The sequence below is a fragment of the Rutidosis leptorrhynchoides genome, chromosome 2 (assembly GCF_046630445.1).
Source record: "Rutidosis leptorrhynchoides isolate AG116_Rl617_1_P2 chromosome 2, CSIRO_AGI_Rlap_v1, whole genome shotgun sequence".
NCBI classification, from domain to species: domain Eukaryota; kingdom Viridiplantae; phylum Streptophyta; class Magnoliopsida; order Asterales; family Asteraceae; genus Rutidosis; species Rutidosis leptorrhynchoides.
This window is the reverse complement of record NC_092334.1, coordinates 475,368,088-475,440,176: the sequence shown is the minus strand read 5'-3', so window position 1 is coordinate 475,440,176 and position 72,089 is coordinate 475,368,088.

Below are 72,089 nucleotides of genomic sequence, written 5' to 3'. Positions count from 1 at the left end.
TGTTGATCATGATCCACTCTTATGTCAACTAATGGTTTATCTTAGTTCATTCACTTGGTCTGGTTAAATACCTAATTTACCCAACCCAAGTAATCAATTTAATGTAGCAATAGGATCCTTATAAACGTCACTAGATAAAGCAAATTACTAACACCTATTAGTTATATGGAATTAAGTAATGGAAATATGTATAACAGATTCTAGGGAATTGATCGTTCTCCTAGACAACTACACATATCAATTAAGCTATCCGAAAGTATCTACAAGAGTCGTTCTTACATTCCTATATAGATTAATCGTTTCAACGTAACTTACCCCTTTTGGTAAAAGACGGGCAAACACTTGTCACTAGGTACAAATCAATATACTAAATCAACAAGATGGTGTTTCTTAGTTGAACAAGTATACTGACTAATTGAATCGAAAAGATTAAACTTAACAAGAATGGTTCTTGTATTCAAACATCAAACTATCATGCATAAGAACAATCAATCAACAAAGGTAAACAATCAACATCTCGATTATTAATCTAGACAAGCATAAAAAGAACTAGCTAACAATCATATTTAAAGACAATAACAAACTGGAAACAAAGATAGAATTAATTGAACTAACAAGAATCGACCTCTTGAAGCAATCTTGGATGATGATCCTGATGATTTTTGATTCCAGATTGAAATGATGGATTAGGTGATCTGGATTACTCTAAGGTCACCTTGAATCGTAACCTCTGCCTCTGAAAATGACTGTGTAGTGGTGTCTTTTGAATGAGGCTGGACAGGGTTTTAAAAAGGGAATAATCAGCACCGAAAGTGGAGTGCGTCGAGCGCACTCTTTGGGGTGCGCTGAGCGCACTGTTCACCAACCCCGAAAATACTTTACAGCTCTACTTTACGCGTTCAATCTGCTTTACAGGCTGGAGTGCGCCGAGTGCACTGTAGCAACGCACACTATTTCTACAACTCCCAGAATTCTCTGATCAAAATTTGGATGAGTGAGCTGAGCGCACACCCGTGGCGCACTCCTTGGCACACTCTACTATTCATTGACTTTTTGACTTGTTTTCGACCTCTGAGTAGTATCTTCCAAAATCTTCCATATTTCTTCAATTACACAATGATTCTAACTATTTTACAATAAAATGGAATACAAACGAAAATACTATGTTTAAACACGAAATAAACAACGATAGAACTTGATATTGTGACTAAAGATATGTCTAATTTGAGCAATATCAATGAACTCAACGTCTCAAATGCAATGTCTTTTGAAATATGTCATGAATGACTCCAAGTAATATCTCTAAAATGAGCAAATGCACAGTGGAAGGTTTCCTTAATATCTGAGAATAAACATGCTTTCAAGTGTCAACCAAAAGATTGGTGAGTTCATTAGTTTATCGTAAACATTTATTTCCATCATTTTAATAGACCTCAAGATTTTAGATTTTTAATTGTACACGTAACCCGAGTACATAATAACACGCGTAACCCGCAAATTAAAATTCATTCATATGGTGAACGCTTGATAACTGAACTAACAGGATGCATACAGAGTATCCCCATCATTCCGGGACTCTCATCGAATATGATAATCGAAGTAATAAAGCATTCGTAACCCGAATGGGACTTGTCGAGGTCCATAGATCTATCTTTAGGATTCGCGTCAATTGGTAGCAATTATAATAAACACCAATTCTTAGGATACCAAGCTAAAAAGGGGCATATTCGATTCGATAATCCAACAATAGAATGTAGTTTCGATTATTTGTGTCTATTTCATAAAACATTTATAAAAGCAGCGCATGTATTCTCAGTCCCAAAAATATATATTGCAAAAGCATTTAAAAAGGGAGCAAATGAAACTCACATTACTGTATTTTGTAGTAAAAATACATATGACGACATTGAACAATTGTAGGGTTGGTCCTGGATTCACGAACCTATATCATTCATATATATATATTAATACATATACTTGTAATCGAACAATATATATATATATATATATATATATATATATATATATATTATTAGTGATATAATTTTTATATTAACAACTTATATTCATTTTATATAAAAATATTAAATTTTGTTATGTTATATGTAGTAAATATATATATATATATATATATATATATATATATATATATATATATATATATATATATATATATATATATATATATATATATATATATATATATATATTATTTATTCGTTAAAACAGTACTTTAGTAATACTAAGATAATAATTGAAATAATAATAGTGATAATACTAATATTAATAAAAATGATAATATTATTTCTAATTCCATAATTAATAATATTAGTGATAGTTTTCAATAATAAATCTCATAATAATGATAATTTCAGTAGTTTTTAATAAATTAAATAATTCAATAATAATGATAATGAAAGTAATACTTTTTGATATTAATACTTAATACTTAATAATAATTGTAATAATCTTATTGCTAATGGTAGTCTTGATAATAATACTTTTATTAATAATAATAATAAAAATTCTAAAATGATACTAATACTAATATTAATAAAAATAATAGTAACTCTTATTATTTTCATCATAATACTAATAATAATCCTAATAATAATATTAATAGTAATAATACATTACATATATTAGTAATAATAATAGTATTAATAATTATAATACTTGTAAAAATAACAATATTTAATAATGATAATCATAATAATAACCCTAAGATTCATTACACTTAATAATAATACTAACAATAATGATAATGTTAACACATATTAATTATAATTATAATACCAATAATAACAATAATAAAAATAACATTAACAATAATAATAATAATTTTTAAAAATGGAAACTACCTCAAAAGCTCCTTCTAAAAAGAAAACGTCCCGAACCGGGCTCGAACCCGAGACATCTCGCAAACACACAAACACCCAAGACCATTACTCCGTATTCATTTATCTGTATTCCTAGGAAAAGAAAATTTATATAACCCGTATTTGTTTCTTTCTACATCTTCTTCCAGTCAACCAGAATGAAATTGACCCCGTTCTAAATTTAAATTCAATCTAAACAATCTAAATATATGAATTATGGATTGTAATAGATACGTAACCATCTGTAATGGTGATTTGATTTCAAAAAAAAAAATTAAATAAAAACAGACCATGAAAGAACTCGTTTGAACTCTAAATCCAATTCGATATTTTAGGAAGTTTTATGAAATGTCCCGTTCATATTGATTATAAACGTTCCATATTAATTGATTTCGTTGCGAGGTTTTGACCTCTATATGAGACGTTTTTCAAAGACTGCATTCGTTTTTAAAACAAACCATAACCTTTATTTTATCGACAAGGTTAAAAGGACATCACCTAGATTATCTAGAAATGATAATCTAAAAAAAATCACACTTACACACTACCAATACATATTGGTTTACAATATTAATATGTTACAACAAAGTAAATTTCGAATGCAGTTTTAAACAATATTATACAAACATGCTGACACCAAATCTTGTCCTTATTTTAGCATACAACAGCGAAAGCTCTTAATAATCACCTGAGAATAAACATGCTTTAAACTTCAACAAAAATGTTGGTGAGTTATAGGTTTAACCTATATATTTATCAAATCGTAATAATAGACCACAAGATTTCATATTTCAATATACATCCCATACATAGAGATAAAAATCATTCATATGGTGAACACCTGGTAACCGACATTAACAAGATGCATATAATAATATCCCCATCATTTCGGGACATCCATCGGACATGATATAAAAACTCGAAGTACTAAAGCATCCGCTATAACGGATGGGGTTTGTTGGGCCCAATAAATCTATCTTTAGGATTCGCGTCAATTAGTTGACTGGTTTACTAATTCTTAGGTTACCAAGCAAAAAGGGGCATATTCGGCTTCGATCATTCAACCATAGAAAGTAGTTTCATGTACTTGTGTCTATTTTGTAAAAAATTTATAAAGCTTCATGTATTCTCATCCCAAAAATATTAGATTTTAAAAGTGGGACTATAACTCACTTTCACAGATTTTTACTTCGTCGGAAAGTAAGACTTGGCCACTGGTCAATTCACGAACCTATAACAAATATGTACATATATATCAAAGTATGTTCAAAATATATTTACAATATTTTTAATACGTTTTAATGTTTTAAGTTTATTAAGTCAGCTGTCCTCGTTAGTAACCTACAACTAGTTGTCCACAGTTAGATGTACAGAAATAAATCGATATATATTATCTTGAATCAATCCACGACCCAGTGTATACACGTCTCAGGCTAGATCACAACTCAAAGTATATATATATTTTTGGAATCAACCTCAACCCTGTATAGCTAACTCAAACATTACTGCATATAGAGTGTCTATGATTGTTCCAAATAATATATATACATGGGTCGATATGATATGTCAAAACATTTGCATACGTGTCTATGGTATCCCAAGATTACATAATATATTAGAATACATGTATAATACAATATGAGCTAGCTAGGATATGATTAATATAGATTTGTTACCAATTTTCACGTAGCTACAACAAGAAAAATTATCCAATCTTGTTTTACCCATAACTTCTTCGTTTTAAATCCGTTTTGAGTGATTCAAGTTGCTATGGTTTCATATTGAACTTAAGTTTATGAATATAATCAGAAAAAGTATAAGTTTATAGTCAGAAATACAGATTACAAGTTTTTTTTATAAAGGTAATCATTTCAGTCGAAAGAACGACGTCTAGATGACCATTTTGGAAAACATTCTTCCACTTTGAGTTTAACCATGATTTTTGGATATAGTTTCATGCCCATAAGAAAAATCATTTTCCCAGAAGAACAACTTTTAAATCAAATTTTATCATAGTTTTTAATTAACTAACCCAAAACAGCCCGCGGTGTTACTACGACGGCGTATATCCGGTTTTACGGTGTTTTTCGTATTTTCAGGTTTTAAATCATTAAGTTAGCATATCATATAGATATAGAACATGTGTTTAGTTGATTTTAAAAGTCAAGTTAGAAGGATTAACTTTTGTTTGCGAACAAGTTTAGAATTAACTAAACTATGTTCTAGTGATTACAAGTTTAAACCTTCGAATAAGGTAGTTATATATATATATATATATATATGAATTGAATGATTTTATGAACATCATTACTACCTCAAGTTTTGTGGATAAACCTATTAGAAATGAGAAAAATAGATCTAGCTTCAAAGGATCCTTGGATTGCTTGAAAGTTCTTGAAGCAAAATCATGACACGAAAACAAGTTCAAGTAAGATTTCCACTCAAAATAAGATTGTTATAGTTATAGAAATTGAATCAAAGTTTGAATATGAGTACTACCTTGTATTAGAGAGCTATCTTACTGTAAATAAGAAAGATTTCTTGAGGTTTGATGATCACTTGAAATGGATTTGCAAGATTGAAAGCAAGCTAGCAAACTTGGGAGTGTTGTTGGTGTGTTCTTTAGTAGTTGTTTTATATCATTGTTTATGTATGGATTTATGAACTAGATTGAGCTATATTTTGTTGAAGATGATGAAGAACACTTAGAACAAAGGAAGAACACTTGAGAGAGATTAATTTGATTCAAGAAAATTTCAAAGTGAATGTGTTTAGAGTGCTTCTACTTCACGTGAATATGAGATGGCCATATAGGCTCCATTAGTTTGTAATTTTGTGAGATATTTCATGCTAGATGTTAAACGATGGTTCCCACATGGTTAGGTGACTCAAATGGGCTGATAAGAGCTGATCATTGGAGTGTATATACCAATAGTACATACCTTTAGAAGCTGGGTATTGTACGAGTACGAATACGGGTGCATACGAGTAGAATTGTTGATGAAAATGAACGAGGATGTAATTGTAAGCATTTTTTTTAAGTAGAAGTACTTTGATAAGTGTCTTATAGTCTTTCAAAAGTGTATGAATACATATTAAAACACTACATGTATATACATTTTAACTGAGTCGTTAAGTCATCGTTAGTCGTTACATGTAAATGTTGATTTAAAAACTTTAAGTTAACGATCTTGTTAAATGTTGTTAACCCAATGTTTATTATATCTAATGAATTGTTAAATTATTATATTATCATGATATTATGATATATTAATATATCTTAATATGATATATATACATTTAAATGTCGTTACAACGATAATCGTTACATATATGTCTCGTTTCGAAATCCTTAAGTTAGTAGTCTTGTTTTTACATATGTAGTTCATTGTTAATATACTTAATGATATGTTTACTTATCATTTATCATGTTTATATGTAGTGTATCAATATCTTAAAATGATTCATATGTAATTAGTAAGACGTTGTTATAACGATAATCGTTATATATACCGTTTTCAAGTTTCTTAATTCAATAGTCTCATTTTTATGTATATAACTCATTGTTAAAATACTTAATGAGGTACATACTTATCATAATATCATGTTAACTATATATATATATATATATATCCATATGTTTGTCATCATATAGTTTTTACAAGTTTTAATGTTCGGGAATCGCCGGTCAACTTGGGTGGTCAATTGTCTATATAAAACCTATTTCAATTAATCAAGTCTTAACAAGTTTGATTGCCTAACATGTTGGAAACACTTAATCATGTAAATATCAATTTCATTTAATTTATATAAACATGCAAAAGTTCGGGTCACTGCAGTACCTACCCGTTAAATAAATTTCGTCCCGAAATTTTAAGCAGTTGGAGGTGTTGACGTATCTTCTGGAAATAGGTGCGGGAATTTCTTCTTCATCTGATCTTCTTGTTCCCATGTGAACTCAGGTCCTCTACGAGCATTCCATCGAACCTTAACAATTGGTATCTTGTTTTGCTTAAGTCTTTTAACCTTACGATCCATTATTTTGACGGGTTCTTCGATGTATTGAAGTTTTTCGTTGATTTGGATTTCGTCTAAAGGAATAGTGAGATCTTCTTTAGCAAAACATTTCTTCAAATTCGAGACGTGGAAAGTGTTATGTACAGCCACGAGTTGTTGAGGTAACTCAAGTCGGTAAGCTACTGGTCCGACACGATCAATAATCTTGAATGGTCCAATATACCTTGGATTTAATTTCCCTCGTTTACCAAATCGAACAACACCTTTCCAAGATACAACTTTAAGCATGACCATCTCTCCAATTTCGAATTCTATATCTTTTTTTAATGTCAGCGTAGCTCTTTTATCGACTTTGGGCGGTTTTCAACCGTTGTTGAATTTGGATGATCTTCTCGGTAGTTTCTTGTATTATCTCCGGACCCGTAATCTGTTTATCCCCCACTTCACTCCAACAAATCGGAGACCTGCACTTTCTACCATAGAGTGCTTCAAACGGCGCCATCTCAATGCTTGAATGGTAGCTGTTGTTGTAGGAAAATTCTTCTAACAGAAGGTGTCGATCCCAACTATTTCCGAAATCAATAACACATGCTCGTAGCATGTCTTCAAGCGTTTGTATCGTCCTTTCACTCTGCCCATCAGTTTGTGGATGATAAGCAGTACTCATGTATAGACGAGTTCCTAATGCTTGCTGTAATGTCTGCCAGAATCTTGAAATAAATCTGTCATCCCTATCAGAGATAATAGAGATTGGTATTCCATGTCTGGAGACGACTTCCTTCAAATACAATCGTGCTAACTTCTCCATCTTGTCATCTTCTCTTATTTGCAGGAAGAGTGCTGATTTGGTGAGACGATCAACTATTACCCAAATAGTATCAAAACCACTTGCAGTCCTTGGCAATTTAGTGATGAAATCCATGGTAATGTTTTCCCATTTTCATTTCGGGATTTCGGGTTGTTGAAGTAGACCTGATGGTTTCTGATGCTTCGCTTTAACCTTAGAACACGTCAAACATTCTCCTACGTATTTAGCAACATCGGCTTTCATAACCGGCCACCAAAAATGTTTCTTGAGATCCTTGTACATCTTTCCCGTTCCAGGATGTATTGAGTATCTGGTTTTATGAGCTTCTCTAAGTACCATTTCTCTCATATCTCCAAATTTTGGTACCCAAATTCTTTCAGCCCTATACAGGGTTCCATCTTCCCGGATATTAAGATGCTTCTCCGATCCTTTGGGTATTTCATCCTTTAAATTTCCCTCTTTTAAAACTCCTTGTTGCGCCTCCTTTATTTGAGTAGTAAGGTTATTGTGAATCATTATATTCATAGCTTTTACTCGAATGGGTTCTCTGTCCTTTCTGCTCAAGGCGTCGGCTACCACATTTGCCTTCTCCGGGTGGTAACGAATCTCAAAGTCGTAATCATTCAACAATTCAATCCACCTGCGCTGCCTCATGTTCAGTTGTTTTTGATTAAATATGTATTGAAGACTTTTGTGGTCGGTATATATAATACTTTTGACCCCATATAAGTAGTGCCTCCAAGTCTTTAATGCAAAAACAACCGCGCCTAATTCCAAATCATGCGTCGTATAATTCTGCTCGTGAATCTTTAATTTTCTAGACGCATAAGCAATTACCTTCGTTCGTTGCATTAATACACAACCGAGACCTTGCTTTGAGGCGTCACAATATATCACAAAATCATCATTCCCTTCAGGTAATGACAATATAAGTGCCGTAGTTAATTTTTTTTTAACAATTGAAATGCTTTCTCTTGTTCATCCTTCCATTCAAATTTTCTCCCTTTATCCGTTAATGCAGTCAAGGGTTTTGCTATTCTGGAAAAATCTTGGATGAACCTTCTGTAGTAACCAGCTAGTCCTAAAAATGGGCGTATATGCTTCGGAGTTTTTAGGGTTTCCTACTTTTCAACGGTTTCAATCTTTGTTGGATCCACCTGAATACCTTCTTTGTTCACTATGTGACTGAGGAATTGAACTTCTTCCAACCAAAATGCACACTTTGAAAACTCAGCGTACAGTTTTTCTTTTCTCAGCAACTCTAGCACTTTCCTCAAATGTTCTTCGTGCTCTTGATCATTCTTCGAGTAAATAAGTATGTCATCGATGAAAACAATGACAAACTTGTCAAGATATGGCCCACACACTCGGTTCATGAGGTCCATGAACACAGCTGGTGCGTTAATCAATCCAAACGGCATAACCATAAACTCGTAATGACCGTAACGCGTCCTAAAAGCAGTCTTTGGAATATCATCCTCCTTCACCCGCATTTGATGATACCCAGAACGTAAATCAATCTTCGAATAAACCGACGAGCCTTGTAGTTGATCAAATAAGTCGTCGATTCTCGGTAATGGGTAGCGGTTCTTGATGGTAAGTTTGTTCAACTCTCGGTAGTCGATACATAAACTAAATGTACCATCCTTCTTCTTGACAAACAAAACAGGAGCTCCCCACGGTGATGTGCTTGGTCGAATGAAACCACGCTCTAAAAGTTCTTGTAATTGGCTCTGAAGTTCCTTCATTTCACTGGGTGCGAGTCTGTATGGACCACGAGCTATTGGTGCAGCTCCCGGTACAAGGTCTATTTGAAATTCAACGGATCGGTGTGGAGGTAGTCCCGGTAATTCTTTCGGAAATACATCGGGAAATTCTTTTGAACATCATTGATGTTCTTTTCTTCGGAATTGACTTTCTCGACGTGTGCTAGCACAGCATAGCAACCTTTTCTTATTAGTTTTTGTGCCTTCAGGTTACTAATAAGATTTAACTTCGCGTTGCTCTTTTCTCCGTACACCATTAAGGGTTTTCCTTTTTCTCGTATAATGCGAATTGCATTTTTATAACAAACGATCTCTGCTTTCACTTCTTTCAACCAGTCCATACCGATTATCACATCAAAACTCCTTAACTCTACTGGTATCAAGTCAATCTTAAATGTTTCGCTAACCAGTTTAATTTCTCGATTCCGACATATATTATCTGCTGTAATTAATTTACCGTTTGCTAATTCGAGTAAAAATTTATTATCCAAGCATGTCGGTGAGCAACTTAGTTTAGCACAAAAATCTCTACTCATATAGCTTATATCCGCACCCGAATCAAATAAAACATAAGCAGATTTATTGTCAATGAGAAACGTACCCGTAACAAGCTCCGGTCTTCCTGTGCTTCTGGCGTATTAATATTGAAAACTCTTCGGCAGCCCTGCCCATTAGTATTCCCCTGATTCGGGCAATTTCTACTAAAGTGGCCCGGTTTTCCACATCCAAAACAAACTATGGCGGTGTTATTTGTTCCGACATTATTTGTTCTTTTAGTTCTGTTATGCATTGGTCCGTAGATTTCGCACTTCTTCGCGTTATGACCATTTCTTTTACACCTGTTGTAAAATGTCGTGCAGAACCCCGGGTGATGCTCTTCACATCTTTGGCATGGCTGTTTTTGGTTTTTGTTGCCATTGTTGTTATTGAGATTGTTGTTGGGATTGTTATTGTTGTTGTTGTTGTTGTTGTTGTTATTGTTGTTGGGACGGTTATTGTAGTTGTTGTTGGGACGTTTGTTGAAGTTGTTGTTATGATTGATGTTGCGGTTATTGGGATAGTTATTGCGATTGTGGTTGTGATTGTTGTTGTTGTATTGGTGACTCATGTCATTGGTTTCTTCCCACTTTTTCTTGACTTGTTTCATGTTAGCCTCTTCGGTCACCTGCTCTTTAATCCTTCCTTCGATCCGGTTCACTAATTTGTGAGCCATTCGACTTGCCTTTTGTATGGAGGCAGGCTCGTGTGAACTCACATCTTCTTGAATCCTTTCCGGTAACCCTTTTATAAATGTGTCGATCTTCTCTTCTTCATCTTCGAACGTTCTGGGACACAATAGGCACAATTCTGTGAATCGTCGTTTGTACGTGGTGATATCAAAACCTTGCGTTAGTAATCCTCTAAGCTCTACCTTGAGCTTATTGACCTCGTTTCTGGGACGATACTACTCGTTCATCAATTGCTTGAATGCTGACCACGGTAGTGCGTAAGCTGCATCTTGTCCTACCTGTTCGAGATGGGTATTCCACCATGTTAACGCAGTACCTGTGAAGGTATGTGTAGCGTACTTTACTTTGTCTTCTTCAGTACATTTACTTATGGCAAACACCAATTCAACCTTCTCGGTCCACCGTTTCAATCCGATTGGACCTTCGGTTCCATCAAATTCCAAAGGTTTGCAGGCAGTGAGTTCTTTGTAGGAGCATCCTACACGATTTCTTGTGGAATTTGTTCCACTGCTAGAAACAGAGTTATTGTTGTTATTTTGCATTGCGACTTGTACTGCGGCTATGTTTGCAGCAAGGAAAAAACGAATGTCTTCCTCACTCATGTTCAAGTTCTGACTAGTCGTCGGTGCCATTTCCTTCAAAAATAGCCAAAAGAATTGGGTTAATCATATAGAATTTAAGAGTAGTCAATAGTATTTCGTAGCATAATATGAACTTATGTATAAAAGCTTTTTCTTCATATTAGCATTTTATAGTTTTAATTCTGGTAGTACCTACCCGTTAAGTTCATACTTAGTAGCTACTATACAATTCAACTACTACGCTTCTATATGAAAAACTTATTACAATAATATTTCACGTTCGAACTTTTATACAATATTTTACAAACATACAATACCACTATTATACATATAGGATGAAATATAGCACATAATAACTTTGCTACTCGGAAGCTATAAAGGCAATTCTAGTTAATACGCAAGTTGTTCAGCAAAAGAAATAAAGACACGTAATTCATAAGTCCAGAAACAAGTCATGCATTCCGGTTTTACTAAGATGACTTCCCATCCTTGGTCTTGTGGAAAGTAACCGTTATGACCATTGGCTAGATAGCATGTTGTAATGTCGTCAAAAGGATGAGGATTTCGTAATGTCCAACAGCCCCGTAATAATCTAAAAACCTTGTTTCTCACCCCAACTACTGAATCCGTCACTTGTGGGAAGGTTTTATTTAAAAGTTGTAATCCGATGTTCTTTTTCTCACTTTGGTAAGAAGCGAACATCACTAACTCGTAAGTATAACATGCTTCTTTATGTTGCATGTTAGAAGCTCTTTCTAACTCACGAAATCCTATGTTGGGATATGTTGAGTCAAAATAGGTTCTTAACTCGTAGAATAAAATTGCATTTGGCTTCCCCGCATTTAACGCTTTAAAGAAAATACGGCGTAACTTACGGTCTTCCCAATGTGATATGCCCCACCTATCAAAGGAAAGCCTTTTATAAACTAAGGCATTTCTGGAAAGTCTATCAAATGTTTGACAAGTTAATTTCGCCATAACTAAATGTGCTGATGAATTCTGACTGACTCTAGACAAGATTTCCTCAATTATATCCTCTGGTAGGTCTTCTAAAATATTCAGCTGTCTACTCTTAACGTCTATTTTGTTTTTATACTGTAAAATAGACAAGGATTAGATTCGTAAAAGATAATTAACAAACAGTACAAGCAATTTTTACATAGAACATAAAAGTAAAAGCACACTATAATACATATAATACACAACATGATTACAACCCTATAATCTGAATCACTGGTTTCTTCTTCTTCGAACTTGGTTCGTTTTCCTAATTTTCTAGGAATATATGGTGTTCCTCTAATACGAGCCGTCATTTTCCACAATGGTTTAGAAAAACCTGGTGGTTTAGATGTTCCCGGGTTATTGTTACAATTTAGGAAATACGGATGTTGCCGATACATATAAAGTTCATCGGGGTTAGAATCAGGTTTCTCTATTTTTATACCTTTTCCCTTATTATTTTCTTTTGCTTTATTAAATTGGGTCGAGGTAATTTCTATAACATCATCGGAATCCTCATCGGGATCCGATTCATCGAAAAATTGGTAATCTTCCCAATATTTTGCTTCCTCGGCGGAAACACCATTGACCATTATTGACTTTGGTCCGTTGGTTGAGGATTTTCTTTTATTTAACCGATTTACTGTAGGTATCAATATTTCTTCCTCCGGAACCTCTTCTTATTCCGGTTTTTCCTCTTCCGGTTCCACCTCTTCCGGTTCTTCTTCTTCCGGTTCCTCCTCTTCCGGTTCCTCCTCTTCAGGAATTTGTGAATCTTCCCAAAATATTTTCTTCTCTTCATTATTATTAGGTGAGTCGATGGGATTTGTACTAGTGGTAGACATCTATCACACAATATCAAACACATTAAGAGGTTAATATATCACATAATATTTACATGTTAATAATATATAGTTTCCAACAAAAGTGTTAAGCAATCGTTTTTAAAGAAAACACGGTCGAAGTCCAGACTCACTAATGTATCCAAACAAACTCGATAAGACACACTAATGCAAATTTCTGGTTCTCTAAGACCAACGCTCGGATACCAACTGAAATGTCCCGTTTATATGGATTATAAACGTTCCATATTAATTGATTTCGTTGCGAGGTTTTGACCTCTATATGAGACGGTTTTCAAAGACTGCATTCGTTTTTAAAACAAACCATAACCTTTATTTTATCGACAAGGTTAAAAGGACATCACCTAGATTATCCAGAAATGATAATCTAAAAAAAATACACTTACACACTACCAATACATATTGGTTTACAATATTAATATGTTACAACAAAGTAAATTTCGAATTCAGTTTTAAACAATATTATACAAACATGCTGACACCAAATCTTGTCCTTATTTTAGCATGCAACAGCGGAAGCTCTTAATAATCACCTGAGAATAAACATGCTTTAAATGTCAACAAAAATGTTGGTGCGTTATAGGTTTAACCTATATATTTATCAAATCGTAATAATAGACCACAAGATTTCATATTTCAATATACATCACATACATAGAGATAAAAATCATTCATATGGTGAACACTGGTAACCGACATTAACAAGATGCATATAAGAATATCCCCATCATTCCGGAACATCCATCGGACATGATATAAAAACTAGAAGTACTAAAGCATCCGCTACAACGGATGGGGTTTGTTGGGCCCAATAGATCTATCTTTAGGATTCGCGTCAATTAGTAGGCTGATTTACTAATTCTTAGGTTACCAAGCAAAAAGGGGCATATTCAGCTTCGATCATTCAACCATAGAAAGTAGTTTCATGTACTTGTGTCTATTTTGTAAAACATTTATAAAGCTGCATGTATTCTCATCCCAAAAATATTAGATTTTAAAAGTGGGACTATAACTCACTTTCACATATTTTTACTTCGTCGGGAAGTAAGACTTGGCCACTGGTCGATTCACGAACCTATAACAAATATGTACATATATATCAAAGTATGTTCAAAATATATTTACAACATTTTTTATACGTTTTAATGTTTTAAGTTTATTAAGTCAGCTGTCCTCGTTAGTAACCTACAACTAGTTGTCCACAGTTTGATGTACAGAAATAAATCGATATATATTATCTTGAATCAATCCACGACCCAGTGTATACACGTCTCAGGCTAGATCACAACTCAAAGTATATATATATTTTTGGAATCAACCTCAACCGTGTATAGCTAACTCAAACATTACTGTATATAGAGTGTCTATGTTTGTTCCAAATAATATATATACATGGGTCGATATGATATGTCAAAACATTTGCATACGTGTCTATGGTATCCCAAGATTACATAATATATTAGAATACATGTATAATACAATATGAGCTAGCTAGGATATGATTAATATAGATTTGTTACCAATTTTCACGTAGCTACAACAAGAAAAATTATCCAATCTTGTTTTACCCATAACTTCTTCGTTTTAAATCCGTTTTGAGTGATTCAAGTTGCTATGGTTTCTTATTGAACTTAAGTTTATGAATCTAAACAGAAAAAGTATAATTTTATAGTCAGAAATACAGGTTACAAGTCGTTTTTGTAAAGGTAGTCATTTCAGTCGAAAGAACGACGTCTAGATGACCATTTTGGAAAACATACTTCCACTTTGAGTTTAACCATGATTTTTGGATATAGTTTCATGCTCATAAGAAAAATCATTTTTCCAGAAGAACAACTTTTAAATCAAAGTTTATCATAGTTTTTAATTAACTAACCCAAAACAGCCCGAGGTGTTACTACGACGGCGTATATCCGGTTTTACGGTGTTTTTCGTGTTTTTAGGTTTTAAATCATTAAGTTAGCATATCATATAGATATAGAACATGTGTTTAGTTGATTTTAAACGTCAAGTTAGAAGGATTAACTTTTGTTTGCGAACAAGTTTAGAATTAACTAAACTATGTTCTAGTGATTACAAGTTTAAACCTTCGAATAAGGTAGTTATATATATATGAATCGAATGATGTTATGAACATCATTACTGCCTCAAGTTTTGTGGATAAACCTACTGGAAATGAGAAAAATAGATCTAGCTTCAAAGGATCCTTGGATGACTTCAAAGTTCTTGAATCAAAATCATGACACGAAAACAAGTTCAAGTAAGATTTCCACTCGAAATAAGATTATTATAGTTATAGAAATTGAATAAAAGTTTGAATATGAGTACTACCTTGTATTAGAGAGATATATTACTGTAATTAAGAAAGATTTCTTGAGGTTGGATGATCACTTGAAATGGATTTGCAAGATTGAAAGCAAGCTAGCAAACTTGGGAGTGTTGTTGGTGTGTTCTTGAGTAGTTGTTTTATATCATGGTTTATGTATGGATTTATGAACTAGATTGAGCTAGATTTTGTTGAAGATAATGAAGAACACTTAGAACAAAGGAAGAACACTTGAGAGAGATTAATTTGATTCAAGAAAATTGCAAAGTGAATGTGTTTAGAGTGCTTCTACTTCACGTGAATATGAGATGGCCATATAGGCTCCATTAGTTTGTAATTTTGTGAGATATTTCATGCTAGATGTTAAATGATGGTTCCCACATGGTTAGGTGACTCACATGGGCTGCTAAGAGCTGATCATTGGAGTGTATATACCAATAGTACATACCTTTAGAAGCTGGGTATTGTATGAGTACGAATACGGGTGCATACGAGTAGAATTGTTGATGAAAATGAATGAGGATGTAATTGTAAGCATTTTTGTTAAGTAGAAGTACTTTGATAAGTGTCTTGAAGTCTTTCAAAAGTGTATAAATACATATTAAAACACTACATGTATATACATTTTAACTGAGTCGTTAAATCATCGTTAGTTGTTACATGTAAATGTTGATTTGAAACCTTTAAGTTAACGATCTTGTTAAATGTTGTTAACCCAATGTTTATTATATCTAATGAGATGTTAATGTATTATATTATCATGATATTATGATATATTAATATATCTTAATATGATATATATACATTTAAATGTTGTTACAATGATAATCGTTACATATATGTCTCGTTGCGAAATCCTTAAGTTAGTAGTCTTGTTTTTACATATGTAGTTCATTGTTAATATACTTAATGATATGTTTACTTATCATTTATCATGTTTATATGTAGTGTATCAATATCTTAAAATGATTCATATGTAATTAGTAAGACGTTGTTATAACGATAATCGTTATATATACCGTTTTCAAGTTTCTTAATTCAATAGTCTCATTTTTATGTATATAACTCATTGTTAAAATACTTAATGAGGTACATACTTATCATAATATCATGTTAACTATATATATATATATATATATATATATATATATATATATATATATATATATATATATATATATATATATATATATATATATATATATATATCCATATGTATGTCATCATATAGTTTTTACAAGTTTTAACGTTCGGGAATCGCCGGTCAACTTGGGTGGTCAATTGTCTATATAAAACCTATTTCAATTAATCAAGTCTTAATAAGTTTAATTGTTTAACATGTTGGAAACACTTAATCATGTAAATATTAATTTCATTTAATATATATAAACATGGAAAAGTTCGGGTCACTACATTTTATACCATGATTATAACATGAAAAAGATGTTAAATCATCATTAGAAACTTTCTAAAAATTCAATTTAACTGAAAACATCCAATTGATTACGAATTTCTTCTTAAACAAATTCCTTGACTTTTTACTTTGAAACTTTGACCTCAAAATTAGAAATCTTTATGAGGAATTGGGAGCTCAAACTTTGCAGATAATTTAAACACATGATTTCTAACTGAACTGCATTGTTACATTTTTAAAATTGATTTGAATTCGAGGTATGACAAAAAAGATGAAGAACAGGGGTTTCGGTATATATAAAAAAATATTTTGATTAAATTAACAATTTGATTCCATTTAAAAATATTTATAATTGATAGAGAGTGTGGAGAAAATGAATAAGTTAATCGATTGTAAAAGAGATTCGATTGTTATATAAAATTGAAATGTGTCGACCTGTACAGATAGAAAACAAAATTGAAGAAGAAAAAGAATGAATTCGATTTTGATGGCTAACAGGTTTTTTTTAATTTAGTGATTTTTGATACCGACAAGTTTATCAATCAAGGAGACAGATTAAACAGCGAAGATCGCGATTGAAAACTGATATTGTAATTATCCATAATTATATTTGTATATAACTGAATTTATATATATTTGTATAGTTATTTATATATTTATATGACTGTACTTTGTATATGTATGTATATGTATGTATATGTATCTAATTATAATTTGTATTATTAAATATATACATGTATTATTACTAATAATAATTACATAAAATTTATAATAATGATAATAATATCAATAATTCTAATAATTAATAATTTAATAATAATACTAATAATATGAATAATAATTTTATTAATAATAATAACAAATAAATAATAATAATAATGATAATAATAATTATTAATGATAATGTTCATAGTAATATTAATAATAACATTGATAATATTATTAATAAAATACAAATACAAATATTAACAATAATAGACTACTAATAATGTTTAATAATAATATCGTCTAATAATAATACTACTATTAATCATAATAACTAACATTATAACTTTACTACTAGTTATAATAATGATGATATTAACAATAATAACAATAATAAATCAATTGTATCAAATTTCTATATTATAATTTTAATAATGTTAATAATACTAATATTAATATTAATAATAATAATGAATGTAATAATAATGTAATAACTATAATTAAACTTGTAATTACATTTAATATATTAGTATTACAATTTATTAATTATATAATATTTAATAATTATATTATATATTACATGATAACATTTATTGAATGTTTAATTACAATATAATTATTGATAGCAATCATATACATATAGATAATAATATCATATATATATTTATATATATACTTTTTAATAGTAACTTAATTATTCTATTTATTATTTTACATTTTTAATTCTAATTAACTAAAGGTATTTTATTAATTCAAAATATTATATATATACTTATATTTATATTTATATATATATATATATATATATATATATATATATATATATATATATATATTTACATATTTGTTATACACAATTGTTCGTGAATCGTCGGAAGTAGTCAAAGGTTAATTAATTACATGAATATGATTCCAAAATTTTCTGAGACTCAACATTACAGACTTTGCTTATCTTATCGAAATCATATAAAGATTAAGTTTAAATTTGATCGGAAATTTCCGGATCGTCACAAATTGTATCCCGTCACTTCAGCGATTCGAATTCTATATTAAGGACTACCCAAGAATCTTATTTGATACTCATTCTTACGCGACTCTGAATCCTAAATTATTCCGAGAGAATACTTAATCGATGATAATCATGCCATCATCCTTCTTACTTCGATATTAGTCATACCAGTTCGAAATTTTTCAAAATCAATGAGTGGTTAATTCTCATTCTCATATTCTCCCATTCATATCTCACTTATAAGCAACAACTTCACACTTAAGCATTTTTGGTCAAAGGACTTATGTCCTACTAATAGTCATCAACCACATTTAAATTCAACAGTTTTCATTACCTCGTAACATTTTTGCTCAAATATCATCCGAGATTTTCAAAAGTCTTTTACTCGATTCTCATCAATCCTTTTCCAACTTGTAACCTCCGAAGTATGAAAATTTTGTTTGCCAAAAATTTTACTTACACTATTTTACTGTACGATCCTCTTAAACCTTAATAAAAATAAATTTATTTTATTTGCCATTCGTGAAAATTTTTGAAATCGTATACGTTATATAAAATAAAGTAAATAATCACTTCTTTTTTACTTATACATATGAAATTTTACTTTCACTTTCACAAATCAAATCTTTTATTCAAAAGTTATCTTACCTTGAATGGTACGTGTTGTACATAACCCTAGTTTGCTAAGAACTTCGTTTCTTTTCTTACATTGTCACCTTAAACGATTTCTATAAAATTTTCGTTGCTTGTTACATAAAATTTTTCGCGTTATTCGTATCCAAGTCATCATGAAGACTTACAATCGTCGAAATTGAGAGATTCATGTGTGTGTATGTGATGAAGGCACTTGCTACCACGCCATGTAGAGCCTTTGGGCATCCACTAACACTTAAACCATTCAAAATTATTACGTTACCCCAAGGATCTTATTTACCATGCCTGTTGGAACGATGCTCTTTCTTACCTAACTCTAAGTCCTGACTTATTCCAAGGGATTCTCATTTAGTGATACTAACACCATCAGTATTCCGACTTTAATATTAGTCATAACCTGTTTCGCATTTTGCAAAGTCAAAAAGCAATTAACTTCTCGTCCTCATGCTCCATCCTTCATACCTCACTTTTTAGCAACGGCTTCACACGTGAACATTTTTGGCCCAAAGACTTATGTCCTGAAAATTATCAAAACTACATTTAATTCATTAAGTTTTCATTACCTGGTGACATGTCACCCGATGATTCAAAGATTTTTCACTAAATTTTTTTCAACTCGTAACCTTTGAAATACGAAAAACTATGTTTATAAAAAATTTTGCACGTTGTTTATTTGTGTGGTCCTCACGAGATTTATGGACAAATGAAAATAATAAAATTTTCCTGTCACTTATGCGATTTATAAAATCATATATGTATGTATATATTTAAGTTAATAAATTTACCTTTACTTATTCTGGTTGGTACATACTAAGTTATACCTTCAAATTATTTAAAGATCGCTCCTTTAGTGAGCTATTTAACTTAACTCAAATAGTTTTGTGCAAAATGATACACATTGTACATACTTCTAAATTACCAGGAACTTCATTTCGTTTATGTTGTCACATCAAACGTTTACAGGTTTTGTTTCAAAACTCCCTTGGTTGATTCTATTAAAGGTTTTCGTATTATACTACACCATGTATGGATCACACTTTTTCTCGCCCTCCGTTAGGGACAAAGTTTACTATTAAGATCTTTGTTAAAAACTCTTGAGCCACTTTAGATGGCAATTTTACAAAATTTTTTAAGAAGTCTTTGCGCTCATAAAATGTTCCTTTTAAGGTTAGACTTGGCAAAAACGCGAGACGATAAATCAGTTTTCTGGGAAACACTCAGCGGTCACCCTATCGTAGAAAAGGCACTAGACAGGTTTCTACTCTCATTGTTTCACGACTAATCGCAACACCCTCGTAAACATCATCTCTATGAACCAGTATATTGAGGTACAAGAAATCATTTTTAGAGATTCTTTTCACTTGGAGTAAACCACTCTTTATGACCTAGGGTTCACGTATCTTCTCATCCGCGCATCCCCTTAAATATAAGGATAAATTCAGGACAAATCGCTCGAAAAGTTCACTCTCGTTCAAAGATCACACCTTTCATGAGATTTTCTTTCGGAAATGTAGTATAAAATACTTTAAGAATCTATGAATCTTGTTATCCTCTTGGAAGGGACTGCTTAAAACGTCTATAATACAGATGTGGTTACTCTACACATTCCTTCCTTCGTTGGTTGCAACTATATGTTGTTCTAGTTAATGTTAACCCTAACTTCAACATGTAACTTAAAGGATAAAGTTACATTATGGAACTGTGCTTTCATTCCATTCAAGGATTAGATCACATGCATCATGGAAAACTGGGTGATATCTTTCATTGTTCGTTCAAACCGCCCTGAAGACACTATAAATAATTAAGGCTAACATTGCATATAAGTCTGACTAGTCACTTTCAGCAAAAAATTTCAATTCATTTAGTCAAATGAAACGTTCTTAAATATCTGGTTCTTTATACCTATGGTCTCCTTTCGAAATTAAGGGATTAGTAAAATCCGTGGCTAACACTATCCAGACATCAAATCGCATGGTTGTGATCACCATGCTCTCCATTCTATCTGTCAGCTTTGTATTACGACATAAGCGTTCAATGTTTTAGATGAGTTTGGTAACATTCATGATGCATTTCATGCATCCAGCCTACTGGAGATGCCTGTAAGGCTAAAAACATCATCTTTCCTTTTGTGGGTATATATTCAGATGACATATTCGTGTTAGCAAGAAATGAAACCAAACTGTTGATCTCTTAGGACAAGAGACTTAATTAATGGCATATACCTATTCTTACTTTTATAAACCCAAGTACCTTTCAAGGTATATAGTTCACTTCTGAGCCCACGAGCCTCTCAGGACTTTGATACGCTCCTTCTTATTCAAATACGGTACCACTGTAGGTCACTCCTCAAAATTTCGGGACGAAATTTTCTTTAACAGGTGGGTAATGTAATGACCCAGCTTTTTCGACTTGCTTTTGTGCTTTGTGCTTTCCCGAAACTGCGTATATGTGCGTGCTGAGCTAGTTTATGCTCTGGGATCTTATTTAATGGTTAATTACTTTCATTAATACCTTACAACATGCTATTAAGTGTGTAATCACTTAACTTGATCCCCGAATGCTTTTACGACCGTTGGTGTCACTTGACGTTTGAAACGAGCTATGTACTGTGTATACGTTTAATTTTGGTCATAATCGGAATATTATGACTACGAAATATTAATTGTTATTTTATAATAACAATTACTTAGGTTTTTGGATGCTTAATTACGCTTAGTAATTTACTAGAGCACACTAGTTGGTCTTGTTGGACTTTCTGCCTTGTTGGACCTTAGCCCACCCTACACTAGCTAGTGGACTATTTAATTACCCCAATTATAATAAGTTAGTGACCCATAATAATGAAAGACAAATGCCCATTTATTAAAGGGAACATACTAGCATTTTTGTTAAGCATTATCCTTAATGTTGCATGGGATCCTAACATAAGCACCAACTTTAGACAACCATTAATCAAAAAGCAAAAAGGTGTCCCCCTTATCCCCTCCCAAACCCCACAGCCTAAACACCCTCCCCACACCCTCACCTCCTATAAATACCAAGCTTAACCCATTCATTTCACACTTGATTTCATTTACAAATTACACACACTTACTCTCTAATTATCTCTCTAGTCTTTCTCACTCTAAAAAGTGGAAGTTTTAAATTTTCTTTCTCTTCTTCTTCCCTTCATCTACACAACATCATCATCATCATCATTTATTGGATCTAGCTTTTAGCTTTTGATCTTGTTATATCTTGTAGATTCAAACTTAGGTTTGAATCCTTCAAGAACATGAAAGATTCAAGCTTTCTAGCTTTGAATCTTCATTTACTTATTAGATCTAGCTTGTAATTTCTTTGTTTTGTTATAAAGATCAAAACTTGTGTTTATGATCTTCATGTATCTTAAAGATCCAAGCTTTATGCTTCAAGATCTTCAAGAACACTAAAGATCCAAGCTTTCTAGCTTAGAGTTTCATTATTATGTTAAAGATCTTAGCTTTTTAGCTTATGATCTCATTACTTTCATTATTTTGTTAAAGATCTTAGCTTTTTATTGGATCTAGCTTTTAGCTTTCTTAGCTTTTTAGCTTAGAGTTTTCTTAATACTTGAGATCTAAGTTATTATTGTAGATCTCACTTACTTGGAACCTTTTTGTGTTTGTTGTGATGATAAAAATCAATTCTTCATCATCATATATGATGGAGATGCATAAACTTGTGTAAAATGGACAAAGGTTGAAGCTTTATTGGATCTATGCAATAAAGAGGCAATCTTAATGTTCAAAACTTGTAGAATGATAGATTTTACTCTTAGTTGTGTATTGATGGTTGAACCTTGGTCAAAGTGATGCTAAAACATCAAAGAGTTGTACACTTGAAGCTTACAAGCATCAAGGATGAGAACTGTTGAAATGTCCCGTTCTTATTGATTAAAAACGTTCCATATTAATTGATTTCGTTGCGAGGTTTTGACCTCTATATGAGACGTTTTTCAAAGACTGCATTCATTTTAAAACAAACCATAACCTTTATTTCATCAATAAAGGTTTAAAAAGCTTTACGTAGATTATCAAATAATGATAATCTAAAATATCCTGTTTAAACACGACCATTACATAATGGTTTACAATATTAATATGTTACAACGAAATAAGTTTCTTGAATACAGTTTTTACACAATATCATACAAGCATGGACTCCAAATCTCGTCCTTATTTAAGTATGCGACAGCGGAAGCTCTTAATATTTACCTGAGAATAAACATGCTTTAAACGTCAATAAAAATGTTGGTGAGTTATAGGTTTAACCTATATATATATATCAAATCGTAACAATAGACCACAAGATTTCATATTTCAATATACATCCCATACATAGAGATAAAAATCATTCATATGGTGAACACCTGGTAACTGACATTAACAAGATGCATATATAAGAATATCCCCATCATTCCTGGACACCCTTCGGATATGATATAAATTTCGAAGTACTAAAGCATCCGGTACTTTGGATGGGGTTTGTTAGGCCCAATAGATCTATCTTTAGGATTCGCGTCAATTAGGGTGTCTGTTCCCTAATTCTTAGATTACCAGACTTAATAAAAAGGGGCATATTCGATTTCGATAATTCAACCATAGAATGTAGTTTCACGTACTTGTGTCTATTTTGTAAATCATTTATAAAACCTGCATGTATTCTCATCCCAAAAATATTAGATTTTAAAATTGGGACTATAACTCACTTTCACAGATTTTTACTTCGTCGGGAAGTAAGACTTGGCCACTGGTTGATTCACGAACCTATAACAATATATACATATATATCAAAGTATGTTCAAAATATATTTACAACACTTTTAATATATTTTGATGTTTTAAGTTTATTAAGTCAGCTGTCCTCGTTAGTAACCTACAACTAGTTGTCCACAGTTAGATGTACAGAAATAAATCGATAAATATTATCTTGAATCAATCCACGACCCAGTGTATACGTATCACAGTATTGATCACAACTCAAACTATATATATTTTGGAATCAACCTCAACCCTGTATAGCTAACTCCAACATTCACATATAGAGTGTCTATGGTTGTTCCGAAATATATATAGATGTGTCGACATGATACGTCGAAACATTGTATACGTGTCTATGGTATCTCAAGATTACATAATATACAATACAAGTTGATTAAGTTATGGTTGGAATAGATTTGTTACCAATTTTCACGTAGCTAAAATGAGAAAAATTATCCAATCTTGTTTTACCCATAACTTCTTCATTTTAAATCCGTTTTGAGTGAATCAAATTTCTATGGTTTCATATTGAACTCTATTTTATGAATCTAAACAGAAAAAGTATAGGTTTATAGTCGGAAAATAAGTTACAAGTCATTTTTGTAAAGGTAGTCATTTCAGTCGAAAGAACGACGTCTAGATGACCATTTTAGAAAACATACTTCCACTTTGAGTTTAACCATAATTTTTGGATATAGTTTCATGTTCATAATAAAAATCATTTTCTCAGAATAACAACTTTTAAATCAAAGTTAATCATAGTTTTTAATTAACTAACCCAAAACAGCCCGCGGTGTTACTACGACGGCGTAAATCCGGTTTTACGGTGTTTTTCGTGTTTCCAGGTTTTAAATCATTAAGTTAGCATATCATATAGATATAGAACATGTGTTTAGTTGATTTTAAAAGTCAAGTTAGAAGGATTAACTTTTGTTTGCGAACAAGTTTAGAATTAACTAAACTATGTTCTAGTGATTACAAGTTTAAACCTTCGAATAAGATAGCTTTATATGTATGAATTGAATGATGTTATGAACATTATTACTACCTTAAGTTCCTTGGATAAACCTACTAGAAAATAAAAAAATGGATCTAGCTTCAACGGATCCTTGGATGGCTCGAAGTTCTTGAAGCAGAATCATGACACGAAAACAAGTTCAAGTAAGATCATCACTTGAAATAAGATTGTTATAGTTATAGAAGTTGAACCAAAGTTTGAATATGATTATTACCTTGTATTAGAATGATAACCTACTGTAAGAAACAAAGATTTCTTGAGGTTGGATGATCACCTTACAAGATTGGAAGTGAGCTAGCAAACTTGAAAGTATTCTTGATTTTTTGTAACTAGAACTTGTAGAATTATGAAGAACACTTAGAACTTGAAGATAGAACTTGAGAGAGATCAATTAGATGAAGAAAATTGAAGGATGAAAGTGTTTGTAGGTGTTTTTGGTCATTGGTGTATGGATTAGATATAAAGGATATGTAATTTTATTTTCATGTAAATAAGTCATGAATGATTACTCATATTTTTGTAATTTTATGAGATATTTCATGCTAGTTGCCAAATGATGGTTCCCACATGTGTTAGGTGACTCACATGGGCTGCTAAGAGCTGATCATTGGAGTGTATATACCAATAGTACATACATCTAAAAGCTGTGTATTGTACGAGTACGAATACGGGTGCATACGAGTAGAATTGTTGATGAAACTGAATGAGGATGTAATTGTAAGAATTTTTGTTAAGTAGAAGTATTTTGATAAGTGTATTGAAGTCTTTCAAAAGTGTATAAATACATATTAAAACACTACATGTATATACATTTTAACTGAGTCGTTAAGTCATCGTTAGTCGTTACATGTAAGTGTTGTTTTGAAACCTTTAGGTTAACGATCTTGTTAAATGTTGTTAACCCAATGTTTATAATATCAAATGAGATGTTAAATTATTATATTATCATGATATTATCATGTATGAATATCTCTTAATATGATATATATACATTAAATGTCTTTACAACGATAATCGTTACATATATGTCTCGTTTAAAAATCATTAAGTTAGTAGTCTTGTTTTTACATATGTTGTTCATTGTTAATATACTTAATGATATGTTTACTTATCATAGTATCATGTTAACTATATATATTTCCATATATATGTCATCATATAGTTTTTACAAGTTTTAACGTTCGTGAATCACCGGTCAACTTGGGTGGTCAATTGTCTATATGAAACATATTTCAATTAATCAAGTCTTAACAAGTTTGATTGCTTAACATGTTGGAAACATTTAATTATGTAAATATCAATCTCAATTAATATATATAAACATGGAAAAGTTCGGGTCACTACAGTACCTACCCGTTAAATAAATTTCGTCCCGAAATTTTAAGCTGTTGAAGGTGTTGACGAATCTTCTGGAAATAGATGCGGGTATTTCTTCTTCATCTGATCTTCACGCTCCCAGGTGAACTTGGGTCCTCTACGAGCATTCCATCGAACCTTAACAATTGGTATCTTGTTTTGCTTAAGTCTTTTAACCTCACGATCCATTATTTCGACGGGTTCTTCGATGAATTGGAGTTTTTCGTTGATTTGGATTTCATCTAACGGAATAGTGAGATCTTCTTTAGCAAAACATTTCTTCAAATTCGAGACGTGGAAAGTGTTATGTACAGCCGCGAGTTGTTGAGGTAACTCAAGTCGGTAAGCTACTGGTCCGACACGATCAATAATCTTGAATGGTCCAATATACCTTGGATTTAATTTCCCTCGTTTACCAAATCGAACAACGCCTTTCCAAGGTGCAACTTTAAGCATGACCATCTCTCCAATTTCAAATTCTATATCTTTTCTTTTAATGTCAGCGTAGCTCTTTTGTCGACTTTGGGCGGTTTTCAACCGTTGTTGAATTTGGATGATCTTCGCGGTAGTTTCTTGTATAATCTCCGGACCCGTAATCTGTCTATCCCCCACTTCACTCCAACAAATCGGAGACCTGCACTTTCTACCATAAAGTGCTTCAAATGGCGCCATTTCAATGCTTGAATGGTAGCTGTTGTTGTAGGAAAATTCTGCTAACGGTAGATGTCGATCCCAACTATTTCCGAAATCAATAACACATGCTCGTAGCATGTCTTCAAGCGTTTGTATCGTCCTTTCGCTCTGCCCATCAGTTTGTGGATGATAGGTAGTACTCATGTCTAGACGAGTTCCTAATGCTTGCTGTAATGTCTGCCAGAATCTTGAAATAAATCTGCCATCCCTATCAGAGATAATAGAGATTGGTATTCCATGTCTGGAGACGACTTCCTTCAAATACAGTCGTGCTAACTTCTCCATCTTGTCATCTTCTCTTATTGGCAGGAAGTGTGCTGATTTGGTGAGACGATCAACTATTACCCAAATAGTATCAAAACCACTTGCAGTCCTTGGCAATTTAGTGATGAAATCTATGGTAATGTTTTCCCATTTCCATTCCGGGATTTCGGGTTGTTGAAGTAGACCTGATGGTTTCTGATGCTCAGCTTTGACCTTAGAACACGTCAAACATTCTCCTACGTATTTAGCAACATCGGCTTTCATACCCGGCCACCAAAAATGTTTCTTGAGATCCTTGTACATCTTCCCCGTTCCAGGATGTATTGAGTATCTGGTTTTATGAGCTTCTCTAAGTACCATTTCTCTCATATCTCCAAATTTTGGTACCCAAATCCTTTCAGCCCTATACCGGGTTCCGTCTTCCCGAATATTAAGATGCTTCTCCGATCCTTTGGGTATTTCATCCTTTAAATTTCCCTTTTTTTAAAACTCCTTGTTGCGCCTCCTTTATTTGAGTAGTAAGGTTATTATGAATCATTATATTTATAGATTTTACTCGAATGGGTTCTCTGTCCTTCCTGCTCAAGGCATCGGCTACCACATTTGCCTTCCCCGGGTGGTAACGAATCTCAAAGTCGTAATCATTCAATAATTCAATCCACCTACGCTGCCTCATATTCAGTTGTTTCTGATTAAATATGTGTTGAAGACTTTTGTGGTCGGTATATATAATACTTTTAACCCCATATAAGTAGTGCCTCCAAGTCTTTAATGCAAAAACAACCGCGCCTAATTCCAAATCATGCGTCGTATAATTTTGTTCGTGAATCTTCAATTGTCTAGACGCATAAGCAATCACCTTCATTCGTTGCATTAATACACAACCGAGACCTTGCTTTGATGCGTCACAATAAATCACAAAATCATCATTCCCTTCAGGCAATGACAATATAGGTGCCGTAGTTAGCTTTTTCTTCAATAACTGAAACGCTTTCTCTTGTTCATCATTCCATTCAAATTTCTTCCCTTTATGCGTTAATACAGTCAAGGGTTTTGCTATTCTGGAAAAGTCTTGGATGAACCTTCTGTAGTAACCAGCTAGTCCTAAAAACTGGCGTATGTGTTTCGGAGTTTTCGGGGTTTCCCACTTTTCAACAGTTTCTATCTTTGCCGGATCCACCTTAATACCTTCTTTGTTCACTATGTGACCGAGGAATTGAACTTCTTCCAACCAAAATGCACACTTTGAAAACTTAGCGTACAATTCTTCCTTCCTCAATACTTCTAACACCTTTCTCAAATGTTCACCGTGTTCTTGGTCATTCTTTGAGTAAATAAGTATGTCATCAATGAAAACAATGACAAACTTGTCAAGGTATGGTCCACACACTCGGTTCATAAGGTCCATGAATACAGCTGGTGCATTAGTTAAACCAAACGGCATGACCATAAACTCGTAATGACCGTAACGTGTTCTGAAAGCAGTCTTTGGAATATCATCTTCTTTCACCCACATTTGATGATACCCGGAACGTAAGTCAATCTTTGAATAAACAGACGAGCCTTGTAGTTGATCAAATAAGTCGTCGATTCTCGGTAGTGGGTAGCGGTTCTTGATGGTTAGTTTGTTCAACTCTCGGTAGTCGATACACAACCTGAATGTACCATCTTTCTTCTTGACAAACAAAATAGGAGCTCCCCACGGTGATGTGCTTGGTCGAATAAAACCACGCTCTAAAAGTTCTTGTAATTGGCTTTGCAGTTCTTTCATCTCGCTGGGTGCGAGTCTGTAAGGAGCACGAGCTATTGGTGCAGCTCCTGGTACAAGATCTATTTGAAATTCAACGGATCGATGTGGGGGTAATCCCGGTAATTCTTTCGGAAATACATCGGGAAATTCTTTTGCGACGGGAACATCATTGATGCTCTTTTCTTCAGTTTATACTTTCTCGACGTGTGCTAGAACAGCATAGCAACCTTTTCTTATTAGTTTTTGTGCCTTCAAATTACTAATAAGATGTAGCTTCGTGTTGCCCTTTTCTCCGTACACCATTAAGGGTTTTCCTTTTTCTCGTATAATGCGAATTGCATTTTTGTAACAAACGATCTCTGCTTTCACTTCTTTCAACCAGTCCATACCGATTATCACATCAAAACTCCCTAACTCTACTGGTATCAAATCAATCTTAAATGTTTCGCTAACCAGTTTAATTTCTCAATTCCGACATATATTATCTGCTGAAATTAATTTACCATTTGCTAATTCGAGTAAAAATTTACTATCCAAAGGCGTCAATGGACAACTTAATTTAGCACAAAAATCTCTACTCATATAGCTTCTATCCGCACCCGAATCAAATAAAACGTAAGCAGATTTATTGTCAATAAGAAACGTACCCGTAACAAGCTCCGGGTCTTCCTGTGCCTCTGCCGCATTAATATTGAAAACTCTTCCGCGGCCTTGTCCATTCGTGTTCTCCTGGTTCGGGCAATTTCTAATAATGTGGCCCGGTTTTCCACCTTTATAACAAACTACATTGGCATAACTTGCTCCGACACTACTTGCTCCGCCATTACTCGTTCCGACACCATTTGTTCCTTTCGTTCTATTAACCCCTGGTCCACAGACCTCACACTTCGCCGAGCTATGACCATTTCTTTTACACTTGTTGCAAAATTTGGTGCAGAACCCCGAGTGATACTTTTCACACCTTTGGCATAGCTGCTTCTGATTGTTGTTGTTGTTGCGGTTATTATTGTTGTTGGGATGATTGCTGCTGCTGTTGTTGTTGTTGTTGTTGTTGTTGGGCCGTTTGTTGTAGTTGCGATTGATGTTGCGATTGTTGGGATAATTGTTGCGATTATTGTTGTAATTGCTGTTGTTGTTGTATTGGTGATTCTTATCACCGTTTTCCTCCCACTTTCTTTTGACTTGCTTCACATTGGCCTCTTCAGCAGTCTGTTCTTTAATTCTTTCTTCAATCTGGTTCACTAGTTTGTGAGCCATTCTACATGCCTGTTGTATGGAGGCGGGCTCGTGTGAACTTATATCTTCTTGGATTCTTTCCGGTAATCCTTTCACAAACGCGTCGATCTTCTCTTCCGCATCTTCGAACGCTCCTGGACACAATAGGCACAATTCTGTTAATCGTCTTTTGTACGTGGTAATATCAAATTCTTGGGTTCGTAACCCTCTAAGTTCTGTCTTGAGCTTATTGACCTCGGTTCTGGGACGGTACTTCTAGTTCATCAAGTGCTTGAATGCTGACCACGATAGTGCGTACGCATCATCTTATCCCACTTGCTCTAGATAGGTATTCCACCATGTTAACGCAGAACCTGTGAAGGTATGCGTAGCGTACTTCACTTTGTCCTCTTCAGTACACTTACTTATGGCAAACACCGATTTGACCTTCTCGGTCCATCGTTTCAATCCGATCGGTCCTTCGGTTCCATCAAATTCCAAAGGTGTGCAGGCAGTGAATTCTTTGTAGGTGCATCCTACACGATTTCCTGTACTGCTAGATCCAAGGTTATTGTTGGTATGTAGCGCAGCCTGTACTGCGGCTATGTTTGAAGCTAGAAAAGTACGGAATTCCTCTTCATTCATATTCACGGTGTGTCGAGTAGTCGGTGCCATTTCCTTTAAAATAGTCAAATGGAACAAGTTAATCATACAGAATATTAAGAGTAGTTAATAGTATTTCGTAGCATAATATGAACTCATTTATAAAAGCTTTTTCTTCATATTAACGTTTTATAAGTTTAAATTCGGGTAGTACCTACCCGTTAAGTTCATACTTAGTAGCTAATATACAATTCAACTACTACAATTCTATATGAAAAACTGATTATAATAATATTTCGCGTTCAAACTTTTACACAATATTTTACAAACTTACAATACCGCTTATTTTACATATAGCATGAAATATAGCACACAATAAATTTGATACAAGATGGTTGTGAAGATAATTCTAGGTAGTACACAAGTCGTTCAGCAAAGGCAATAAAGACACGTAATTCATACGTCCAGAAACAAGTCATGCATTCTGGTTTTACTAGGATTACTTCCCATCCTTGGTCTTGTGGAACATAACCGTTATGGCTGTTGATAAGACATCGTGTTGTAACGTCGTCAAAGGGACGAGGGTTACGTAATGTCCAACAGTCCCGTAACAATCTAAAAACCTCATTTCTTACCCCAATTACCGACTCCGTCACTTGTGGGAACGTTTTGTTTAATAGTTGTAGCCCGATGTTCTTGTTCTCACTTTGGTGAGAAGCGAACATTACTAATCCGTAAGCATAACATGCTTCTTTATGTTGCATGTTAGCCGCTTTTTCTAAATCACGAAGTCCAATATTCGGATATATTGAGTCAAAATAATTTCTTAACCCATTGCGTAAAATAGCATTTGGGTTCCCCGCAATATATGCGTCAAAGTAAACACATCGTAACTTATGGATTTCCCAATGTGATATCCCCCATCTTTCGAACGAAAGCCTTTTATAAACCAAGGCATTCTTGGAACGTTCTTCGAATGTCTTACAAACTGATCTCGCCTTAAATAGTTGTGCCGAAGAGTTCTGACCGACTCTAGACAAGATTTCATCAATCATGTCTCCGGGTAGGTCTCTTAAAATATTGGGTTGTCTATCCATTTTGTGTTTTTATACTGTAAAATAGACAAGAGTTAGATTCATAAAAAAAAATACTTATTAATACAAGCAATTTTTACATATATCATAAAGCATAAACACACTATATTACATATATTACACCACACGAATACAACTATCTTATTCTGACTCGCTTGTTTCTTCTTCTTCGGTTTTGGTTCGTTTTGCCAAGTTTCTAGGGATATATGATTTTCCCCTAATACGAGCCGTCGTTTTCCACATTGGTTTAGAAAAACCTGGTGGTTTAGAGGTTCCCGGGTCATTGTTACAACTTAAGGACTTTGGGGGTTGACGATACATATAAAGTTCATCGGGGTTGGAATTAGATTTCTCTATTTTTATGCCCTTTCCCTTATTATTTTCTTTTGCCTTTTTAAATTCAGTTGGGGTAATTTCTATAACATCATCGGAATTCTCGTCGGAATCCGATTCATCGGAGAATTGGTAATCCTCCCAATATTTTGCTTCCTTGGCGGAAACACCATTGACCATAATTAACCTTAGTCGGTTGGTTGAGGATTTTCTTTTACTTAACCGTTTTATTATTTCCCCCACCGGTTCTATTTCTTCATCCGGTTCCGATTCTTCTTCCGGTTCCGACTCTTCTTCCGGTTCCTCTTCGGGAACTTGTGAATCAGTCCACGAATCATTCCAATTTACATTTGACTCTTCATTATTATTAGGTGAGTCAATGGGACTTGTTCTAGAGGTAGACATCTATCACATAATATCAAACGCGTTAAGAGATTAATATATCACATAATATTCACATGTTAAAAATATATAGTTTCCAACAAAATTTGTTAAGCAATCATTTTTCAAGTAAACACGGTCGAAGTCCAGACTCACTAATGCATCCTAACAAACTCGATAAGACACACTAATGCAAAATTCTGGTTCTCTAAGACCAACGCTCGGATACCAACTGAAATGTCCCGTTCTTATTGATTAAAAACGTTCCATATTAATTGATTTCGTTGCGAGGTTTTGACCTCTATATGAGACGTTTTTCAAAGACTGCATTCATTTTAAAACAAACCATAACCTTTATTTCATCAATAAAGGTTTAAAAAGCTTTACGTAGATTATCAAATAATGATAATCTAAAATATCCTGTTTACACGCGACCATTACATAATGGTTTACAATACAAATATGTTACAACGAAATAAGTTTCTTGAATGCAGTTTTTACACAATATCATACAAGCATGGACTCCAAATCTCGTCCTTATTTAAGTATGCGACAGCGGAAGCTCTTAATATTCACCTGAGAATAAACATGCTTTAAACATCAACAAAAATGTTGGTGAGTTATAGGTTTAACCTATATATATATCAAATCGTAACAATAGACCACAAGATTTCATATTTCAATATACATCCCATACATAGAGATAAAAATTATTCATATGGTGAACACCTGGTAACCGACATTAACAAGATGCATATATAAGAATATCCCCATCATTCCGGGACACCCTTCGGATATGATATAAATTTCGAAGTACTAAAGCATCCGGTACTTTGGATGGGGTTTGTTAGGCCCAATAGATCTATCTTTAGGATTCGCGTCAATTAGGGTGTCTGTTCCCTAATTCTTAGATTACCAGACTTAATAAAAAGGGGCATATTCGATTTCGATAATTCAACCATAGAATGTAGTTTCACGTACTTGTGTCTATTTTGTAAATCATTTATAAAACCTGCATGTATTCTCATCCCAAAAATATTAGATTTTAAAAGTGGGACTATAACTCACTTTCACAGATTTTTACTTCATCGGGAAGTAAGACTTGGCCACTGGTTGATTCACGAACCTATAACAATATATACATATATATCAAAGTATGTTCAAAATATATTTACAACACTTTTAATATATTTTGATGTTTTAAGTTTATTAAGTCAGCTGTCCTCGTTAGTAACCTACAACTAGTTGTCCACAGTTAGATGTACAGAAATAAATCGATAAATATTATCTTGAATCAATCCACGACCCAGTGTATACGTATCTCAGTATTGATCACAACTCAAACTATATATATTTTGGAATCAACCTCAACCCTGTATAGCTAACTCCAACATTCACATATAGAGTGTCTATGGTTGTTCCGAAATATAGATAGATGTGTCGACATGATAGGTCGAAACATTGTATACGTGTCTATGGTATCTCAAGATTACATAATATACAATACAAGTTGATTAAGTTATGGTTGGAATAGATTTGTTACCAATTTTCACGTAGCTAAAATGAGAAAAATTATCCAATCTTGTTTTACCCATAACTTCTTCATTTTAAATCCGTTTTGAGTGAATCAAATTGCTATAGTTTCATATTGAACTCTATTTTATGAATCTAAACAGAAAAAGTATAGGTTTATAGTCGGAAAAATAAGTTACAAGTCATTTTTGTAAAGGTAGTCATTTCAGTCGAAAGAACGACGTCTAGATGACCATTTTAGAAAACATACTTCCACTTTGAGTTTAACCATAATTTTTGAATATAGTTTCATGTTCATAATAAAAATCATTTTCTCAGAATAACAACTTTTAAATCAAAGTTTATCATAGTTTTTAATTAACTAACCCAAAACAGCCCGCGGTGTTACTACGACGGCGTAAATCCGATTTTACGGTGTTTTTCGTGTTTCCAGGTTTTAAATCATTAAGTTAGCATATCATATAGATATAGAACATGTGTTTAGTTGATTTTAAAAGTCAAGTTAGAAGGATTAACTTTTGTTTGCGAACAAGTTTAGAATTAACTAAACTATGTTATAGTGATTACAAGTTTAAACCTTCGAATAAGATAGCTTTATATGTATGAATCGAATGATGTTATGAACATTATTACTACCTTAAGTTCCTTGGATAAACCTACTAGAAAATAAAAAAATGGATCTAGCTTCAACGGATCCTTGGATGGCTCGAAGTTCTTGAAGCAGAATCATGACACGAAAACAAGTTCAAGTAAGATCATCACTTGAAATAAGATTGTTATAGTTATAGAAGTTGAACCAAAGTTTGAATATGATTATTACCTTGTATTAGAATGATAACCTACTGTAAGAAACAAAGATTTCTTGAGGTTGGATGATCACCTTACAAGATTGGAAGTGAGCTAGCAAACTTGAAAGTATTCTTGATTTTTTGTAACTAGAACTTGTAGAATTTATGAAGAACACTTAGAACTTGAAGATAGAACTTGAGAGAGATCAACTAGATGAAGAAAATTTAAGGATGAAAGTGTTTGTAGGTGTTTTTAGTCGTTGGTGTATGGATTAGATATAAAGGATATGTAATTTTATTTTCATGTAAATAAGTCATGAATGATTACTCATATTTTTGTAATTTTATGAGATATTTCATGCTAGTTGCCAAATGATGGTTTCCACATGTGTTAGGTGACTCACATGGGCTGCTAAGAGCTGATCATTGGAGTGTATATACCAATAGTACATACATCTAAAAGCTGTGTATTGTACGAGTACGAATACGGGTGCATACGAGTAGAATTGTTGATGAAACTGAACGAGGATGTAATTGTAAGAATTTTTGTTAAGTAGAAGTATTTTGATAAGTGTATTGAAGTCTTTCAAAAGTGTATAAATACATATTAAAACACTACATGTATATACATTTTAACTGAGTCGTTAAGTCATCGTTAGTCGTTACATGTAAGTGTTGTTTTGAAACCTTTAGGTTAACGATCTTGTTAAATGTTGTTAACCCAATGTTTATAATATCAAATGAGATATTAAATTATTATATTATCATGATATTATCATGTATGAATATCTCTTAATATGATATATATACATTAAATGTCTTTACAACGATAATCGTTACATATATGTCTCGTTTAAAAATCATTAAGTTAGTAGTCTTGTTTTTACATATGTAGTTCATTGTTAATATACTTAATGATATGTTTACTTATCATAGTATCATGTTAACTATATATATATCCATATATATGTCATCATATAGTTTTTACAAGTTTTAACGTTCGTGAATCACCGGTCAACTTGGGTGGTCAATTGTCTATATGAAACATATTTCAGTTAATCAAGTCTTAACAAGTTTGATTGCTTAACATGTTGGAAACATTTAATTATGTAAATATCAATCTCAATTAATATATATAAACATGGAAAAGTTCGGGTCACTACAACTGTGATGAGCATCAAGCACCAAGAACCTCACCGGAGCACTTGTTTTCTGTTTTTTAGGGTCTGATATGACTCCTGGGCTTCTGGAAAATTGATTTTCAGATAGTTCGTTTCGAGTAGATGACTTTCCGTTTAGGCCTCGACTTAATCCGATATACGGTTTAGGATTTATAGCCTTCCGAAAGTCACTACGCCTTTGTAACGTTGTGCTGAAATTTCTGACCTACTCGCACTTAAACCGTCGCCCCGGTCAAATAAAGACGAGTTAGGTTCTGAAAATTAGTCAGAGGTTAGAGGACTCACATACGGAGCCTTGGCCACTAACTACGCATCTTTTCGATATGTATAGAGGTCGTATCAGCTGATCGAATTCAGCCTTTTGTTCGATCTCTATTCTTGTTAAACTTACCTTAGTGTTGATGAATGATGATGATAATGATGATGTTGATGATGACACTTAAACTTAATTTATGCACTTTTAAACCTTTTGTGACAACATACTGACCTAGTAACCTTTGACTTAGGTTGACGACCTTTCGGACCGACTTACTACCTGCATACGTTTCATATCGACTTTTACTGCTTATCCACTGTGAGTTATAGCATCCCTTTACTAATTTTTACTATTTTTGGGACTGAGAATACATGCGCTTTTTACGTTTTACATACTAGACACGAGTACTTAAACTTTACATATGTGTGGGTTATATAACAGCATAAACTTTCCCCTTAGCACGGTAACGTTTAATCATTGGTTTTTGAACCGGTGAACGCGAATATTAGATATGGATCCATAGGGTTTGACATCCACACTCGGGCTAGTCGCGCTAGCATTCAACGGGTATTTAATACTTCGAGGAAAAACGCACTCACCAAGTGCACTTTTAGGGGGTGATACACATACGTTAAGTCTAGTTACCGGATGCCCACGGATAAGCATATACTTTATCATACTGATTCGAATTACTGATTTAAACTGCTTGTTGAAGCACTGAAATCTCGTGGTCTATATTACTGATTACAAACAAATTATAGCTCACCAACATTCGTGTTGACTTTTTAAGCATGTATTTCTCAGGTGCTTAGACGTTGTTGCTTTCGCTGTTAGACTTGCTGTCTTGGTGTTATAGACTTGCTGTTACGGACTTGCTGTGTTAGACTTTCGCTGCATTACTTAGAGATGTCTCAATCATGGAACTTTTATTTTGCATTCGTAACTTTTGTTATTTTCAAACAATGGCTTTGTAATGACCTTTGGGTCACATACTTATGTTAACGCTTCTATTCATAAGAAGCACGTTATCTTCTGTAAAAAGCTATCTTTTTATGAATGCAAAACTGGTTTTCAAATAGCATATAGTGTTTGACCTTGTAATGATCCTGCTGTTAATGAACCGTACACGATGGTTTTGTACGGGGCGTCACATTAGGTCTGCATATGCTTCTTTAACTCCTTCACCAAAATTGCAGAAGGCAGATCTGATTGGCTCTTGCAAATTCTCACAGTGAAACTTATACATACGCATAGATTTTATAATGGGTATATAATAACTTGTGATCTAAGGTGAACCTGTGGAAGCATAAGCTCTCTTCAGCTCATCAGCAAGTTTACCTCTATTCTCTAAACTAAAAAACTCGTATTTAGTTATCGTCTGATACCCAAAAAAAATAAAAAAATAAAAATAAAAAATCGAAAATTCTGTTACCTAAGTCTTTCTATAGTGAGGATAGAGATCTTCAACATATTCAACAACCGCAAGGGGATTTTTAGTATTTGAGATATCGATATCTACAATTGGTTCTTCAAATATGTCCTCCATTTCAACCTCCTAATAAAAGAAAAATCGATTCAAAATTTTAATCGAAAAGAGTTCATAATTGATGTGTAAAATCGCGTATATAAATTATGATAAGAAATACCGGTTCAAAAGATTATTACACACTAACAGGAAGTGTACTCAATCGTGCAATAGTATAAAGTTGGTAAATCCAAGATCGTTCTAAGGACAGTTCACACGTGAGAATTAAGATTGCAACTAGTGGAAATAAACTAAGTTATTCTATGAAAATTGAAAGTACGAGAGAATTGGTTTTGTGGCTATTTAACGATTAGCCAAATCAAGAATTGATTTGAAAATAAAAACAATATTTTTTAGATTTTAGATTTATAAAAAGTAAAACAAGAAAGCAATTAAGATAGTTTTGATATCAAATGGAATGGAAATGCTCGTCTAGATCTTTTACCCTCAAAATTGGATGTTTTTATACTTTAGCCCGATTTAAGACTTAATATATGCAAATTACTCAGTCGACCCGCCAAGAGTTCTCTTTAGCAAGTACTCAAACTAGAATTACTAGATGTAGGGTTCCCTGGCACCTAAGACCTTTTCGTTTGTGACTAATTAATCAACTAGATCAAAGATTTGAATAACAATTGCCTTTGCGTTCGCTCTACACAATTAACCCCTATATCGTCTAACCGTTTAAACTTAATTTACCCCCTTGGTCCGGTTTAGCAAACAATCAATTAAGACAAATCAATTGTAAACTAGTGTATTAAATCAACAAGAGTTCTCTTTATCAAACAAATACACTAATCAATCAAGTTCATAAAGTTAAACATCAATAAGAATCGATCTTTTATTCAAACTATTGAAATAAACATGTAATAAGTTCATAAATCATAAATCATAACATCCAAATCCTCGGTTATTAATCTAGACAATCATTGAAAACTTAGCCAACAATCATGGCTGAAAACAAAATCATAAATAAACAATTAAGATAATTCATTATGTTTGATAAGAAATAAACCTAGTTGAAATCGTGATCATGAATAATAGACGAATCGAAACGCGTTCCCAGAATGATTGAGTTGATTGAATGATGTTGGGATTCCCCAAAAGTCACCAAAAATCGCCCCAAAGCTGCTGGAATTCGTCTGGATAAAAGTGATAAAAAGTTAGAGTTTAATTTCCTATTTATAACCCCAAAAACCGCCATCAGATATGACCCGCGCCGCAGCCCCTTCAGCCGCGCCGCGGCTTAACACATCGCCAAATTCCAACCTTTATCAATATGCTCGACCTTCAATTTACGTTGTAACCCGCGCCGCGGGCTCCCTGGCCGCGCCGCGGCTTAACCCGTGCACATAATTCTTCTCTAATCTTTTACAATACCCGCACGAAATCAACATGAAACATCAAATTAAGGCAACGATGATAGGATAACATAAATTATACCTCAAAATGATCTAACAATCGTACAAATAATCTTCTCGGCACTCGAATCCCAAATCTCTCAAATGTCTTCCAAAATACTCCAATTCATATCCAAACGGACCCAATAATGATCGATATTGCGAGAGAAATCATAGATGAAATGCACAATATCAATAATCTATCTATTTGTTACATACAAAAGACAAGAAGAAATAACAATACCATATGATCCTTTATAGGTTCTGTTGGGCTCTGGTTGATCCTCCACATCTTCCCACACTTTAAAACTCTCAGTTGATTGTTTTGGCTTCAAAAAATTCTGATTTCAGTAAACAATTTCGTTAAATAAACATATAATTTAGCAATTTCAAAGACAATCTTCTTGAGTATATAGTGAATTAGTATTATGAATATACCTTAGGGAAACACTGCTTCTTGTTGGCAATTTGAGCAGCAAGTTTCCTTAATTACAATTATAACAACAAAATCAGTATTCTGAATTTATATATCAATAAATATATATAAATAAACCCTACAGGGTTTCACAAAAAAGGGTACAAAACCTATAATGGGTTAAGGTCTGATTACCTTGTGACAGGTCTATGAACTTGATTTGATATCATTTTACTCATTAGCCATAATTGTGAAAAATTAATATTTAATTCAGACAGATTACAAGTATAGCTAGTAATATGGGCATAACAGATGGGTTGGGGACATGTCAAAATGGGTAATTTTAGTACCGGTTGAAACAGATAACACTTACAAAAAACCATGTCATATATCTTATGATTTAGGAAATATTTGGACTAAATCTTATGAGTATTCTTTGTGTGACTTTCCACCTATATGACATCTTTCCAATTCAAAGCTTTCTTTATCTACCTATTTTGCAGGTAACACATTAACCCGTATTGACCCGTTCATAAATCAAATTTACCACTAAAATCTAACGAAAAGATTCAACTAACCTGGGTGGAAGTGAAGATACGTCTGGAGGTAATAAGATCTGGGCAAGTTTTACGGCGTCCTCATTGCAATTAATGACATGATTGAAGCACAAATATCGACCATAAATAGAAACGTCTTCAAATACACAGATATAAGAATCAATCAAGAATTTAAGGTCAATAGTAACAAAAACCCCATCTTGATACATTTCGGCTGCACCTTTTAAGTACGGATGCGTAATGGTGAGATCGGGGCTGAGTAATAATCTTGCATTTATAGATACCATGCTCAACCCTCGGTCCATAGCCAACGCCCACGCCATTTTCTCTGCTAATGTTTTTTATAACCCGTGCCATAACTGTTTCATCAAATTATATTTGATCGGTGAATGCAGTTGCTATACATATACCTTTAGTTTTAACCTAATTTTGGATTTTTTTTTTTTTACAAAGAAAAAGTCAAATATCTTGAGTATGTCATTTACTAAAGTTTATTATCTAATTCTGATTATTAAATGAACATCCAAACACCACGCACATATAAAATTTGATGGGCCTTTTTATTACTGAGTATTGAAAACTTGTTAAAGCATGTATACCTTAAATTTCTTGCAAAAATTAACATCGCTCTAGTTTCGTTCATCAACATCAGGTGATGAAGGTGTTGAGTCACTTGGGTCTCTCCAAATACAGGCAGTAGCGGACAAAGTAAAGATGATTTTGTCAATAGTGTCGATTTGGGCACACGCTTCCAATACATTATGTGCAGCCCTTACCTCCATTTCCGCCATAGATTCCTGTTTTAATTTCAAACGAATACATAATATTAAACACTTGGTCATACAATGTTAAAATAAAATTTAAAAAGTTTGAATCTTTTTCTGAAATGAACAACATACATCATAAGAAGGCTGATCAGTTGGAGGCTCAAATGAATAAAACAAACCATAACATCCTTCTAAAGCTTTCACTATACTAAGATCGAATTATATTAAGGATTAGCTCAAATACATCTATATATATAATGATATTATTATGAATAAAAGTACTTTAAAAAAATTATAATTAATGAACACATACTGCGATAAAGCTCTTTTGTTGACAACAAAAGGCAAAACTTGAGTTCCTTTCTGCTGATTTATTGCACCAAAAGTTCTTCTGTTATGACTGATTTCAACACCAAACTTCCTAGTAACCATCTTATCTCCTTTGACTTCACAAATTAAAACACAAATTAGGGTCAACATACATAAAAAGATAAGATCCAAATTCATAAACAACATTCATATAAAGATGTATGATTCAGGGTTGTTAAATTGAAAATTGTAAACAATCAAGGAAACAGCAGCAAACAAATCTATATAAATCAAAACCAACAAAACAGAAATCGTTAGAAAAGCAAGAGTGCTGGAGAGAAATTTTACCTTCAACTACTTCCGATAATCACCATTTGTTAAGGAACAAAAAATATCAGAATTAGATACATCGAGAAACAACCAACAAAACAAAACAAAAATAAATTGAATGCATCATAAAGAATCAGAAAACGCACCTGGAAAAGGGGTAGATCGTAATCGAAGAACACTACAATAATACCCAAAAAACCAGTCAAATAACATCAAACAAATCCTACTACCCATCAGTTACTGACATCCAAATTCAACTGCCAGAAGCATGTGTGCGATTCAAACAACTAAAGAAAAGTTAATTGACAAAAAAGTACAGAAAATATACCATAGCCTTTCACTGTTTGCGATGTATTCAGAAGAAAAATCGTTTGCCGACCACATCGCATGTACGGGATGTTGTTAACACGAATAGTAGCTTCGTTTTCAGAAATCTGCAATGGATTTATCAGCGGTGGTGGCATCGTCTATTATGGAGGGAGTATGATGTGGGATGAAAACTTGAGGAACAATTAAAAGGGTTTACTTGAAGAGAAAGAAAGTAATCTGCTGGAATTATTTAAATTAGGAAACTTTGATTTTTATTAGGAAAGTTAATTAGGGTTTATGTAGAATTAGTTTATTATAAATAGGGCTCTATTGTTTAGTTTCTAGCAACTTATTATGAATTTTATTATCAATCAAAGAACTTGTTTCTTTATTCTCTTGTTCTTGAATCAAGAAAACCCTAGGTGATCTGTTTTTTTACAGTTTTCCTGTTCACAACATGATTGTGAATCAAAAGCCTTCCGCTGTCCTACTCCAGGTGGTATCAGACTAGCAATCGATTCTAGTTCATTCAATCTGGGTTTCTCCCAAATTGATATCTTGAATCAATTTTGTTGAAGTTCATAAATCCGGGTTTACCCCAGATTTCATAGCTATCTGTTTCTGTTATTAAAAAAAAAAAGGGTTACCTGCTGTGCTGTGCTACTACTGCTACTGTTATCAGCTGCTAGTGTTACAGGTTTTCAGCTGATATTAAATTCTGCTCACTACTTTTATTTGCTTACTGTTATTTGATTATTGTTACTAATGGCTGACAACACCGCACTACTCGAAGCCCTACAAGGTATTCAACAACAATTGCAACAACAAGCACAACAACAAGTTGAACATAATACTCACGTTCTTGAAGCAATCGCGAACCTGAATATTCAACCAAGGAACCAAGAAAGACAACCAAGAAATCGTCCTCCTATTAGAGCTGATAATTTGGATGACTCTTCATCAAGTGAAGCAGAAGTTCTGGTTGCTGTTAATCCACAAGGAGATCGAAGATTCGAGCCGACATCCCAACTTTCTCTGGGTCACTTGACATCGAAGGTTTCCTTGATTAGGTTTTCGAAACTGAAAAATACTTTGAGCTTATGGATATTAAGGAAGAGACTCAAGTCAAATATGTTGCTTACAAGCTTAAAGGCGCAGCTTTATCATGGTGGGACAACCTTCAAACGGGTCATCGTTGCCAACAAAAATAGGCGGTTCGCACTTGGAGGAAGATGAAGAGGTTGATGTTTGCACGTTTTCTTCCTGTTGATTATGAACAGACACTTTATGCTAGTTATCATAATTTCAAACAGTATTCTCGAAGCGTCACAGAATACTCAGAAGAATTTCTAAGATTAGCTTCTCGAAATAATTTGAACGAATCGGATTCACAACAAGTGGCTCGTTTTAATAACGGTTTAAGAGTTGAGATTCGAGAAATTGTGTCTCTTCAGATGACTTGGACGATTGATGAAGCTATCATATTAGCCCTTAAAGCCTAGAAAACAATCTCTAAACAAGGGAAAAAGAGCGACTCTTATAGCAACACTACATACACGAATAAGCATTCATATATAAAGAATAACTCTGGAGGTGATACAAGCTCATTCAAAACAGCCCCTGAAGGATATAAGGATAAACCTCCAATCGTTAGTACTTTTAAAGAGGGAAACAAGAAAACCATAGCCAATCCGTATGCCCGACCCGTTAGGGACCGCTGTTATAAATGCCAACAAACAGGTCACACATCAAGCCAATGTCGGTCAATGAAAGCTGTTAACATGGTTGAACGAGATGATGTCAATGATGTTAAACAAAATGATGAAGAAATTTTTATTGGTCCTGATGATGTTGTGAATGAGGAAGAAGATCAATACGAAGGGTACTCATATATCGTACGTAAATTAGTGCTTGCTTCACCTAAAATGCCCGAAGACACTCAACGTCATAATATCTTTCGAACCAAATGCATAATTAATAAAGATATTATTGATGTCATCATTGATGGTGGAAGTAGTGACAACATCATCTCACGAGATATTTTCACACGACTTAAGTTGTCACCTCGAAAGCATCCGACACCGTACAAGATTGGTTGGATTAAATTCATTGGAGATGTAGGGATAACCGAACAATGTGAAGTTCCAATCTCTACGGGCAAGTATAAAGACACGATTGTTTTTGATATTGTAGATATGGATTCTTTCCATGTATTGCTAGGACGACCTTGGCAATTTGAACTAGGTGTCGTACACAATGGAAAAGAGAACACCTACACCTTCTCTAAAGATGGTAAAAAATTACTCTATGCCCTACTTTGGTCGAGGACAAAGCAAATAAGATTATGGTATGTATGCATGAGAAGAAGAAAAAGGAGATTTGTGTAACTACTATTCCCCCGGATATAACACCGAGAACTCGAGGACGAGTCCTTTTCAAGCAGGGGAGAATGATGTGGGATGAAAACTTGAGGAACAAGTAAAAGGGTTTACTTGAAGAGAAAGAAAGTAATCTGATAGAATTATTTAAATTAGGAAACTTTGTTTTTTATTAGGAAAGTTAATTAGGGTTTATGTAGAATTAGTTTATTATAAATAGGGCTCTATTGTTTAGTTTCTAGGAACTTATTCTGAATTTTATTATCAATCAAAGAACTTGTTTCTTGATTCTCTTGTTCTTGAATCAAGAAAACCCTAGGTGATCTGTTTTTTTTTACAGTTTTCCTGTTCACAACGTGATTGTGAATCAAAAGCCTTCCGCTGTCCTACTCCAGAGTAGATTGCAACAAACCGCCAGAAGATGTCGTTGGTGTTTGAGTTTTAAGAGAGAGAGACGAACATATCAATGGCTGTTGGTAGTGTGTGATGATGGTGATGACTTTTTGGTTATGGTGATGGGCTTTGTACTTTTGTTTACATTCACACGCTACCTCAACATAAAAAAAAGGCCGACCAAAAGCGTGAATAGTTGATTTTGGACCAATGGGAAGAGAGGAAATAGGCTCACAAATAGAGAATAGATAATAACATCTTGCAATAACAATCATTAGATTACTTGATCACTTAACATTTGTCTCTCTCCTCCATTTCTTTTGTTTGATTACAACTAGAATGATAGGTCAGATCATGTTGAGATTAGAAGAATCGACAAGTTAGAATGAGATTCGGTAAAGATGAAGGAGACTCGATATGAGAGAGAATCAATAAGATTTACATTCCACAGCTTCTAGAACTCATTTACAATGCAATTGCTATCTAATTAGGACTACTTAGGTTCCTTATATAGCCCTCTAATAAGGAACCATCATTTAAGCTTATTTCACATTAACACTATACAACTTTGGGGTCCTAACAATCTCCCCCTTAGTGTTAAATGTTAACTTTTACAATATAATCCTATTTAGTAATCTTGAGAGGTCCAAACGTTAGTTTCCATCGTGAGCCATCTGGTTTTGAAACTTCTACTTGATTTTATGAAATTTGCTTAGAGGGTTTCCAGACTCCCCACGCTTTTCTTGGATCTCCCCCATGTAATGGATATTCATCCATTTCTTTGAAATACCTTCTCTTTCTCTGGCCACGAATAATCTCAAACTGTCTTGTACGAATCCGGAGCTTCAGACGATCTCTGATATGCTTTATAAACTCTCCAATACCCATTTTCATATCAATGTCATTAAACTTGCTTTGACGAATCTTAAGATACTTCAGTGCAGCCTTAAGTGTTCCATCTGAATATTTGTTCAGCTCTACAGGATGAACACCTTTTCTTTCTGAGATATCACAAATACAAACCCTTCGGGTTCGAATTGCATTTGAAACATTCTCATATCCTTCAGTCCCTCTGTGTATTGATTCGGACAGGTTATTCGAATCTTTTTCCTATTCGCTTCGAGACCTATTTGAAAATCTTCACGTCTTATCAGTTCAATTGTCTCCATCATGTATCTTTTCACAGCTTCCAAAGCTTGAGCCTTAGCAAAAGGTCGAATGGTGATGATACTGAAGTAGTTGTAGATGTGAATGATGTCAAGCATATCTAGATTTTAAAATCTGCTTCTGTGAACTTGTATTCCTTCTCATCTTCTCTAATAAAGTGGAAATGACTGATGACGTCTCTTTTCTCACTAATATCTACTCCAACTCGAGTAATATTCAACACTTCTGAAATGCGATATTTTCTTTAAAGCCACAAATCATTTTCATCTTTGTTGATATGTTTCCTCCACATAAACTCATACCAGTTTCTTTCACTTGCTGGAAGCAATCGTGAACCTATGTAAGTAAATCTTTTACTCCTTGGTGTTTCATTAATGCGGAAGATCCTATATGAATTTTCCTCGATGAATGTATTTCGTAAAGTTATGAAATTATGTTCAACTCCCAATAACAATCTTTGTTCCCGATTCTTAAAGAATATACCGTGGTTGTATTTGAATCTGGAATTCACTGTTTCACTTGATGTAGATGCACCAGAAGTTGAACTTTCGTTAGCATTTGTTGGATTTGAACTTGATGATGGTGTAGAATTTGATGATTGATCTGTAGGATTTGTCGTATCATCTGTTGGAACATTATCATCTTCAATATGATCAAAGATATCATCATCATTTGGATTGACATAAAGATTGTCTTCATCGTTATCAGAAGAATCCATTTCATCATCACTTTTCGTTACTGGATCAGGATTCCCTTCATCTACAATCTCTACATCTTCTGGAATTGAAGATACTGAAGATAATTTGCTTAGAATGATAAACCCATCATCATCTGTTTCTTCAAGATAAAAATCACTTAAGTTCAAATCCTCATCTACCGGTCTACTATCAGCCTCAGAATGAGCAATTGGAATTATAACTTACTCTGGCTCCTTATCATCAATTTCATCATGAGTAGAAAGTATTTCTAATTCTGTCTGAACCTGTTGAGCTTGAGAAGCTGATGAAGACCTCACACCACCACCCTTTATTGAAATATTCACCGTTAGATATTCTCCATCTACTCCTATCTCCCCCTCATGGCTATTCTGAGGATCATAATCATCATGTTCATCATCACGGTGAGGACTTAGAGGAGAAGAGCAGGAAGTAAGTGGATATCGTACTCTAGTGCGAAACAATGCTTGAAGCGAAGTGCATCGTAGAACATCAAGATTGACTCGAGAAAACATACGACTAAAATATTCTTGCTCCAAAGCATCATAGAAATTAGGTGAGCGCGAGGGTGATGGTGGTAAAGTAACAATAGGAACAGCAGCAACAGCATCGGTTGGAGGTGATGTTGGTGGAAGTGTGTGAGTTGCCGTGAGAGCATGTAAGGATATATGTGCGGTATTATTCTTATATGTAGGGTGATACGTACTACTAGTCAGATTCGTGATATCCCCTTCTGATGGAGGTTGGGCAACAACTGGAGTTGTCACCGGTGAAGTTTCTTTCGAAGCATCCGCCTCTATGACTTTAGTCTCATGGGACTCTGAAAAGGTAGTAGAACTACCAGTCGGTTTAGCTCTCGCAGAGATATTACTATCTCTGACTCCTAAAATCATTGATATACCATGAGGTGGCACATCTCTTTTAGTTAACGACCCTTTCTCCAGACCTTGAGATTCAGAATCCGGAAGAGAAGTGGTTTGAACCAATGGATCACTTTCATGAACCAAGGGAACAGTCTGCTGGAAGTCTGATAAATATCCTGAAGGATTGTCATGTTGACTAATTTCCATGGGACACATCAGATCTTCCTTATCAAGATAAGCCGGACCTCGAGACCCTGTTATACGTTGAGGCACAGGAGGATTTCCAGCCGATACGCAGGGTGCCTTTTCTCCTTCGGCCGTTCTGGACTTCAACAATCGAGTTTTCTCAATCGATTGAGTCAACGCAGACTTTACTGCAGGGGAAGACTTTACTTCCTTAGATGCCGAAGCATCTTGCTGTGTAGGATTTATTATTAAGTCCTGTTTAGATTGGATGGGCTTATTGGTCTTTTTACCATCCATGCGTTTAGCTCTCTTGCCTATCGAAGCTTGTGCTCCATTTAGTGTAGGGCTTATTGTTATTATTGGATGTGATACGGAAATGGGTGAGGGTGATCTAATCGGCTCTAGGTCTTGATCCGTATCACCAACGGTTGGAGTAACTGTTTGGCGAACGATAGGTGTCGAAGTCCTAGATCTAGTTACTCGTTGGGTTGGTGGAGTCTGAATCATCTCATCGGGCATAAATTGAGTTCTCTTAGGAGAAAGTTCAGGAGATGACTCGGTTGCTGATGAATCGGTGTCACTGCTCACTTCGGGTGTTGTAGAAAGGGTTGGTTCAATCCTAGATGATCTAAGTTCCCTGATCCTCACGGGTTGAACTCTGTGTGCTACCCTATAACGTTTAAGATTTACCCTAAGTGGAGGATTAGCTGGCCTGGGTGATTGTACTACAGGTTCCTCTACAACCTCTGGGGCTGGAACCGCGACAGGTTCAACTTGTTCTTGTTGTATTGGGTTCGGAATAGGTATACCTACAGCCTCAAAATATGAACGCATTCGAGCGTCTTGGGGTGTAGCTAGCCCTACTAGCCAATTTGGAATTGGCGCAGTGAATTGGTTGTCAGATATCACCGGGGTATTCATCTTTAGCTCCCCAAATCTTTTCATCTGTAATCCATGTGTACCTGGTACAAATATATTTGCATTTCTGCAAGCAGTTATAGCATCATGGATAAAGATACAGAAAAACCTTTCACAAGGGATGTATGAAGCCCTTGGTTATCAACTTGGGCCTGAACCAAATCCCAAAGAAGTTCTGCATAGTCAGGAGTCTCTACTCTTGTGAAGGAGTAGAACAGCTTGAGCATTGGCACAGTAAGGCTGTCAGATCCACTCCTTGTCATCAGAAAGCATCTGTTGATGATTTAGAAGATCACATACCACCTTGAGTGTAGGTATTTCTTCTGAAACTTAGCCGGTGGAACATTGGTAGCTCCAACATAACCAAGATCGAAGATTGAGCTCATCATCTGCTGAGTAGCAGGGAAAGCATGAGCATTTTGTACAAGAGGAAGCCTAAAGATCCTCCTGAAGTCAGCCTTTGTGATACTCCTCATCCCTTGAACTCCTCTTAGCTCAAATTCAAAACTAGCTTGTGTACCCTCTGGATTTACAGCAGTATGTTGTGTAGCTTTCACAAACCTAATAGTTCTATACAGTAGCTCCAGATCTGTCATAGTCACACTGGCAGTAGAACTTAGAGCAGGCTATAATGTGTGTCTCTCCAGTATTGAAGTCCAGTAGTTGCAGGGAATTTTGGTTTCAGAGTTGATGAAGTGATTGTTCGCCATTTAGCTGTATAAATAAGAAATAGAAGACCACAAGATGTTTATAATAAAGCACATATCTCTATTCTTATTTTCCTTTGAAATCCTTTGTATTTTCAAGTTTTATAATTTTTATGGATTTTCTAAGTTATAAAAATCATTTATTCCAAACATGAACAAGTAATTGACAAACATGACATTCATATGATATTCATTACAGTACAAAACCATCATGTAAAGTCAATTATATAATACAAGGAATCAGAACAACACTTAGTCTATTTTAAGTACAATTCAAGCAGATTCGGTAGTCATGAAAACTTGAGATTCTGTAACCAAATAAGCTTGAGTTTTCATACCAAAGACTTAAATAAAGCATGCAAGATTTTTCAAGTTGAAAATCACATTATTTTTAAAGTACCAAATTACAGATTCGGTATCATACCAAGAACAGATTCGGTATCTTTAAAAATCACATATAATCACCCAAACATGCATATTCAGTCTTATATCATGCAAAAACATAGTCATAATCAATTAACAACTCAAACAAATCAGGAAAAACATATTAATGACTTGAACAGACACGGTACTGTAGCAAGAACACATTCGGTATGTACAAAATCCATCAAATACTCCATTAAACATGTAATCAGACTCGGTCAATTGATAGATCAACTAATTTAACATACATTTGACAAGATTTCATGTTAATTAACCAAATTAGATGAGTTTAATCTAAGAATTAAGAAGTTCGAGTCAGATTCGGTATAAACAACACTTTTTCAAAATTAAGAGTCACAATCATGTTATTTGCATTATTTTCTGTTTTATAAATGTCCAATTATCTCAGATCTACAATATGTGCAACTTAGATTCAATTAAAACAAAGAATTACCAAGAAAATGAAGTTACAGAAGACGGGATTCGGTAGATTAGGCAGATTCGATAGATTAGTCCAGATTCGGTATGCAATTAGAATAAAATGAGAGAAAGTTTGACTTTGACCCTGCTATTTATAGATACCGAATGGTTTGAAGACATGGGCTTTAACGAATGGGCCTTAATTACCGAATGCAGTCCATTTTCCAAATTTAAACAAATTCACTTCAAATTTTGACAAATCTTTATCAAAAATCATTCAAGATTATCACATTTTTAATGAAAAACATTTATGAGACAATTTTTGAAAACTTTGAACTTACCGAATCTGTATTTTTGGTTGTCAGATTATGTATAATGCTAAAAATAGCATTTATTCAGTAAAATGCAAATCTTTTTGAATTTTATCTTTTTCAATTTTTATGAATTTTCTCAAAACAAGATTTGTACTTAGAAAAACTTTAAATTATGAACAAAGTACAAATCTTCAGTGATACCAATTGTTAAAACGGGTTGCATACTGAGTTGTGTACAAGCCTTAGTGAATTATTTCAGATATAAAACAAAGAATTTATGAATTCACTTTTGAAAAACAATTTTCTTTTCATTTTCTCCCTTTTTCTCCCCCTCAAAATGTGATATACAAGAAAGTAAATCACCATTTTGATATATTTCCAAGAAAATGAATTAACTCCCCCTTGAAATATGATATCAATGAGTTACCTCCCCCTTTCGTAACCATTGAAAAATAAACCCAGGAAGTTAACAGAATTCTAAAAGGCTCCCCCTTGAAAAAAAAATATCTAAAGCAGAAGAAAACAGTTGCTCCTCCTAGAAAGTATCTACTCCCCCTAAACACAAGATCCCAAGTATAAGTCCCAAAAGATCTAAGGAATGTCAAGCACTATATTCTACCATGCCAATTTCTTTGATCAAGAATTTTAGCCTAAGTTCATCTAAGGGCTTAGTGAACATGTCAACTAATTACACTTTGGTAGGCACAAAGTATAACTCTACATCCCCTTTCTCTACATGGTCCTTAATGAAATGATAACGAATATCTATGTGTTTAGTCTTAGAATGCTGGACCGGGTTGCTTGTAATTGCAATAGCACTTTGTGAATCACAGTAAATTGGGGTCTTAGAAATCTTAAAGCCATAGTCCAAAAGTTGAATTTGCATCCACAAAACTTGTGAACAACAGTGAGCTGCAGCAATGTACTCAGACTCGGCTGTTGATAAAGACACACAGTTCTGCTTTTTGGATGACCAACCAACTAGCCTATTCCCCAACATCTGAATTGATCCAGATGTGCTCTTTCTATCAACATGGCAACTGCCATGATCCGCATCAGTATAAGCAGTGAGATTGAAATCGGATCCATGAGGATACCGGATTCCAAGGTTAGATGTACATTTAAGGTACTGAAAAATCCTAAAAACCGCTATGGAGTGGGATTTCTTAGGGTTTGACTAAAGGCGTGCATATGCAGTTAAAGCAAGTGTAATATCTGGTCTACTTGCAGTCAGATACATTAAAGAACCAACCATGCTTTGATAAAGTGTAATGTCAAAGGGTTCCCCATTAGCATCAGCATCCAGTAAAGTCCTCATTGGGGTTGTCATTGGTTTTAAAGCAGTCATTTTAAAACGTTTTAGCATATCATTGATATACTTTGTTTGACTGATAAAAATCTCATTTGGTAATTGTTTTACTTGTAACCCCAAGAAGAAATTAAGCTGGTCAAGCATGCTTATTTCGAATTTGTTGGCCATAAGGTCACCAAATTCTTTGCATAAGACCGGGGACGTGGAACCAAAAATAATATCATCAACGTAAATTTGAACCAAAAGAATGTGACCGTGGTTTTTACGGATGAATAGCGTTGTATCAATCATTCCACGAGAGAAGCCATTTCCAGCAAATACTTTGTCAAGGTCTCATACAATGCACGCGGTGCTTACTTCAGATCATACAAAGCTTTCTCAAAGTAGTAGACGTGGTTTGGATAAATGGGATCGACAAAACCTTCTGGTTGATCAACATAAACTTCCTCTTGAAGATGACCATTCAGAAATGCAGTTTTGACATCCATTTGAAACACCGTGAACTTCATATGAGAAGCAAATGCAAGGAAAAGACGAATAGCCTCAATCCTAGCAACCGGAGCAAACGTTTCATCATAATCAATACCATCTTGTTGTCGATATCCCTTGGCCACAAGACTTGCCTTATTTCGAACCACAATTCCATCAGAATCCTTCTTGTTCTTAAAAATCTACTTAACCCCTATCGGTCGTTGACCCATTGGTCTTGGAACTAATCGCCATACTTTTAACCATTCAAATTGATTGATCTCTTCTTGCATTGCTACCACCCAGTTCAGATCTAGTAAAGCTTGAGCAACCGTTGTTGGTTCAATCTTACTAAGAAATGCAGTGTATAGACAAATATTCAGAGTAGCTCTTCGAGTTGAGACTGGAGCAGATGCATCACCAATAATAAGATCTATCGGATGACTTTTAGTCCATCGGTTGTTATGTGGAAGAGGTTGTACATCAGTGGTATCCATTGAAACATCAACCGTTGTTGACATTGAGCCTTGATCTGCTTGATCTGATGTAACACCTTCTAATGGATTCATATGAGTGTCTGGAGAAACAACTGGAGTTGTATCAACGGATGAATCTTGAATTGGTTCAAGATTATTAGTAATAGGAGGTAGGAGGGAGGATGAAGTAGCAACAGGTGAATCAGTTGGTGTTGTATCTTCATCAAAAAAAACTTGGTTGAGTCTCTACAATAGTTGACTGTGATGGTGTAACCGGTACGGCTTGAACATTTGAATTCCGTTGAGGAGCATAGAGATTATCAAACAAGATATCCAGTTCCTCTGTTGTTACTGTAGGAACACCCTTCTTCAAGAAAATTGAATTTTGCGCGGAAGAAGTAGTAGCCAGGTTAGGATCGGGTTTTGAACTGAGTTGTTCAAAATCCATTCCCGATAACTCATCGAACCTTACATTGATACTTTCCTTGATCGTCTTCGTTTGTTTGTGATAGACACGATAGGCAACTTTGTTTGAAGAATAACTGAGAAAAATGGCCTGATCGCCATGAGGATCAAACTTCCGAGGCTGTCAAAATCGTTAAGCACATAGCATATACAACCAAAGACACAGAAATATTTGACATTCGGGCGTCTACCATATAGTAACTCATAAGGAGTTTTACCAAAGCTTTTATTAATAATGCAGCGATTTTGGGTATAACATGCAGTGGAAATGGCCTCCCCCCACATTTTTTGAGGTAGTTTGGAGTAAGCAAGCATCGTTCGAGCTACCTCGCACAATGTACGATTACGTCATTCGACTACTCCATTCTGTTGTGGGGTGCGTGCAGCAGAGAACTGATGTTCAATGCCTTGGTCTTTCAAATAACTATCAAGCAGGTCATTCTTAAATTTCGTCCCATTATTAGTTCGAATACTCTTAACATATTTGTTAAAAGAGCGTTGAGTCTTTTTAATGAACTCAATGATAATGGCGGGGGTTTTTGACTTAGTCTGTAGAAGGAAAATCCATGTAAATCGGGTATAGTCATCAACAATGACAAGCACATGTTTCCGGCCACCAAGGCTAGAAACCCTCATGGGTTCACATAAGTCCATATGCAATAATTGCAAGGATGCTAAAGTACTGAGTGTTGCTTAAGCGGATGAGAAGTCCATTTCAGCTTACCCATCGCACATGATGGACACACATGATGCTTATCATATTGAAAGCTTGTAATACCATCAACTAAGTCTTTAGAGACTAGTCAATTAATACCCTTGTAATTCAGGTGTGACATCTGGTGATGCCATAACCATGAATTCTCCTTCGTTGACCGAGTAGCCAAACACATGGTTTCATGTGATGGTGCATCATTGAGGTCAATAGTATAAAGTGAAGCACAACATTTACCAACAAGCAGATCGTTTCCATCGGTGGATTGCACCGAGCATTGGCGACGTTCAAACAGAACTTTGAGATCTCCGTCACAAAATTGGCTGACAATAAATAAACTGCACCCCAAACCCTCAACATATGAGACCCGTTTGATCGTTATGCCAGTCTTCACAAAATCTCCATAACCCGTTATTGCTGCAATCTCATCATTTCCAAAAGTAACCGTTCCTAGGAATTTGTTAACGAAATTGACAAGCAAGGATTTATCGCCTGTCATGTGTCGAGAACAACCGGAATTGATATACCAAACACAGACGTTGAAACCCTGTAAACGTTAATTTCCTAGAGTTTAGGTACCCAAAGTTTCTTGGGTCCTCTACGGTTAGTACCAACAATAAACTTTGGATCAACAACGAGAAAATCACGTAAAGCAACATGCAAGTTAGACAATAAAGCATCATTCAAAACCACATTACATGAAGCATCATACGCAATATCAAGTTTTACATCGTTATCAAAAGTCTTAACACACAACTTATTCCATGCCGATGTTTTGTTCACTGACGAAAATCAAAAAACATGAGATGATTTCCTAGTTCGAATAGCAGATTGCTTTGGTTTGGTTGCTACTTTCTTAGTCGTTGACTTAGGAATCCATACAGACTTGTAAATCAAATTTGGATTATGACCTGTGACACGAAAAACACCTTTGTTAGTTAGACGTCCAAACTTTTCAGTTGACACATGAGATGATTGATTTTGCAAAATTTCTAATTTGATTTTACGTTCCTTTACATCATACTCACTCAAATCAGGTTTAAGACTCTTGTGTTGTGTAGACTTGACTGATTTTGTTAAAAGACTCTCCTTTGATTTATTTGACATTGGAATCATAGGAATCTTTTCAGTTAACACGGAACCACTTTGAGAATGAACTTTCTTGACAACAAATTGCGTTGAAGGTGCAACTTTTGAAACACGTCTACCAAATTGAGAACGTAATGGGTTTTTAATAATAGTAATGGGTTTTGCATCCTTAGATGTTGTTTTCCCCTTACCCGTCTTAGTAATCCCACCAACACATTCAGACACATTGGTTTCAACAGACAATGATTGCTTAAGTGTGTTAGCCTATTTCATTTGAATTATCTTTTGTTTTAAGCTCTTAATCTCAAGACATAATTCCTCAGCAGAAACTATCACTTCACCTTCCTTAAAATCATAAGTACATTCTTTCTTAGGAAGTGGAGGCAATTTATCACACAAAGCAAGCATTTGTTCTAATGATTGACACTTAAGTTGCAAATCAACATTTTCCTGTTCAACTATAGCTATTATACGTTTCAAGTTTCGTACAACAGGTATATTATCATAAAATTCATTCAAAGGATCAATTGTTGCATTAAAGTCTATCAAATTTTCAACAGTCGGTTCATCTCGAGGTTCTACCTTTACATCTAAAGCAGTTTGACCTAGGAATTCTGTTTCAAAGAAAACAGTTAGTTCATGTGCTAGGTCTTCACGGAAAACATTATCAGAACATGCAGGTTAAGCCGGTAGAATTGGTGTCACATCAAAAGTTGATTCATCAAACACTTCATCTATATTAACAATGCTAGAACTAGGGTTGTTAAACACTTCATTCTCAAGCATTAAAATGTATTTCTCTAACATGAGTGTAGGAATGTAAACCAATCTACGTGTAGGCACATAATTAACACATTGCACGTTCTTTTCAGTTTCAACAAGTTCCTTCAAGAAATCAGGATTTGATTTACCCATTTTAGCATTAATTTCCTCATACATTAAGCTAATTTGATGGTATTTTTTAGATTTATGATTAACAATAATATCATCAAAATCAGCATCAGAAGCATGCACAAAATGAGATGGTAAATCAGCTTGAAAGTAATTAGAATGATATAATCCTGGAATTTTTTTGGAAGCATCATCTAAAATCTTAGGATCTTCATAACCCAACCCCCACTTTTCACCATGAATCGTTCTTGGTCTATTCATGAAAATTGTTTGTTTTGAAAGTTCCATATCAATGATAGCTTTGGATTGCTCTGTGCGATAGAGTTTTTCCTCATATCGAGCAAGTTGTGCTTTCATTTGAAAAGACTCTTTTGACAGTGAAGAAATTTCAGTGTTCTTTTCAATTATGGTGTTTTCCAATTGAATAATTTTCTTGTTTAGCTTTGAAAGTGTGGGTTCATGTTGGTTTTTCAGATCAGAAAGATCTTTTTCTAAAAATTGAACTTCTTCTGCAAGTCGTTCTGATTTTAGACGATAATCTGTCATTTCGACTTTAATCGGATGAATTGATTTTTTAAAATCTTCCAACTCAGTTTCAGTTGAGCTGAGTTGACAGTCAATCTTTGCAATTCCGATTGTAATTTTGATGAAGAAGGTCTGGTCTCAAAAAGTTTGATTTTATCTTTTAAAACCTTGTTTTCAGATTTTAAACCTTTGACCTCTTTTTGACATTGAGACCAGATTCTTCATCATGTCATTTTGCACTTTTATAAAATCAGGTGAGATTTAGGATGATTGTTGAAAGGATCCAAAACTAATCATCCGGACGATGTCCATATTGATTACAAACGAATTACAACAGTTGATAACATCGCGAGGTACTTGACCTCTATATGATACATTTTACAAACGTTGCATTTATTCTTAAAAGGCAATCTATCTTTACATAAAAAAAAATTAATAAACTCGTCAAACATTTCTCGATATCCAAATGACCTAAACTGTCATTTACTTAATAAATGTCTTTAATGATCTTCAATGACTCGAATGCAACGTTCTTGTATCATGGCTTAAATGGTCCCAACTAGTATCCTTAATATGAGCTAACGCACAGCGGAAGTCTTAATTCATACCTGAGAATAACATGCTTTAAAACGTCAACATAAAGTTGGTGAGATATATAGGTTTGATGCTAGCAGCGATATAACGATGGACCACAAGATTTCATATATAAACATTTTAATAAAAATATTCTAAGTGGTTGAGCACTTGGTAACCATACTTAACAATTAATCACGTCGCATATTCCCTTTAATATGAAATCTTACTACACTGTACCAAGTGTAGTCACGAAACGAAGTACTGTGCAACCGTTGAATACTGGTCGTCCAGTCCGGTTGGGGTTGTCAGGCCCGATAGATCTATCAACAGGATTCGCGTTTACAATACCGCTGTAAATATTAGTTACCAAGCTACAGGGAAGTATGCCAGTGGTACAACTCAACGTAGAATATATTTTTCAGTTACTTGTGTCCATAATGTAAAACATAAAATACATGTATTCTCATCCCGAAATATTTAGAGTTTAAAAGTGGGACTATATACTCACTTTCGTCTTGAAGATATATATATAATTTGACTTGGTCTCCGGTTGATATCACGAACCTATCCATATATAATATATCAATACCTTTTCTTTTTTAAACAAACGTCACATATATATACTTGTTATACTTTTAATACTTTGAATAATTCCTTAGTCCGTAGTTAGCAGTTCGTTGTTAGTAATTCAATTTTAATGGTTCATATTTAGATGTTTAATAAACCCCCAATGAAATAAATAAAACCCTCATCGTATATGTATTGGTCGAGATTAATCTTGACCCACGGTACCGGTGTTGTCAAATGACGTGTTGCGTACATAAAGTACCGGTGTTGTCAAATGACGTGTTGCGTACAATCATGGGATCTTATGATTAATCTTCTCGTATTGTTTACGGGTGATCCTGAACCATATAAAATTGAATTATGAGTACATATATATAAAATATCATGTTATTTTAGAAAGATGTGATTTTATTTAATTTTTCCCAATTAATCCCGAAGTTAAACAAGTCTTGGATAACCAATTTTGTTTCGGTCATAGTTTCTTCGTTACAAATCCGTTTTCGTTGATTCAACTTGCCATCTCCTTGGATCGAGTTCCTCTTTAAGACTATGAACTGAAAATACCTTGGTTTGTATTCAAAATCACACGGCATAGGTGAAACTTTAGTGAAACTTATGAAGTTAAACATTTTCCTTTATTTAAACAACCTTAAATGATTATTTTTCTAAAAATACTTATACTTTGAATTAAATCATGAAATTTTTATGTGTTATCATATTCATAGTAAAAATCATTTTTCCAGAACATAAACCTCTAACTCAAAGTTTAAGATAGTTTTTAATTATCCAACCCAAAACAGTCCCCGGTGGCACTCCGACGTCGTAAAAACAGTTTTTAAGATATTCTTTGAAAAACCAAATTATACCTTGTTAAATTAGCATATATTTAAGTTATATTACAGGTCTTGAAGTATTTTAAAAGTTAAGTTAGAAGGATCTATTTAGTTTGCAAACAAGTTTGAAAACATTCAAACTATGTTCTTGTTGTTAAACTTTTATACCACAAAATAAGATAGCTATATATATATGAATCGAATAAGGTTATGAACATAGATACTACCTCAAGTTCCTTGGACAAGGTTGCTGTAAAAGAGGAGTAAGAAGCTAGAATCAAAAGGGTGATGGAAGTGGATGAAAGATTGGAAGTAAGTTTGTGTTCTTGGAAGGATTTCTTGAAGTGTTTTTGTATGGTTTTCTTATGGTGTTTAAGTAAGGTTTTTGAAGCTAGATCTTCATGGAACTTTGCTGAATGTTTATGGAGTTTAATGTTCTTGAGAGTGTGGGTGTTTTTAGCTAGAGAATGGAAGTAAAAATGAAACAAAATGAGGATACATATATACTCCTAAAAAAATGTTTATGTAGTAGACATGGACAAATTTTTAGTTTGTATTTTTGTAATTAGTCTTACAATCATTCAAAAGTAATTACCTTATACATAAGGCATGAACAAGGGCTGGTTAGGTGGTGATTTGATGTGTATATACCAATAGTAAATACGTATAGAAGCTAGGTATGATACGAGTACAAATACTCTAGATATACGTATAGAAATTTTGTGAAAAATGGAATGAGGATTCAAATATAGCTATCTTTTGTGAATACACTTATATGATTTTATGTATTTAAGTCTTTAAAAGTGATTAAATACATTACTTATACGATATATGTATAAACATTATAAGTCTTAAGTATTTATGTCAAATAACGTTACGTATAGTTATCGTTTTGAAAACTTAAGTTAGTAGTTTCAAAATATACTTATAACTTATTGTTATTAATACAAAATGAGATATTAAAACATTCATTAATCATGTTAAATATGTATATATACATATATATACACAAACGTATAATTATCATATATTGTATAGTTCGTGATATCATCGGTCAAACTAGACGGTCAAACGTTGTGTAAAACTCTTTTCGGAAACATAAATCTCAACAATTTGGATTGCTTATCATGTTGGTAAGGTTTAATTTATGTAAATATTAATCTTATAAGTATAGAATGATCGAAAAAGTGCGGGTCAACTTTAGGGTTTTTGCTTATCGTGTCGGAACCATATAGAGATTAGAGTTTAAATTTGGTCGGAAATTTCCGGGTCGTTACAGTACCCATCCGTTAAAGAAATTTCGTCCTCGAAATTTGGTAGAGGTTGTCATAAACAACAATAGGAATGTTTTCATGACGAATATGAGGTAATAATGAAATTTTATCATTATTGAAAGATTTAGATAAAACGATTTGGTTATGTGAGACGCACGAGCGAAGCTATCACAAAAGAGTGAAATGAGTAAATATAGAATTGTTGTAACCGATGACGTGATTATGATCGATTTCCGGGATTTAAGGGTTTTAAAGAAAATCTTATGTAATAAGATTTAGTTTTGCGGCGATCAGGATCTTCTTTGATTTAACGCGGCAATCTGTTTTGATTTCTTTGTCGAATATTTCACTATAAATTTACCTCCTTCCCTTTCTTTCTTCCCACATCTTCTATTCTTTCTCTTTAGTTCCTACTTTAAGACATTCGCTAATATGCTCCATCCCATTCTAACCCTTGTTATATTTCTAACTTTCATATCTTTCATTCTTCTTTTTCATCTATCACCAGAAGAATCTATTCTCTTTTATCCTTTCCTTGGAATTATAATGTTTTTAATTCTCCCGTGCCTTTACGTTGCAATACGTATTGATATGCACGGTTTGTAGTTTCGGGGTTGTTGTTAGGTTTTATACCTTCCCTTATATTTCGATGTTCCTACTCCCGTCCCTTAAAATCATTGTCATCCACAGTTAATGCTCTCTCTTATTTGCTGTGGTTTATGTTCCTATTTCTATTCTGAAGTTTTGTCCCTTCATTTCTTCTTCCCGTCCTCGAGCCAAGCGAACAATGGTCCGAAATTCGTAGGTAGGAAATTTGGAATGAACCTTGCTATTGGTTTTAGAATGAAATTGTAATGGCACGATCTTGATTCGTTAAATTACTCGAATATTCCGAAAAAAAAATAGAACTATCAAGGTGATACGTTCTAATATGTTTGAAGACTTGATAGAATGTAAGAGCCGTGTAACATGGCACATGATGATGGTACTGTGAATCATCACATTCCATTAGAAACTTAACATGACTTACTGTAATATAATGAAGTTGATCAAGTTTCATTATATTATACTAATTCATGTATCAGTTCCCAACACTACTTCAAAACATTCATATTTTTAAACTTAGAGATTTCAGAATTTAGAAACTAACACAGTTTCTTTTATATTGTAGCGCAGATGTTACGGAGAGTTAAATGATCGCAGATAGGAATAGTTGTAAAAATATCTCCAGAAATATGAAAAATATGTATAACGAATGAAGATATCTTATAATATCTAAGATAAAATGATGGTGAAGAATATCATCTTGAAAAGTTTAGAATAAGGAGCAGTGTTCTTACTAACGGTTTCAGCAGGCACTGGATCATTTGGATCCTTTGAAGGCAGGTTCTGTTTTCATGATTTGTTCACGGCCTCCTTCATACTTTGCTCAATCCGTTTTCCAGTTCCAAACCTTCTCTTTTTCTCAGCTTTACCACCATACCATTCTTTATCATCAATCTTTTGATTGTTAAAGTCGTTTACAGTTTTTGCTGCTTCATCAGCATTTCAAGAGCTACTTCATAGTTCAGGGTGTTTTCATAAATCATGAAAGGATTTGAATGCGAATTGTAATCGTCAAGTTACGAATGAGGTTTAAGATAAAATCAAGTGGCAAACTTGAAGAATTGTTTAGTTTCATATGTTACAATCAACATTTTAATTCATTTTAATTGTCCAATGTTTTCTTCTTTATGCCACTTGTTGGATTCTGGTAGGTCAAAATCCGAATATGAAATTTGATTGAAAATGGTTATTCTGGGGTGAGCGGATACGAATATCGGTGGTTGTAAGTAAGATAATAGATAACCGTTGAATCAGATTCAAGAATGTACAATATAACTTATTAATGTGAATTCTAAATATTCCTCGGGTACTACCCACCCGTTAAAATATTTTCATCATTAATAGTTTGTACGAAGGAATTTTTAATTACTATCTTTATGAAAATATACTTGCATATATATTTTCTTCAGAGATAATCATAGATTTAATGAGTCAATAAGATATTAAACTCATTTGATTTATCGTTAATTCTAGATTACATAATCTCTAAGACTTTAGAAATTACATAATCGTCATACGATACGTAAAGCGAAGATAATCGATGTAGAACGATATATAGAACGAAGATCATACTCGAAGTACAGATATTGAGTCGTGTGATGTTGATATTCGAGATACAGATTGTGATGTTGAGATTGTGATTGGGGTGATAAAGGTACTGTCGGCGTTGACGATGGTAGTACGGATTATGCTGCTGGTGCTGCTGTTGGTGTTTGTAACCTTCGCACCATATTCTCCAAAACCACTACCCGAGCACGGAGTTCGTTGACTTCTTCTATTATACCGGGATGATTGACGGTTGGAACGAGCGAATGAACAAGATTTGAAATATGGGATAGTATGTAATCATGACGAGATACTCTAGAAATGAGCGAGAAAATGGTGTTTCGAATGGGTTCGCCGGTAAGTGCTTCAGGTTCATCGTTAAGAGGGCAATTTGGTGGATGAAATGGATCACCTTCTTCTTGCCTCCAGAAATTTAGTATATTACGAACCCATCCCCAGTTCATCCAGAATAGATGATGGGAAATTGGTTGATCCATTCCGGTGACGCTGTTCACGGAGCTCGAATGGAAATCCATGTCGGCGTAGCTATCGAAGTCGGAGGAATTCGAACTGGATGAAGAATTCATCTTGTATAGTTGGAGAAATGAATTTTTTTGGTTTGGAATAGATTATAGGATTTGGGTTTGATACTCTTCAATACATAATTTTCATATGTATATATAATACCGAAATCCCGTGAATTACGGAGAATCTTTGAAATTCGTCGGGCAATGTTTATAGTAATAGATACGCTAGGATATGAATTTTGTCTATACACTATCGATGCACTAGATGCAGTAAGACGTGTCTAGACTAAAGAATGATAAGCAGGCAACTCCCTAAGGATGATAAGCAGATGGTTTCCGACTAGAAATGATAAGCAAAACTTTTTAGCAGGTAGATACGGTCAAAGTCCAGACTCACTAATGTATCCTAACAACTACCAGTTAGACACACTAATGCAAGGCCTGGTTCGCTAAGACCAACGCTCTGATACCAACTGAAAGGATCCAAAACTAATCATCCGGACGATGTCCATATTGATTACAAACGAATTACAACAGTTGATAACATCGCGAGGTACTTGACCTCTATATGATACATTTTACAAACGTTGCATTTATTCTTAAAAGGCAATCTATCTTTACATAAAAAAAAATTAATAAACTCGTCAAACATTTCTCGATATCCAAATGACCTAAACTGTCATTTACTTAATAAATGTCTTTAATGATCTTCAATGACTCGAATGCAACGTTCTTGTATCATGGCTTAAATGGTCCCAACTAGTATCCTTAATATGAGCTAACGCACAGCGGAAGTCTTAATTCATACCTGAGAATAACATGCTTTAAAACGTCAACATAAAGTTGGTGAGATATATAGGTTTGATGCTAGCAGCGATATAACGATGGACCACAAGATTTCATATATAAACATTTTAATAAAAATATTCTAAGTGGTTGAGCACTTGGTAACCATACTTAACAATTAATCACGTCGCATATTCCCTTTAATATGAAATCTTACTACACTGTACCAAGTGTAGTCACGAAACGAAGTACTGTGCAACCGTTGAATACTGGTCGTCCAGTCCGGTTGGGGTTGTCAGGCCCGATAGATCTATCAACAGGATTCGCGTTTACAATACCGCTGTAAATATTAGTTACCAAGCTACAGGGAAGTATGCCAGTGGTACAACTCAACGTAGAATATATTTTTCAGTTACTTGTGTCCATAATGTAAAACATAAAATACATGTATTCTCATCCCGAAATATTTAGAGTTTAAAAGTGGGACTATATACTCACTTTCGTCTTGAAGATATATATATAATTTGACTTGGTCTCCGGTTGATATCACGAACCTATCCATATATAATATATCAATACCTTTTCTTTTTTAAACAAACGTCACATATATATACTTGTTATACTTTTAATACTTTGAATAATTCCTTAGTCCGTAGTTAGCAGTTCGTTGTTAGTAATTCAATTTTAATGGTTCATATTTAGATGTTTAATAAACCCCCAATGAAATAAATAAAACCCTCATCGTATATGTATTGGTCGAGATTAATCTTGACCCACGGTACCGGTGTTGTCAAATGACGTGTTGCGTACATAAAGTACCGGTGTTGTCAAATGACGTGTTGCGTACAATCATGGGATCTTATGATTAATCTTCTCGTATTGTTTACGGGTGATCCTGAACCATATAAAATTGAATTATGAGTACATATATATAAAATATCATGTTATTTTAGAAAGATGTGATTTTATTTAATTTTTCCCAATTAATCCCGAAGTTAAACAAGTCTTGGATAACCAATTTTGTTTCGGTCATAGTTTCTTCGTTACAAATCCGTTTTCGTTGATTCAACTTGCCATCTCCTTGGATCGAGTTCCTCTTTAAGACTATGAACTGAAAATACCTTGGTTTGTATTCAAAATTGATAATGCTAAAAACGAACATATATTTCATAGCATTATTCCTCAAGAAAGACAAGCTTTTAGTTGCAATTGTTCTATTTACAAGTGATATTCGTTTAAATAATAAAAGGTGAAGACAAAAGACAGATTCGACGATTTGAAGACGCAAACGACCAAAAAGCTCAAAAGAACAAAAGACAATCAAAAAGGTTCCAATTATTGATAAGAAACGTCTCGAAATCACAAGAGTACAAGATTCAAAACGCAAAGTACAAGATATTAAATTGTACGCGAGGACGTTCGAAAAACCGGAACCGGGACCAGAGTCAACTCTTAACGCTCGACGCAACGGACTAAAAATTACAAGTTAACTATATATATAAATATAATATAATATATAATTAATTATATTAATTATATATATATTATATATATATATTATTAAAACCGTCGGCAGCCAGAAACTCCAAGGGAGTAAATTGAAAATACCTCTCCGCGACTCGCGGAGTTTGAAGGGCTTTTTGCCGCGAGTCGCGGAGCCCCAAAAATCATTCCTGGCTATAAATCAACCCGAATTCTGATCAAAATATCATCATTTTTTTCTTCTCTTCATACGAAGTAATATATATTTATATTTATAATTTATATTTTAATTTTAATTATAATTCTAATAATAAGGGTATGTTAGCGAATGTTGTAAGGGTGTAAGTCGAAATTCTGTCCGTGTAACGCTACGCTATTTTTAATCATTGTAAGTTATGTTCAACCTTTTTATATTAATGTCTCGTAGCTAAGTTATTATTATGCTTGTTTAAAACGAAGTAATCATGATGTTGGGCTAATTACTAAAATTGGGTAATTGGGCTTTGTACCATAATTGGGGTTTGGACAAAAGAACGACACTTGTGGAAACTAGACTATGGGCTATTAATGGGCTTTATATTTGTTTAACTAAATGAAAGTTTGTTAATGTTAATATAAAGATTTACAATTGGGCGTCCCTATAAATTACCATATACACTCGATCGGACACGATGGGCGGGGTATTTATATGTACGAATAATCGTTCATTTAACCGGACACGGGAATGGATTAATAGCCACTAGAATAATTAAAACAGGGGTGAAATTACATTCAAGGGTAATTGGTGTAATTGTTAACAAAGTAGTAAAACCTTGGTTTACACGCAGTCGATAACCTGGTGTATTCATTAAACAAAGTATTAAAACCTTGTTACAATTCGAATCCCCAATTAGTTGGAATATTTATCTTCGGGTATAATAATAATTTGACAAGGACACTTGCAATTTATATTTATGACTGATGGACTGTTATGGACAAAAACCAGACGGACATATTGAATAATCCAGGACAAAGGACAATTAACCCAAGGGCATAAAACTAAAATCAACACGTCAAACATCATGATTACGGAAGTTTAAATAAGCATAATTCTTTTATTTCATATTTTATTTCCTTTATTTTATATTTAATTGCACTTCTAATTATCGCACTTTTATTTATTGTTATTTTATTTTATCGCACTTTTAATTATCGTACTTTTAATTATCGCAATTTTATTTTATCGCATTTTTATTATTCGCAATTTCATTATCGTTATTTACTTTACGCTTTAATTTAAAGTCTTGTATTTATTTTATATTTTACATTAGGTTTTAACTGCGACTAAAGTTTTAAAATCGACAAACCGGTCATTAAACGGTAAAAACCCCCCCCTTTATAATAATAATATTACTTATATATATATTTGTAATTTTAATAAAAGTAAACTAATATAGCGTTGAGCTTTGCTTAAAGATCTCCCTGTGGAACGAACCGGACTTACTAAAAACTACACTACTGTACGATTAGGTACACTGCCTATAAGTGTTGTAGCAAGGTTTAAGTATATCCATTCTATAAATAAATAAATATCTTGTGTAAAATTGTATCGTATTTAATAGTATTTCCTAGAAAAATAATAGCTATTTTATATACACCTCGTTCGACATCAAGTATTTTTGGCGCCGCTGCCGGGGACAACATCTTAAAAGCCGGAAGCGCAACGCTAATAATAAAAAAAAAAAAAAAAGATTTTTATCTACTTTTATTAAAAGTCGTTTTTGTAAAATTACGTTTTAAAAATTCGAAAAATATAAGAAAAAAAACAAAAATATAAGTATTTTTAGGATTTTGTTAAATATTTAAGTTTTATAAGTTTCTTTATCTTTATTTTAATTTATAAAAATATAAATTTTATTAAAAATCGTTTATTTAAACTAAAAACAGAAAAAAAGAAAATAAAAAAAAAAAAAATAAAGAAAAACGCGTAAAAAGTGAAACCTGTCAACTGTTTTTCTGAACCCCGCGACTCGCTGGGTTTTCCTCTTTATTCACCGCAACTCGCGGAGGCCCTCTGACACTCGGACAAAAACCCTAATCACGGGTTATTATTTATTATTATTATTATTATTATTAAAACCTAATTACTATTATTATTATTATTAGATTTAATTTTACTTTTTATTTAATTTGTTGTATTTTGTTAAATTAGTTTTAATAAAATTGTATTATTTGTAGTTTTAATAAATAAATAATATAAAAATAATATTTTTATAAAAATTGTACTTTTTACAACTTTTTGTATATTTTTATATTTTGTACCTTTTTAATCGTTGTAGCGTAATATTTGTATTTTTTAGCTCATAATTAATTTTAAACTTAGTTTTAGCTATAGTTATTTTTACTCCTAGATTTTTAGGCTTTGCCGTAGAATTCCTTAAGTGCTTTTTCTTTAGACTAAGAATTAGGTGCTTTAGAATTTTGCGACGCCTTTTTAAGTTTTAGTTTCTTTTTAAGTTATTTCCATTTGGGATTTAGTTTTTCTTGTAAGCTTTAATATTTTTAGACCTTTTACTATGTATCAATTATCATTCCAATTAGTAATTTCAATTTGCGATTATAATTTTAAGCTAGTTGTAGTAATAAGGTTAAATTAGTTAAGTATTTTTAAGTTTTTATAAGTTTCTTTTATTTTTCCGTCACCTTTTATTTTTCAACCATTTTTCTTTTTCGACCTTTTGCGACGAACTCTTTTTCTCTCTTATTTCTCGCCATTCTAGTTTTTAGGACTTAGAATTTTTTTTCTACTTCTTCTCTAAATTTCTTAAAATTACGAAAATTTATTTTAAGTGGTTAAATTGATAGACATCAAAATTTTCTGGTTCGTAGTAATAGTTGGATTTGTACGTGGACCGGGTTATTGGAGCCAAACAGTCCTCAATTATATTGAGACCAAACGAATCCTGCCCCTCTGCTGCATCTTTTGGCTATTCGAAACGTGGGCAAAATCAGAAAAGTCTATTGATTGGATAACTTATTATAATTTTTCTTTCCTTTTTAAAACTAATAGGATATTCTGTGAATGCACCGAGCAAGACGTTCACCACCTTTTGTACGTTCACCACCTGTAACTCGATCAAGACATCGTTTAACAAATATAACCGCCGTTGATTTTTCTTTAGAATCGTCATCCAGTCGACCAAGTACTTCAGTTCAAATTTCCGATAATCCATTTTTCGAAACAAACCTCACAATTGAGAATCCAGAAAATATTCAGGAACGGTTCATAGATCCTGAACCATTAAACTTTCCTCCGGAACCACCAATCATTCAAACAGAGATTGTTGAGGAACGAACCATTAAATCTGAAGCATCTAGTGATAACGAGTCAACAAATTCAATTATGGAGAATCTGGAACCTTTAAGTATGGAAGACCGAATGAGAGCTAAACGCACTGGCCAAGGTCACGCAATTACTCATCCAGACATTAATGTGCCAGATTATGAAATCAAAGGACAAATTCTACACATGGTGACTAATCAATGCCAATTTAGTGGTGCGCCGAAGGAAGATCCAAATGAACATCTACGTACCTTTAATAGGATCTGCACACTATTTAAAATCCGAGAAGTGGAGGATGAACAGATATATCTCATGTTATTTCCCTGGACTTTAAAGGGAGAAGCCAAAGATTGGTTGGAATCGTTACCCGAAGGGGCGATTGATACATGGGACGTTTTAATTGACAAATTTCTTAAACAATTCTTTCCGGCATCTAAAGCCGTGAGACTTCAAGCAGAAATTGTTACGTTCACACAGAAGCCAAATGAAACTCTATATGAGGCATGGACAAGATATGGAAAGTTGTTAAGAGGATGTCCGCAACATGGTTTAGACACCTGTCAAATAGTACAAATATTCTACCAAGGATGCGACATCACTACAAGAAAAGACATAGATATAGCAGCTGGTGGTTCGATTATGAAGAAAACCGAAACTGATGCTTACAAAATTATTGATAATACTGCTTCCCACTCGCATGAGTGGCACCAAGAAAAAGATATCATTAGATCATCTAAAGCAGCTAGAGCCGATTCTAGCCATGACTTAGATTCCATTTCCGCAAAGATAGATGCTTTCGAGAGACGAATGGAAAAGATGACTAAGGATATTCATGCTATACGAATTAGTTGTGAGCAGTGTGGAGGACCACATTTGACAAAAGATTGTCTCAGTATTGAATTAACAATGGAACAAAGAGAGAATATTTCATACATAAACCAAAGGCCTGGAAATAATTATCAGAATAATTATCAACCGCCAAGACCGATTTACAATCAAAACCAGAATTATAACCGAAATATTCCATACAATAACCAACAAGGTCCTAGCAATCAACAAGTATCCAATAATACTTACAATCAGCAAAGACCGAATTTTCAAAACAAACCACCACAACAAACCGATGATAAAAAGCCGAATTTAGAAGATATGATGACGAAGCTAGTTGAAACTCAAACGCAGTTTTTCACATCTCAAAAACAAACAAATGAACAAAATGCCCAAGCATTTAGAAATCAACAAGCTTCTATTCAAAATCTGGAACAAGAAGTAAGTAACCTAGCAAGGTTAATAGGTGAAAGAAAACCGGGAAGTTTACCTAGTGATACAAATGCTAACCCCCGGAATGAAACAGCTAAAGCTATTACCACAAGAAGTGGTACAACACTTAAACCACCTGAAATACCAGTAACTTCTGATGAAACTAATCCTACTTCACAAGAACCACAACCTGATCAAGATAAGGAAAAAGAACCGGTAGTTGAAAAGGTTAATGGAGATAACATAGTTAAGGATAAACCTTATGTTAAACCATACCAACCACCACTTCCTTACCCGAGTAAAATGAAGAAAGAAAAACTTGAAGCCGAGCAATCCAAATTCTTGGATATGTTTAAACAGATAAATGTAAATCTTCCTTTCATTGATGTAATTTCAGGAATGCCAAGGTATGCTAAATTCTTGAAAGATCTAATCACGAATAGAAAGAAAATGGAAGAACTCTCGGCTGTTACTATGAATGCAAATTGTTCAGCAGTGCTGTTGAATAAGATACCAGAAAAACTATCTGATCCAGGAAGTTTCACAATTCCATGTTTTCTGGGTAGTCTTAGTTCAATAGAAGCATTGGCAGACTTAGGTGCTAGTATAAATCTAATGCCGTATTCACTATACGCTAAACTAGACCTTGGAGAATTGAAACCAACCAGAATAAGCATACAACTAGCCGATAGATCAATAAAATATCCTAGAGGGATAATGGAGAACATGCTAGTTAAAGTTGGTACTTTAGTATTTCCAGTAGATTTTGTTGTCTTGGACATGGAAGAAGATTCTCAAGTTCCTCTCATATTAGGAAGACCATTCTTAAACACGGCTAAAGCAATGATAGACGTGTTCGGTAAGAAACTGACCCTAAGTATAGAGGATGAGAGTGTTACCTTTTCAGTTGATAGAGCCATGCAACAACCACAATCTGCAGATGATATATGTTATTATATTAAAACTATAGATGCACATGCAGAATTATTAGAAGAATTTCCAGAATTACAAGGAACAGGAGAATGTTCTTTAGGAGAAGGAAACGAACCAATTGATGAAGCTGAAATGTTAGCTACACTTATAGCTAATGGATATGAACCAACAACAGAAGAAATTCAAATGCTAAAAGAAGAAGACAGATATCGATATAAATCATCGATAGAAGAACCTCCGAAATTAGAGTTAAAGCCACTTCCAAACCATTTGGAATACGCTTATTTACATGGTGAATCTGAATTACCTGTAATAATATCGTCTTCTCTTACTGAAAATGAGAAATCACAACTCATTTCTGTGTTGAAAGCTCATAAACCAGCCATTGCATGGAAGATTCATGATATTAAAGGAATAAGTCCTTCGTATTGCACACATAAAATCCTTATGGAAGAAGGTCATAAAACGTATGTGCAACGCCAACGAAGACTAAATCCTAATATGCAAGATGTAGTTAAGAAAGAGATTATTAAACTGCTAGATGCAGGTTTGATATATCCAATTTCTGATAGTCCATGGGTAAGCCCAGTTCAATGCGTACCTAAGAAGGGTGGTATGACTGTTATCACAAATGAGAAAAATGAGCTTATTCCTACTAGGACTGTAACAGGATGGCGTGTATGTATTGATTATAGAAAATTAAATGACGCCACCAGAAAAGATCACTTTCCCTTACCTTTCATAGATCAAATGTTGGAAAGATTAGCCGGAAATAGTTACTATTGTTTTCTTGATGGATTTTCCGGATATTTTCAAATTCCAATAGCACCCGAAGATCAAGAGAAAACCACATTCACGTGCCCTTATGGTACTTTTGCTTACAAACGCATGCCATTTGGACTTTGTAACGCCCCTGCAACCTTTCAAAGGTGCATGATGGCGATTTTTCACGACATGATAGAAGAATGCATGGAAGTATTCATGGATGACTTTTCAGTCTTCGGTGATACATTTAAATCATGTCTAGTTAATCTGGAACGAATGCTAATTAGATGCGAAAAATCAAATCTAGTACTTAATTGGGAGAAATGCCATTTCATGGTTAAAGAAGGCATCGTTCTTGGACATAAAATTTCAAAAGAAGGAATTGAAGTGGATAGAGCTAAAGTAGATGTAATTGCTAAACTTCCACATCCCACCAATGTTAGAGGAGTTAGGAGTTTTCTAGGGCATGCCGGTTTTTACCGACGTTTCATAAAAGATTTTTCTAAAATTGCCACTCCTATGAATAAACTCCTAGAAAAGGATGCGCCATTCATCTTTTCAGATGAATGTATCAAATCTTTTAATATTCTTAAAGAGAAACTCACTAATGCACCGATCATGATAACACCAAATTGGAATCTACCATTTGAACTAATGTGCGATGCGAGTGATTTTGCAATGGGAGCCGTTTTAGGACAAAGGATTGAAAAACGATTTCAACCTATATATTATGCTAGTAAGACATTACAAGGAGCACAAACGAACTATACAACTACTGAAAAAGAACTCCTTGCTATTGTCTTTGCATTTGACAAATTTCGATCATATCTCGTTCTAGCAAAAACGGTGGTCTATACCGACCATTCTGCTCTTAGATACCTATTTTCAAAACAAGATGCTAAACCAAGATTAATCCGTTGGATCTTACTCTTACAAGAGTTTGATATTGAAATCCGAGATAAAAAAGGAGCAGAAAATCTCGCCGCTGATCATCTTTCTCGTCTTGAAAATCCCGAATTAGAAGTTTTGAATGAATCAGCCATACAAGACAACTTTCCTGATGAATATCTATTGAAGATAGA